Source organism: Acomys russatus, chromosome 19 (genome assembly GCF_903995435.1).
Source record: "Acomys russatus chromosome 19, mAcoRus1.1, whole genome shotgun sequence".
Lineage (NCBI taxonomy): Eukaryota > Metazoa > Chordata > Mammalia > Rodentia > Muridae > Acomys > Acomys russatus.
In genome coordinates, this window is record NC_067155.1 from 36,391,423 (window position 1) to 36,453,263 (window position 61,841).

At 50.0% G+C, this 61,841-nt stretch overlaps 2 protein-coding genes across 3 annotated transcripts in view; both read right to left on the reverse strand.

Annotated features, from left to right (window-relative positions):
* Positions 1 to 3,231, reverse strand: part of Chst12 (carbohydrate sulfotransferase 12) — a 19,397-nt gene extending 16,166 nt beyond the window's left edge. Inside the window, exon 1 of one of the 2 annotated variants that reach the window (XM_051161130.1) lies at positions 3,121 to 3,231. The gene's annotated coding sequence lies outside the window, so the exon portion shown is untranslated. Of the gene's footprint in view, positions 1 to 3,089 lie in introns of both variants that reach the window. The other variant, XM_051161131.1, reaches the window with a different exon arrangement.
* Positions 3,232 to 13,212: 9,981 nt separating this feature from the next.
* On the reverse strand, positions 13,213 to 60,587 carry LOC127202522 (kinesin-like protein KIF19). Its single transcript, XM_051161160.1, has 20 exons — positions 60,338 to 60,587; positions 59,531 to 59,611; positions 53,601 to 53,711; positions 50,380 to 50,467; positions 49,180 to 49,316; positions 47,862 to 47,987; positions 45,934 to 46,128; positions 43,467 to 43,619; positions 42,800 to 42,922; positions 40,894 to 41,044; positions 37,453 to 37,627; positions 36,158 to 36,332; positions 30,318 to 30,588; positions 27,302 to 27,423; positions 24,250 to 24,377; positions 21,722 to 21,830; positions 21,011 to 21,343; positions 18,652 to 18,802; positions 15,922 to 16,029; positions 13,213 to 13,585 (listed from the first exon to the last, which is right to left on the reverse strand). The coding sequence occupies exons 1-20, from the start codon at positions 60,422 to 60,424 to the stop codon at positions 13,485 to 13,487; spliced, it is 2,925 nt and encodes a 974-aa protein (XP_051017117.1). The 5' UTR covers positions 60,425 to 60,587; the 3' UTR covers positions 13,213 to 13,484.
* Between the last annotated feature and the right edge of the window lie 1,254 nt (positions 60,588 to 61,841).

Sequence of the window (61,841 nt, forward strand, 5' to 3'; positions counted from 1 at the left end):
CCACCTCCCCAGGCCTGGGGTTACAGGCACACACCACATTCTGGTTACTTGAAAGAGAAACTTTAAAAAACCCGGACAGTGAAGAACACAGCTGTGTAAAATGACAACCCAGGGCTGGGACCGTGGCCCAGCTGCTAGAATGCTTACCTAGCATGCACAAAGCCCTCCCTGGCTTCCACCTCTAGCACCACATAAAGCAGGTGTTGCGGATCCTGCCAGTAACCCCAGAACTGGGGAGACGGCGGCAGTAAGATCAGGAAGGAGCTCAGGGTTAACCTTGGCTACAGAGGTAAATGAGGCCAGCCTGGGTTACAGGAGACCCTGTTTCAAAAACTATATAGGGAGGCAGGCCTGATGGTGCACGCCTGTAATCCCAGCACTTGGGAAGCAGAGGCAGGTGGATCTCTGTGAGTTCAAGACCAGCCTAGTCTACAAAGCAAGCTCCTAGACAGCCAGGGCTATAAAAAGAAACTCTGTTTCAAAAACGCCAACGAACAAAAATCATGTGTATGGAAAAAAATTGTGTGTATGTGTGTAGTGTATTTTTCTACATGAGTTATTATGAGTAACCAGGCTGTTTGCACCCACAGCAGCTTCTGGCCTGGCCTTCCTGGAACAGAATCGCCCTGGTGATCATGTTAACTGTTAAGTCCATAGTTGAAATTCCAAGTTTGAGCACACACACCTCGAGCTGGAGGTTCGCAATGCCACCTATTCTTAGCATCTAAAAAAAAAAAAAAAAAAAACACACACACACACTTGCCCATGCCTCCCCCAGCATGGTAGAGACCAGCATCATCCTGGCTGCCCGCTCCAGAATTTGGATTGCTTCTACCTCTTCCTCTTCCTCCTCCTTCGTTTTGTTTTGGTTTTTTGGTTTTTCAAAACAAGGTTTCTCTGTGTAGCCTTGGCTGTCCTAGACTAACTTTGTAGACCAGGCTGGCCTCGAACTCACAGCGATCCGCCTGCCTCTGCCTCCCGAGGCCGCCACACCCAGCCTTCTGCCTGCTTCTCATCATGTCCTACAGAGAGACTTGCTAGCCAGAGGAACCCTTGGGGACTTTAGGCTCCTTACCCCCTGCCCTAGGCACAGTGACACCCACTGCATCTCCCTAGACCCCCAGTTCACCTGCCGGTCCCTCTAGGATCGCGTTTACCTCTACCAGACCTGGTCCCGGCTCATGCCAACCTCAACTGCGACTTCTGAGCTCTGGGACAGCATCCAAGTTCTTATCAAGCAGAAATGCGTCCTCTCAGGGCTGGGAGGATGGCTGAGTTAATAAAGTGCTCATCGTGCAAGCACAAGGACCTGATTCCCAGAGCCCTCTTGGTGCTGTGCGCCTGTAACCCCAGCACTGGGCGGGGGCGGGGACGGAGATCGGAGAGAATCCCTGGGCCTCACTGGTCAGCCAGACTGGCCAAACTGGTGAACTCCGGGCCAATCTGTCTCAGAGGAGGTCGATGGCAGTCCTGAGGATGACACCCGAAGTCGGCCCCTGGCCTTCAATGCACCTGCACACACACACACACAGACATGCACACACTACCACCACCCAGCTCATCTTTCTCCCCCAAGCCCCCATGAGCAGAGCAGCCCAATGCCTCCTGAATTAGCTGCTCCCACTCTTCATGCCTCAGGTTCCTCTGGTTTGGGCTAGTTTCTTTGAGACAGGGTTTCACATAGCCCAGGCTAGCCTTCAACTGCAGACCCTCCTGCCTCCGCCCGCTTCTTGAGTGCCAGGACTACAGGTGAGTGATGCCTCCCTTGGCATTCTCTCTTCGCAAATCACAAACGTCTTTCATACAGGGTCACTCAGAGCGGATGACCGGAACCTGAATCGGGCTGACCTGAGCTACCCAGGGCCTGTGGGTTTCCAGCAAGGCCCCCAATTTGGTGGTTAGCCCTTAAAACAGGAAACTGACCACACAAGACGACATACACGAGACGACGGTAAACAGTTACCGCCCGCCTGCAAACTCAGCCCCAAATCGTAGCAACCCGTTGGCACGGAAATTAAACACGAGGATCCGGGCAGGCCGTTTTGGGTTTGGGATTTTTTTTTTTTTTTAAGGCAGAGTCTCACACTGTGTAGCCCAGGCTGGCCTGGACCTCACTGTGCAGCCCAGGCTGCCCTCAAACTCACACAGTCCTCTTGGCTCAGATGGCAAATACTGGCACCACACTCTGCCTCAGGCAGCTCTCAAGTTGCAGTATCATACCCTGTACACAGTAGTCCCCAATAACCGTTCTCTTCTCCTCCCCCTGCGCCCCCAGACACAGGGCCCTAACTTATGTTACCAAGCCTGGAGCCACACTGTGGGGCTCCAGCAATCAAAGGCAAACGGCACCACTCTACCCCAAGGTTCACAATCTCATTCAAGCCCGAGGCTCCCAGCGCAGTGTGGGATTATAAAATAAATGATTTAAGAAGGGTGCAAACATTACAGCTCTCTGTGCCACAGCCAGGCGGATGTGCAGAGCCCAGGGTCTGCCAGCAATGTCTTCGTGGCCAGAAGCCCAAAGAGAAGATAGGTCCTACTGTTAGCCACTAATGTTCGGCTTCCTGTGGCCCACTAGGCGTGAGGCGGCTGCTGGAGCAACAGCAGCAAAGCAAAGCCCCAAACGCTGGGGTCTGCACTGCTGTCTGTGGCCAGCCAAGTTCAGGGACAGGAGGATGCTCAGTAGACTGGGGCCAGTGGTGGCTTCAGAGACAGCCTCCTGCAAGGTCTTGCCGGGACACTGCAGCACATTAATCCCTCAACAGTTGCGTTCTCAATTGCTCTCTCGCCCGGACACCCAAATAGCCACAGACAAAACTGAAAAAGTGTCCCCCTCCGAGCCAGGCGCTTCTACTGCAAGGGCAGCCGGCCAAGTGGCCACACCCTCTTCCACCCATTCTGCAGGGCTGCACAAGGAGATAGCTCAGAGAAGGTGCCCGCTGGGCTAAGGTCACACAGCTAGCTGTACAGAACCGGAATTCGAACCCGGGACCACGTGGGAGCTGCCTAAGCCAGGCAGAATGGGGAATGAATTTGCATCGCCCACCCGGGGCCCCTCGTCCCACCCCGGACCCGGGAATCCCACGCACCCCTCATTCTGCTCAAGCCTGTGCTCCTCACCTAGCAGCCGCTACAGCCACCACCGCTGCTGTTGCTGCTGCTGCAGTTGCTACTGCTCTGCAGCCGATGTCGCCTCCTCCCGCTAGCAGCCCCGCCCGAAGAGCGGCCCCGCCTCCCCAGCTTGATCACTGCCCCCCCATCTTCTCGCGAGAATTAGCAAACGAGACTACGCCTGTCCTTGATGCGCCTGCGCACTCCTCCCCGCCCCTGCCCTCGCCAGCCAGTGCCATGTGGCACCTTATTTACGGCCAGAGATTGGTCCCACCCACCGTCCACTGAGAGTCCCGCCCCTTCCACAGCAACCAATCCGCGGTGGGGGCGTGGCTGATCTCACGGGGCGTTGCCCGTCTCGAGTTTGAACTTGCGGCGTGGGCCAAGCAAGCTGACAATCCTGTCAAGAGTTTATGGGGTTTAAGAAAGGCTAAGCAGGTAAAGCTCTTAGTGAGAGCCAGGCATGGTGGTGCAGGCCTGTCACCGCAGCTACTCGGAGGTCTGAGGCAGTAGGATGGGAGGTTCCAGGCTAGCCTTATTTAATGAGATCCTGTCTCAAAAACCAAACAAGGTATGGGGAGAGGGCTCAGTGGGTAAATGGAGTGCTTATCTCACACATGTTAAGAACCTGTGCTCAGGTCCCTACAGCCCACGTTCACGAGCCAGGCTCCGTGGTGCCTGCCTGTAGTGCCGGCAGTGGCAAGATGGGAGGCAAAGACAGGCGATTCCTGGAGCGTGCTGGCTAGCTGGCTGCCTAGCCCGCTCTGTACGGTGACGGTTCAGACCAATGAGAGACTGTCTTAAAAGTTGGACGGTGCCTGAGGTTGTCCTCTGGCCTCCACACCGCCACACTTGAGATGCACATGTGCACATGCAAAACAAAGCAAGCACGGTGATGCACACCTGGAATCCTAGCGCTGAGCAGCCTTCTCAAAGCAGGAGACTCTTTCCGTGCCAACAGACTCTCCCAGAGCCCTGGATAGAGGCCTCTTTCTGTAGCAGTCTGACACAGGACGGGGGTGGGGTGGGGGGGGGTGGGGGCAGGAGGGCAGAACCTAGCAGGATTTCTTGTATTTCCGTGGTGGATGATCCCATCTTACCTCTAGGATTCAAAACTTGTGACTAGTCCCCCTGTGTTGCCGTGTGTGCAATTGACCTGCTGTGACTGTAACACAGACCCAGCCTCGACTACAGACAGCTCTGTTCCCAGGGTTCTGGGGGCCAGAAGCCAGGGATCGAGGTACCAAGCAGGCTGGTTCTTGCAAAGAGCTCCACAAGAGCATCTTCCAGCCTTTCTCTCTTGTCTTCCTTCTGTGTGCTTCCGCCTGGTCCCAGATTTCCATTTTTATAAGGGCACAGCCAGACAGGATTAGGACTACCTAATGACCTCATTTTATTACCCCTCTACTGGCTCAATCTCCAAATAAGGTCACCTCTGAGACACAGGGAGCTAGAGGGCCAACATCTCTTTCCTTTTTGGGGTGGAAGGAAGATAGGACACAGTTCAATCTGTAACAGTGGGTTCCCGGGCTGGGGATGTGGAATGCTTGTCCAGCCCTGGGCTCCTTCCCTATCAATGCATAAACAAGGCGTGAGGGCAAGCACCCAAAACTCTAGCATTCAGGAAACGGAGGGGGAGGAGCAGAAAGTCAAGATCACCTGGGCACGGTGGTGCACGCCTTTCTTTAATCCCTGCACTCAGGAGGCAAAGGCAGGCTGATCTCTGTGAGTTTGAGGCCAGCCTGGTCCAAAAATCAAGTCCAGGACAGCCAGGGCTACACAGAGAAATCTTGTCTTGAAAAAAGAAAAATGAAGTTCGTTCAAGGTCATCTTTGCATACACAATGGGTTTGAAGGTAGTCTGGGCTACATGAGAGAATGGCTCCAGAAAACAAAAGCATAAATATTATTTATGTGTTTATTTTTTTCTTCAAGACATTCAAGACAGGGTCTCTCTATGTAGCTCTGGCTATCCTGGAACCCGGCTGGCCTAGAATTCACGGAGATCCACCTCTGGCTGCCTCTGCCTCAAGTGCTGGGATTAAAGGCATGTACCACTGCACCCGGCCAATACAAACCCCATTGCATTTTATTTAGGCAGGTGTTGTGGCACTCACCTGTGATCCCAACACTTGGGCAATGGAGTCAAGATGGCAAGTCCGTGGTCAGCCTGGGCTCCATCAATGTTATTTTCTATCACATACCTGCTGAAATGATCTAAGCCAATTGAAGCAAAGGGGCCCCCATCGCAGGTGCAAGTGCAGCGCTGTGCTTCCTCTTTGAGAAGCCATCTGACAGCGCAGTATTAAACATGCCCCTTCCTGGGCTGGGCAGAGGGCCCAGTGGGGATCAAAACGCTTGCTAAGAAACCATAAGGATCTGAGCTTGAACCCCCAGCAGCCATGTAAAACCCCCCTGTATGCTGATGTCCTCGGCACTGAAGAGAGGGGAGGAACAGAAGGCAACTGGCCTAGCTCCAGGTTCAGATGGAGATCCCTATCTCAAGGGAATAAGACAGAGTGTAACAGAGCAGGGTACTCCAGACCTTTACCTGTGCATGCACAGGCACACGTCCTTGCACACACACACTGGCACACGTACCTGCACAAACACACACACCTGCACTGTTCTAGCTTGCTGGCTGTTGCTGTGATAAACAATGAGCAAAAGCCATTTGGCTGTGGAGGAGGGGTATTTGTGGTTATAGATTACAGTCCATCGCCTAGGAAGACCAAGGCAGGAGCTTGAAGGCAGGAACTGAAGGAAAACAATGGAGGAACCGACAGCCTTGCTTCCCCTGGGCGCACGCAGCTGGCTTTCTGTCAAGTCCCAAGCCCACTGTCCCAGTGCTGCCACCACCCTCATCAGGCTGGGCCCTTCTATATCAAGACAACGCTCCCACAGACATTACCACAGGCCAATCTGATGGAGGTTAATTTCTCAGCTGAGGTTCCCTTTTCCCAAGTGTCAAGTGATAAAAACTATGGCAGACACACACACACAGACACATGTACACACACACAGACATGCGCACACATGCACACATAGACACAGACACATGCAGACATAGACACATGCACACACACACACAGACAGACAGACAGACACACACACACACACACAGAGTTTCCTGACGACCTCACAAACCTTCTCCTAGGTATCTGCATAAGGAAAGTAATAAGCACCCTCGTGCTTTTGTTCATGAGTTACCCAAAGCCACTTCCCATAGTCTGATAATGATTGTACTTTCATAACACGTAGGTGACTCAACTAAAAACAATTAGAATTTTCTGTTCCTTTTAAACTGGTTATTGCATTTGTGTGTGTGTGCGCGCGCGCGCACGTATGTGCTGCATATGTGCATGTGTGTGTGCATGTGTGCTTGCTTGTGTATGTTGTGCATATGGAGGCCAGAGGACAATTTGATAGAGTTGATTTTTCCACAATGTGGGTCCTGGGCATCGAACTGAGGTCCGCAGGCTTGTCAGCAAGTGACTTTAACCCTAAGCTATCTCAGTGGCTCTTGAAATGGTTAATTTATTTCTCTTTCTTTCTTTTTTAAAAAGATTTATTTATTATGTGCCTAGTGATGTGTCCACATGTACAACTGCATGCCAGAAGAGGGCACCAGATCTCACTGTAGATGGTTGTGAGCCACCATGTGGTTGCTGGGAGTTGAACCAGGACCTCTAGAAGAGCAGGCAGTGTTCTTAACCTCTGAGCCATCTCTCCAGCCCCCTGAAATGGTTAATTTACATTCTGCTCATTTCCCCCTCAATTTACAAACCCACTTCCGATAGATAGTAACAACATGAAGAAACATTCTTACTCTGTGAAATAGCTATGTGGTATCCAGGCATTTGCAGATAAAGAGATGGCAGTTGGAAGAATTTAACTAACACACTGAAGGCACAGGCACACACCCACCTATATGTGACATGTCCTGGGGGTCCATGATACAGATTGCTTTTTTGTGGTTTTCTTTTTTTGGGCGGGGGGAGGGAGGCATTTTGTTTCAGTGATGTGGATTAATGGTTCTGGGCTAGGACACTGCTAGTAAATGTTCTACCATTGAGCCACGCCCCAGCCTCTTACTAGGGGATTCTAGGCAGGGGCTCTACCACTGAACCACACCCCAGCCCCTCACTGGGGGGTTCTAGGCAGGTGCTCTACCACTGAACCACACCCCAGCCCCTCACGGGGGGATACTATACTAGGCAGGTGCTCTACCACTGAGCCACACCCCAGCCCCTCACTAGGGGATTCTAGGCAGGGGCTCTACCACTGGGCCACACCCCAGCCCCTCACTGGGGGGTTCTAGGCAGGTGCTCTACCACTGAGCCACACCCCAGCCCCTCACTGGGGGGTTCTAGGCAGGTGCTCTACCACTGAGACACACCCATAGCCCCTCACTGGGGGATTCTAGGCAGGGGCTCTACCACTGAACCACACCCCAGCCCCTCACGGGGGGATACTATACTAGGCAGGTGCTCTACCACTGAGTCACATCCCAGCCCCTCACTAGGGGATTCTAGGCAGGGGCTCTACCACTGAGCCACACCCCAGCCGCTCACTGGGGGGTGCTAGGCAGGGGCTCTATCACTAGTTCATGCCCCCAGCCCCATGTCATTGTTCTAGACTCCAAGCTCCTTCATGTAGGTGGGCCTCCAAGTCTATTCTTCTGGCTTCATTCAAGGGCTTTCATCACGCTGGGACTCAGAGTTTGTCTTAGACAAAGGACATGTGCCCTCCTGGTTTCATAACCAGAGTTGCAACGGAAAAACATAAGTAGCTGTGGCTCTTGCAAGAATGAACCAGAAAATATCAGTTGGCAGTGAAGAGGCCACTGGGGGGTTCTGGCACACCCTGGGTACCAGACTGCTATGAGGATCTAGAGGATAAGGAAAGGAACCATCACACCTCTTAGTGGTGGTGCACACCTTTAGTCCCAGCACTCAGGAGGCAGAGGCAGGCTGATTGCTGTAAACCGAAGGCCAGCTTGGTCTACAGAGCAAGTTCTAGCCAGGGCTATACAAAAAAAAAAACCAAACTATCCCCAAACAAACAAGCAAGAGAGGGACGAAGGAAGAAAGAAAGAAAGAAAAAGAAACCATCAATAGATAGGACAATAGGGCTGGGCGTGGTGGCGCGCCTTTAATCCCAGCACTCAGGATGTATAAGCAGGCAGATCCCTGTGAGTAAGAGGCCAGCCTGGTCTACAAAGTGAATCCAGGACATCCGAGGCTAAGACAGAGAGACCCTGTCTTGGGGAAAAAAAAAAAAGGACCATGTAAAATTCAAGTTTTTTCGAAGCTTAAAAAAAAAAAAAAAAAAGAGCAAAGCACATGGAGCCCCAGAGTGGGCAATTTACAGCTATATCTCAGACAGGGACTAGTAACTGGAAGTTACAAAGAACTGCAGAAACTAAATACTAAGGAGATACAAGTGCCTATTAAGACATGGGCTAATGACGAGAAAGTGTTCAAAAGGAAAACATAAATAATTAATAACAATATTACAAATGGTTCAGCGTGCCTAGTCATCAGGAAACTGCTAATTAACACTACTGTGAGGTACCATCTCACCCTAGTCAGAATGGCTATCCATAAGAAATCTGTCTTGCCTCACAAATATGTCTGTCAGATATACTGGGCCAGAAGGCTAAAGATGATGACCCAACATTATAGAGAGTTTTGGGTGACTGACCAGGCAGCAAACTGTCTCTGTCATTTTCTCATTTTGAAAGTTTCTAACCTGCACTTCCTCTCTACTCAGGTAATTAATTTTATTACTTCTCATGTCTCTAATGAGGTTGAAGACCAAATAGTTTAATTTTACAATTAAGCTTAGTTGTTTTGGGGTTAAGATATTTTTAGGTCTAGATAGATGTTTTAAGTTGATAGAGATGAGATATGATAGATATTGATTTACATTCAGAATTTTAGATGTGCGGGGCGGTGATGGTGCACACCTGTAACACCAACACTCGGGAGGCAGAGGCAGGTGGATCTCTGTGAGTTCGAGGCCAGCCTGGTCTACAAAGCAAGTCCAGGACAGTCAAGGCTACACAGAGAAACCCTGTCTTGAAAAACCAACAGCCAACCAACCAACCAAACAAAAACCCCAGAATTTTAGATGCACCAAATTAAGAGAGATGTTCTCTTCAAGGCTGCCAAATACAAATAGCCAAAACACTATGAATGTAACGTTTATATAATTCCTGATTGTTTCATGGTTCTTTTTGCTGTAGGTAGTTTATTGTATACATGTGTAATAATATAAATGTATATGTAAAAATACATATTGTCTCTGTAAAAAAATAAAATTAAATTAATGTTTGAAAAAAAATATGAACTGGGGTCAGGTTTGGTGGCACAAACCTTTAATCCCAGCACTTGGGAGGCAGGGGCAGGTGTATCTCTGAGATTGTGGCCAGCCTGGTCTACAGAGCGAATTTCAGGACAGTCAGGGCTACACAGAGAAACCCAGTCTTGAGAAACACAGAGGAGGAGGAAGAAGAGGGGGAGAGAAAGAGAGAGGAAAAAAAGAAATATGATAGCATAGGCCTGGAAAGCTGGCTCAGCAGCCAAGAACACTGGCTGCTCTTGCAGAAGACCCAGGCTTAGCTTCCAGGACCCACACAGCTGCTCACACCCAGCATCCACTCTAGTTCTAGGGGATCTGAAACCTTCGTGTGATGTCTATGGGGACCAGACACTGACTTGGTACATAGACATACATATAGGCAAAACACTAATTTATTTTTTTATTTTATTTTATTTCTTGGCTTTTTGAGACAGGGTTTCTCTGTGTAGCCGTGAATGTCCTGGACTTGTTTTGTAGAGCAGGCTGTCCTCGAACTCACACCAATCTACATGCCTCTGCCTCAGTGCTGGGATTACAGGCGTGGGCCACTGAGCCCGGCATAACACTCAATTTTGTTTTGGGAATTTTATTATTTTTAAAATTTTATATGTATCGGTATACCCTTGGAGGCCAGAAGAGGATACTGGATCCCCTAGGATTAGAGCTAGAGATGGTTGTTAGCCACCATTGTGGGTGCTAGGAATTGATCCCAGGTTGTCTGGAAGAACAGGCCATGATCCAACTCTTCAGCCCCATTGCCCATAAACTAAAATCAAATCGAAGGAGGAGGAGGAGAAGAAGGATGAGGAGGAAGAGGAGGAGGAGAAGAAGAAAAGAAAGAAGTGGAAGGTGATAAGGTCATGAGGGTGGAACACTTAGTGCCCTCATAACCCAAACATTCACATTTCCCTTATTCCTACCACAAAAAGTCCTCAGTGGTCTGCAACCCTGACACAGGTCTCAGTAGACCCCATCTGCATCTCTGCCCTGCCCTGAACTCTGCAGCCTCCAGAACTGAGAGAGAGAAGTCCTGGTTGCTGTTCTGCTCTGTTCTGGATGCTGGTGCACTAAGACACTCCTCTGTGCAAGGGCCCAGGAGTAAAGGCCAGTCTCAGGTGAGCCTCCAGCTTCCCGGTGGAGTGACTTGCTCTCAGGAATGAGGCAGAGGGGTCCTTAGCCATCTGCCACCTATTGCTCAGGCCACCAGTGAGCCTTTTAACCCAAGGATCCACCTCCTTGCATATCCCCAACTCAAGAGCTCACTCTTTGCTGAGCAGCCCAAACAGATGCCATGGCCCTCCTGTCTGGGAGCCCCTGCAGACCCCGCCCTGCCCCCCTGCCCCCTGCCTTCTGTCCTTCTGTCCTTCTGTGGACCTCCTCCTCTTCTATTATTAACTACTACTATTATTATTCCTCGCTATCATCATTTTTATTTGTAGATGCAGAGCCTTGTGCAAGCTTTCTACCAACTGAGGCAACATCCTCACACCATTTTTCTTTCATTATTATTGTTGTTGTTGTTGATTTTTGAGACAGGGTTTCTCTGTGTAATAGCCCTGAATAGGGGTATCCTGTAGACCAGGCTGGCCTTGAACTCACAGAGATCTGCCGGTCTCTGCCTCCTGAGTGCTGGAATTAAAGCCGCCGCCACCACCACAGGCTTCATTTCACTCATTATTTGTTTGTTTGTTTGCTTTTTAAGACAAGGTTTCTCTGTGTAGCCTTGGCTATCCTGGACTTGCTCTGTAGATCAGGCCTCTGCCTCTGCCTCCCGAGTGCTGGGATTAAAGGCCTGTGCCACCATCACTGACTGGCTCTCATTCTTTTTTAACTTTATGTTTGTATAGCGTAGATACACATGTGTCACAGTGTGTGTGAATGTCAAAGGACAACCTCCAGTGTCAGTCTTGCACTTTGTTTGGGGCGGGCTTTCCCATTCGCTTCCGCACATGCCAGCCAACTGGCCTACAGAGGTCCAGAAATTCTGTCTCCGCCTCGTATCCCCGTGTTGGAGCACTGAGATCATGGACACACATTATCTTGTGTTATAGCTTTCGTATGTGCTCTGGGGATCCGAACTCAGGTCCTCACAGTCGCACAGCAAGCACTTGACCCTCAACGCTATCTCTCCACCCAATCTCTTGGTGAGTTCAGCCATGACTGATGACCTCAAGAAGTTTGCTGAAGCTGGACTGTGGTGGTTCACGTCTTTAATCACAGTACTTGGGGAGGCAGAGGCAGGTGGATCTCTGAGTTCAAGGTCAGCCTGGTCTACAGAGTGAATTCTAGGACAGCCAAGGCTACACAGAGAAACTCTGAGAAACACAGAGGGGGGGAAAATTTGCTTGACACTGTTTTTGGTTTTTCAAGACAGACTGTGATGTCCTAAAGACACCTTCTGCCCCGTCTAAAGGGTTCTTAGTGGCACTTGGGGCCCAGCAGGCCTGAGATCACAGCTGGCTTCAAAGTCAAGTTCCATATGCCCTGAACCACTTCACCACAATTGAGGTGGGCATCAACAAGGCTCAAAGAGCTCACAGCAAAGACCCCCAAGTACAGAAGCCCCCGCCCCCACGCAGCTTAAGAAGTCCAAATGGGCGATGTCTTCAAGGAAGTCCTGATCCATCTTCCCTGGCAGCAGGTATCACTGCTGGTGGCGGAGGGACAACCCCAGCATCTGGCTGCGGCACCTGCCCAACATTTCTGGGCTGGGTACACACAAGTCTAAGACCTACTTCCCAGTCAGTGAGGGGGCTGCCACCCACCTCCACCTCCCAACCCCAAGGAGGCAAAACCACAGTCCACCAGCCCGTCTCCCCATTCTGCTTTCCCTTGCTGTGATAAACTTAAAGCCAAGCAGCTTGGGGACGAGAGGGTTTATTTTAGCTTACAGCTAGCAGTCCATCACTGAGGGGAGCCAGGGCAGGGACTCAAGCAGGAGCCGAGGCAGAGGCAGCTACCACCGAGGAAAGCTCCTTACAGCCTTGCTCTCCTGGTTTGTTCAGCTTGATCACCCTGCCTCCAGCCCCGTAAGCCTTAAACCCTCATCTCAAAAATCAAAGACAAAGCAGGGTGGTGTTGGTGTATGCCTTTAATCCGAGCAGAGGCAGAGACAGGCAGATCTCTGAGTTCAAGACCAGCCTGGTCTATAGAACAAGTTCTAGGACAGCCAGGGCTACACAGAAAAACCCTGTCTCGAAAAAGAAAAAGAAAAACAAAACCAGCCAACCAAACAAAAAACAGACAAGGCAATGGCAATGTCTTACCAAACTTAGTTTTGTGTCCTCTTTCCCCGCTAGTTTTGTTTTGTTTTGAAGACAGAAGGACTTGGGAATGTGGCAGGTGTTAGGGCACTGGCCTAGCATGCCAGAGGTCCTGAGTTGCATCCCCAGGTGTAGTGGCCCATGCCTATAATCTCAGAAGTTGAGAGAGGAAGGCAGGAGGATCAAGAGTTCAAGGTCATCATCAGCTACATTGCAAGTTCAAAGCCAGCCTGAGCTACACGAAACCCTGTCTCAAATAAACAAACAAATAGACCCAAATTCCTAAGCCCCTTAGGTCTTTCTTTCCCATGCAAGTTTCCAGTAAAAGCAAAGGACACATTTCTCCCTGGTCTAGGCTGTTCCCTCTTGCCTCTCACCATCAGCTCCCTTGTCAGCATCACTGGGAGCTTTGGAAGCTCGTAGGGCCTTAGAGGGAGAACCAGGTAGCAGGGGGAAAGCCACCCTGTCACTTGCAGACTGTTCAGTGGCTGGAGGCAATGAGGACACATTCTCCTACCCTGGGGACCTCCACAGCCTGAGTGTGGGCCACGGGCTATTAGTCATCAGAATCCAGGGACATGGAGCTGTCACAGGGGCATCCTCAGCAACTGTAATGACCCAGGAAAGGCCCAAAGTCAACATGGCCAGGTCCTCAAGCATGTGAGGTGACTCACTCTCCATCTCTGCTCCAGTGTTGGGGTCCACCGGACTCTTGGCCTTCCAGGTAGCTGTCTCCTGCTGCCATCTACTTTGGACGCCTTGGCCTCTTGGCACTGCCACCCTGCAGCTTGGAAGGATTGTTGGGAGGCAGTGGGCTGTGACGCCGGCCTCTGCTATCTGTAGACCCTGGGGTGGAGAGGAGACTTTAGTTTGTGGCCAGACCAACCCAAGCGAAGTCAACATTCACCAGACGTTGTGACTTTAGCCCATCTGTGGCCACTTGCAACTTGATACTCACATCACAGGACCTGGACTCTCCCTGGACACACACACACACACACACACACACACACAAATACACAAACACGCACACATGCACACATGTACACACACACATATACACACATATATACACACATATACAAATAGACAAACATATACACAAATACACACACACATTTGGGACATGCAGCTGACCTCCTCAATACCAGATTCCTCTTCCAGCTATCATGTGTGACCTCAAAAGCTTTCCTCATCAACCTTCAGGCTGATGTGGTTATTCCACGCTCCCAGGCCACTCAGTTAAGCAGCTCTGGCCAAATACGACAAAGATGAGGACTTGTGTGGACCCTTCCCTATCCCCCACACTCAAAGATACAGTATTAAACAGGCTCTCATTCAGCATGCTTGGCTGTCCCCTCAGCACCTGGAAGACCCTTTCCTCCAGAACCTTTAATCCCCACCCCAGAAACAGCAGCATGAGGAAAAGTTAAGATGCCGCACCAGGGCCGGGCGTGGTGGCGCACACCTTTAATCCCAGCACTTGGGAGGCAGAGGCAGGCGGATCGCTGTGAGTTCGAGGCCACCCTGATCTACAAAGCGAGTCTAGGACAGCCAAGGCTACACAGAGAGACCTTGTCTCAAAAAACAAACAAACAAACAAAAAAGATGCAGCACCAGGAACTGATGTCAGACAACAGGAAGGACTGCCCACTTCCCCCTACCCCCTCAAAATCCTGGTAGTCAAACAGCCCAGGAGTGTTTGACTTCACCCAATGGTATTAAAGGTGCTAAAGGAAGTTTGCTGGCCCCAGGAAGGAATCGGGGTAGCTCTGGCTTCTCCATTTGAGATGGCGATGACATGAACATGGACACTAATGTGGCCAACCTCATAACTGGGGTTTGGTTGGAAGTCAGAGTCATGCTTGTCAGGAGGCAAGGAAGAGGAGGGACACGGCTGCAACCCTCAAGACTGCCACCTAACCTGGCCACCCTCCTGCAGAGTGATGCTTCCCATCCTGTGAGGGGTCTTAACTGGGATCTTTCTCAGTCAAACAAACCACAACAGACTTAGCTGTGAAGGAATAAACCAGGGTGAGCTGGTGGTGAGCAGGGTCGGGGGTGAAACGGCACAGGGTTGTCATCTTAACTCTTAGGAAGTGAAGGATGACATTTGTGACTTCCAATCCAGCCCGGTCTACATAGTGACTATACACACGCCTGGAGAAGGTGCTATCCTGGATCATAAATTGGAGCTAAACGTATCCAATAAAATAATAATACTTGGTTGTGTGATGTGTGTGCAGGCGTGTGCAGATGTGTCTACATGACAGTAAACATTTGTGCAGAGGTCAGAGTACACTCTCAGGTGTTGTTTCTTGGACCCTAGGATGGATGGATGGATGGATGGTGAACCCCAGCGATCTCCCTGCCTCTGTCTTCTCCGATCTCAGATTATAAGCACACGCCAGCACACTGGGCTTTTTTGTATGGATTTCAGGGGGTCTGTCTCAGGACCTCATATTTGCAAGGCAAACATGTATAGAGTTAGCTATATCCCCAGCCCCAGTAAGAATATTTGTTAAAAGAACTTGAAGGAGCCATATGCAGTGGGTAGGGAATGGACTCAAGCAGATGCCCACCTAATTCCTGTTCCCGTTGCCCTGGTGGCACCTCCCCAGGACAGAGCATTCACCTATTGGCTCCACTGAGCAGGGTGCCTGTTCCACCAGTATCCCACTCCTAGCTATGTCACCTCAAGCCCTGAAGCCTGCTGACCTTCCTCCTCCTTGCCTCCTCTGCCCTCTCCTGCCCACCTTGACCCTTGACCCTTGACCCAGCCAGGCACTATGGACCAGATGTCTCATTCAAAGTTAAGGGAAATGTTTGAGAGGGGGAGTGAAGAGCTCCGTCAGGGATGCCAGGGGACTTTTGCTGGGACAAGGACAGCTTGGAAAGCCACCTGGTCCCTAATGTCTCTTCCCAACCAGTACATGGAGCTGGCCAAGGGAGACAGAGAGCTCAGCTTCGAGTCCTGGCAGTCCACACACTGCCAGGGTCACCCCCAACCCCCTGTCTTCTGAGAACATTGCTAAGTATATCGTTTACAAGTGACAGTGGCCTGGACAGTGGGATGCTGCTGCCCTTCCACTGATTCTCCCTCAGAGGGAACATGTGTATCCAAGATGCCAGTGGGGTGGGGGACAGGGGGACACAGGGGATTTGGAGGCGCAGCCACTGACCTCGGATGTCACGTGGCAGGAGGGGAGGCCGGCTTGGTGCTGCGCTGCTCTGCCACATGGCACTGGGGAAGGTGAAGCTGACCTCTGGCACTTGAAGTGTGTTCTCATCTGAAGGACACCAGCAACGGGGACTGTTATTTGTACCCACCAAGCCTAGAGACCAAAGTTAGCAGTAGGAGAGGAGGCGCCTCCCTCACTACCTCCCTATGGCTCCACGGGAGGCTGGGGGCTGGGGGCCAAGGAGCGAGGAAGAAGACAAAGATGAGTAGGAAAAGAAAGAGGTAGATTTAGAGAAATTAAATTGCTAAGCAGTCTGGCTTGGCTTCAAGCTCTCAATTACCCCCACCCGTACCCCCAACGCAGCCTCAGCATCGTCTCACCAGCGATTGCTTCCTGTGAGGCTCAGACTCAGAGTTTAATTTTTTTTTTTTTGAGAATTTATTATACAGGGGCTGGAGAGATGGCTCAGTGGTTAAGAGCACTGACTGCTCTTCCAAAGGACCAGGGTTCAATTCCCAGCACCCACATGGCAGCTCACAACTGTCTGTAACTCCAAGATCTGGCACCCTCACACAGACATACATAAATTTAAATTAAATTAAATATATTTTTAAAAAAGAATTTATTATACAGACTGTGAGTTGGCAGGCCAGAAGAAGGCACCAGATCTCACTATAGATGGTTATGAGATTCCATGTGGTTGCTGGGAATTGAACTCAGGACCTTTAGAAGAACAGTTAGTGCTCTTAACCTCTGAGCCATCTCTCCAGCCCCTCCTTTTTTTTTTTAATTTTTAAAAAATTAAAAAAAATTTTTTTTTGTCTTAGTGATAATATTTTATTCAGATGTGCAATCCCTCCTTTTTTTTTTTTTTTTTTTTTTTTTTTTCCCAAAGTAGTTTCTCTGTTTTAGGCCTGGCTGTCCTGGACTCACTTTGTGGACCAGGATGGCCTTGAACTCATCAGGCTGCCTCTGCCTCCCCAGTGCTGGAGTTAAAGGTGTGTGTCACTACTGCCTGGCTCGGAGTTTAGTTCTTGAAGGGCCACTGACTGAGCCATAAGGTGCTCTGTCACGTGTGTGCATGTGAGTTTGCGTGGATGAGGAAGCCAGAGGTCGATACTGGGTATTCTCCTCCATCACTCTCCACCCTTTGCCTGGGATCTCACTATGTAGCCTTAGCGGGCCTGAGACTCACTTTAGACCAGGCTGGGCTCTGAACTCACAGAGATCGGCAAGCCTCTGCCTGGGATTAAAGGCATCCCCTCCAATGGTACGCACACCTTTAACCACAGCACTCAGGAGGCAGAGGCAGGCAGACCTCTGTGAGTTAGAGGCCAGCCTGGTCTACAAAGTGAGTTCATGACAGACAAGGCTACACAGAGAGACCCTGTCTCAACCCCCTACTCCCCTCCCCCCACCAAAAAAAGTGTGCACCACCACTCCCAGCTTTCTACTTTGTTTTTTGAGACATGGTCTCTCACTGACCCTGGCGCTCATGGCTTTGGCGAGGAGCTTCGAGTCTCTGGCCCCATGACCAGGGCTGCAGATACACACTACAGCACTGGGCTTCTCCATGGTTGCTCAAGCTTGTATGGCACTTTATGAACTAATTGTGATCACAGAAACCAACGTCTATAATCAGAACAGTGATGCCTGTAATTCCGGACTTCAGGAAGCTGAGGGCAAGAGGATGGCAATCTTTTTGTTTGTTTGTTTGATTTTGTTTTTTCGAGACAGGGTTTCTCTGTGTAGCCTTGACTGTCCTGGACCAACTTTGTAGACCAAGCTGGCCTCGAACTCATAGAGATCCGCCTGCCTCTGCCTCCAGGGTGCTGGGATTAAAGGCGTGAGCCACGACTCCAATCTTAAGAATAGTCTGGGCTATATAGCAAAACATTTGTCAAGACAATTTTTTAAAAAAGTTCGGGCCAGGCATGACGGCACATGCCTTGCATACGTCTTTAGTCCAAGCACTTTGGGGGCAGATGGAGGTGGATCTCTATGAGTTTGAGTTCAAATGCAGCCTTGTCTACAAAGAAAGTTCCAGGCCAGCTAGGGTTACTAGGCTAGCTTGTCTCACACACCCCCACACACAAAAGCAGCCAGGTGTGGTGGCACACACCTTTAGTCCCAGCACTCAGTAGGCAGAGGCAGGCAGATCTCTGTGAGTTCAAGGACAGCCTGGTCTACAAAGGGAGTCCAGGACCAGCCAAGGCTACAGAGAAACCTTGTCTTGAAAAGCAAAAAACAAAAACAAAATAAAAAACAACAACAAAAAAGCTTCTCTGCTTTACTTAAGTGAGGGTGTCATGGAGCCCAAACTAGCCTCAAAGTTACCATGCAGCTGAGGACTACCTCCAGTCTTTGATCTGCCTGCCTCCACTTCCCAGGTGTTGAGGCCTGCACCACCACACCCTCTGGTGGGGAATGGAACCTAGGGCTCCACACATGCTAAGCAAACATGCTACCATTTCAAATCCATCCCAACTGGTTTATATCTAGACAGATATGAACTCTACATCTAGATATGAGGAGATGGTCCAAGGGATCTTAATTTTCCAGGTCACTGGCCCATCCACCCAACAATCAATTAAGCAAATTAGGAAAAACCAAAGCCAAAACTCACATGAAAAAGCATGGCCAACCCATGACAGCCCAGACTGTCCCAGGTCTTTGGCTTGTATGGCCTGAGATACAGAAAACCTTATTTTTCTTTCTTTTGCCCCATACCTGCATGAGAACTGAGGCTGGGTTTCATCTTGGAGGCCACAGGGACAGCAGGGAAAAAGCTCTTCCCGGACTGCTTTGGTGGCTGGAGGTGTGCAGGGGACAGCTGGCCCTCAGGTGGCTGCTCTGTAGAGGGCTGATGTCTCTCCATCGTCTGTAGTTTGGAAAAGGAACGTGGAAGGGCAGAATGAGGGCGGCAAGGTTGTTTTTAATAAACACCTACTATGTGCCAGAGTAACAAATCACTGAATCACCAAACAGCCCCAATAAAGGAGTAAGTGGGTGGCCGGGTCTGACTCCTGCCCCCTTCCCTTGTAGAGAAGGTGTTTGAATGTGGGTGACCCCCAGAGGCCCATGTGTTTGAATGCTTGGCCCATAGGGAGTGGCCTTGTTGGAGTAGGGACAGCCTTGTTGGAGGAAGTGTGTCTCTGTGGGGGGCGGACTTTGAGGTCTCATATGCTTCAACTAGGCCTGGAGTGGCATTCACTTCTGCTGCCTGTGGCTCAGGAGGTAGAACTCTCGGCTCCGTCTCCAGCACCATGTCTGCTTGCGTGCTGCCATGCTTCCCGCCATGATGAGAATGGGCTGAACCTCTGAACTATAAGCTAGCCCCAATTCAATGTTTTCCTTTATAAGAGTTGTCCTGGTCGTGGCATCTCTTCACAGCAATAGAAACCCTAACTATGGGGCTGGAGAGATGACTCAGCAGTTAAAAACATTGACTGTTCTTCTAGAGGCCCCGGATTCAAATCCCAGCACCCACAGGCAGCTCACACCTGTCTACAAATCCAATTCTGACACCTTCACATAGACATGCATGCAGGAAAAACACCATTGCACAAAAAAATAAAAGTAAATGAGAAAGAAAGACAGATGGACAGACAGAAAGGAAGGGAGGGAGGAAGAAAGGGAGGGAGGGAGGAAGAAAGAAAGAAAGAAAGAAAGAAAGAAAGAAAGAAAGAAAGACCCTAACTAAGACAGAGGGCTTTCAGGGTTGTGTGCTACACAGGTTAGTATGTGGAGTACAGCCCTCCCATGCGTGGGTGAGCTTCATCCAATCAGGTGAAGGCCTGAGTGGGACAGTAAAGCAGATACACCCCAAGTAAGAGAACCTCCACTGTTTTCCAACTGGGACATTGTGTTCTTCCTGCCTTCATGACTAACAGCAGGAGCTCACCTCGCCTCCCCGCCCCCCCCACTTCTGCTACCTCCTTTCCTTTATATTGAACGAATCAGCTGATCATTTGCTTTTTTCTTTCTTGATTGTTAATTTCAGCGTGTTGGATACGGGGTCCCAATATATAGCCCAGGCTGGCCTCGAGCTGACGGTCCTCCACCCACAGCCTTCTAAAGGCTGCAATTAGAAGCCAGCATCACAATGCCCAGCCTTCATATTTCTCCCAAGCCAGTAAATAGCAGAGGTTGGGGTTTTGCTCACCAGAGGCCGGATGTAGGTTGGCCAGGCCCTCAGTCACCAGCAACACCAAACAGTGGAAGCACAGAAATAGGTGGTAGTGGTGAACCCAAGGAATTGACTCTCCTCACATGCCACTTAGGGGACTTGCTCTGAAGGCAACCAATGACCTTTTCCTTAAGTTAAAATATAATACTGACTGAGACATGGCTCAGTGGTAGAGCCCCTGCCTAGAATCTCCCAGTGAGGGGCTGGGGCATGGCTCAGTGGTAGAGCACCTGCCTAGAATCCCCCAGTGAGGGGCTGGGGTGTGGCTCAGTGGTAGAGCCCCTGCCTAGAATCCCCCAGTGAGGGGCTGGGGTGTGGCTCAGTGGTAGAATCCCTGCCTAGAATCCCCTAGTGAGGGGCTGGGGTGTGGCTCAGTGGTAGAGCACCTGCCTAGAATCCCCCAGTGAGGGGCTGGGGTGTGGTTCAGTGGTAGAGCACCTGCCTAGAATCCCCCAGTGAGGGGCTGGGGTGTGGCTCAGTGGTAGAGCTCCTGCCTAGAATCCCCCAGTGAGGGGCTGGGGTGTGGCTCAGTGGTACAGCACCTGCTTAATTCATGCAAGCTCCTGGGTTCTATCCCTAACCACAAAAGGGAGAAAAGAAGGAAGAAGGAAAGAAAGAAGGTAGGAATTTAATACTGAATTGGCACATGAAAATTCTCAGGTCACAGACCTGCATTTCTAGGATTATAAATGCACAAAACACAAGTGGACACTGTGGTTTGGGGCTGGGCAATGGGCTCAGGCACTGTGAAGGCTTGGTTTAGGGTAGGCACACTTTTCTTCTACCTCAACTACAGGGATCCCAAACATATGGGGGCTGTGTGAGTGGCCACCTGCCCTCCCCGGCCCCATCTCCTGCTGTCCCAGACATACCCCAACAAGCAGACAGACATCTATGTACCTGTTGCAGGTTCCAGGTGAATGAGGGTGACCGTTTCCTCCCTGCCTTCCTCTCCAGAGAGCGGTCCCTGCCGGGGCTGGCATGGGGCCACCTCCAGTCTGCGGGGCTGGGGTCCCTGGAGTCCAGGCAGCTACCATCTTTGTCATACACCTTGCAGCGCCGGCTGGCTGCTATGAGAGCAATGGTCTTGGTGCCCAGGGCCATCTCTTTGAGGGCCTGGACACTCAGAGGTGGGCTGCTCATTTCTCCTGCTGGCTGTGGGGTTCTCAGCTCTGAGCCAGCTGTGGGCTGCAGCCTGGAGACCAGACCCTTTGCGCCTAGAGCATTCGGCTTCTGTAAAAGAAGGGCACAGAGCCAGGTAGTGGTGGCGCACGCCTTTAATCCCAGCACTCAGGAGGCAGAAGCAGGTGGATCGCTGTGTGTTCGAGGCCAGCCTGGTCTACAAAGCGAGTCCAGGACAGTCAAGGCTACACAGAGAAACTTTGTCTCGAAAAACCAAAACAAAAAAGGAGAAGAAGAAGAAGAAGAAGAAGAAGAAGAAGAAGAAGAAGAAGAAGAAGAAGAAGAAGAAGAAGAAGAAGAAGAAGAAGAAGAAGAAGAGGAGGAGCACAGAGGGCACCCTCAGTAGTTAGTATGGTGTCCCAGAAGCAATCCTCCCATGCAGGCTAGATGGGAAAGGGTGTCCCTGTAGCTAGCACCCTTTATACCAACCTCAAGCATGGGGGGTGTCAGCAGGATACGGAGGGCTGGCGGAGGGAGAAGAGAGTCTTGTTTTCCAATCTTCCGCAAAGGGGTGCCTTTTGAGGACCTGTTCCCATCACTGGGGATGAAACAAGAGACGTTCTCGAGCCCCTGGGTCCTTGGTCACAGCCTGGGCAGCCTGGGATCCAGCTTCAGTTCCTGCTCCAGCCCAGAGCACTTTGGTCCATATATTGGGCAGGATGCCTAGCCTCAGCTCTGTTGCTGTGGCTGGGACCGTGCTGGCACGGCTATGCTGGTCACTGGCTACGTGTGGCCAGGGACAGCACAGGTTTGTGGTGTGCCAGGCCCTGCCCTCTATAGGAGAGGGAGATACGCAGCTCTGCTGTTCAGTCTTGGTTACCAAGCTAATGGGATGGAGAAAGACCACGTAAAGGAATCTCTAGGCCAGTCTGGGAAGGGTTATCTAGGCTGGGTTAATTGAGGCAGGCAGACCCACTGTAAGTCTGAATAATACCAACCCGTGTGGAATCCTGGATGAACTAAACAGGAGAAATGAGCATCAATATTCATCTCTTCCTGCTTCTTTTTTTAAAAGATGATGATGATGATGATTTTGGTTTTTCAAGGCAGGGTTTCTCTGTGTAGCCTTGGCTGTCCTAGGCTCACTTTGTAGACCAGGCTGGCCCTGAACTCACAGCGATCCACCTGCCTCTGCCTCCCGAGTGCTGGGATTAAAGGCATGCACCACCATGCCCAGCCCTATTATTTTTAAAAATATTTTACTTAATTTTAATTTATGTGCATTGGTGTAGGGGTGTCAGATCTTGGAGTTACAGACAGTTGTGAGTTGCCATGTGGGTGCTGGGAATTGAACCCAGGTCCTCTAGAAGAGCAGGCAGTGCTTTTAACCACTGAACCATCTCCCTAGCCCCTTATTTTTATTATGTACACAGTGTACTGCCTGCATGCCAGAAGAGGTCATCAGATCACATTATAGATGGTTGTAAGCCACCATGTGGTTTCTGGGAATCGAACTCAGTACCTTTGGAAGGACAGACAGTGCTCTTAACCTCTGAGCCATTCTCCAGCTCCCCCTCCTTCCTTCTTAACCAAGGAAGTCATATCTTCTCCACCACAACGAAGCATACCCTCAAAAGGTGGCTTAACAGGAACTTAGAGTGCCTAGAGTGCCCCAGTGAGGGACCAGGATCCTGCATCATTGGTAGGGCACTTCCCTGGAGTCCTCCAGGGAAACACTAGGGCCTGGCTAAGTTCAGTCCCTAATTAATGCAAAGGGGGTGGGGGGAGGGAAGACTGGGGCTGGGGCTCCTTTAGTACAGCACTTGCCTAGCATGCCCTGGGCTCCATCGGCATGAGTTGGACTCGCGGAGGTGCATGCCTGTAATCTTAGCACTGGGGAGGTGGAGGCAGGAGGATTATAAATTCAAGATCATCCACAGCCATACAGTGAGCCTAAGGCCAGCCTGGGCTGCAAAGAGACCTTGTCTCAAAACAAACAAACAAATTTTTAAAAGATGTTGAAGAGGACTCGGGAGATGGCTCAGAGGTGAAGAGCACTGTCTGCTCTTCCAGAGAACCTGGTTTCAATTCCCAGCACCTGCATGGTGGCTCACAACTACCTATAATTCCAGTTCCAGGGGCTCTGACTCCCTCACACAGATATTCATGTAGGCCAAACACCAAATACACATAAAAATAAATAATCATTTATTTTTTAAAAAGATGTTGAAGGTTGAACAATGGTGGAGCACATCTTTAAACCCAGCACTTAGGAGGCAGAGGCAGGTAGATCTATCTCTATGAGCTCGAGGCCAAACTGATATGCAGAGCTTGTTCCATGACAGCCAGGGCTACACAAAACCAAAACCGAGAATGAGAAAGATATTGGAGACACCTCCCTGCTTCTTCTCCTTCCCTCTCCTGCCACGGCATAAGGACATAGCAAGAAGGCGGCCATCTTCCGCACCTGGCAGGTCCCTTCACACCTCCAGCAGGCTGGCCTCGGACTTCCAGCCTCCACAACTGTGAGACAATTCCTGTTATTTAATCTGAGTGTATTTAACCCAGAGTGTAGTGTTTTGTCATGGCAGCCTGAGCAACAAGACAGTCATTCAGCTGATGCGGTGGTGGTGCACGCCTTTAATCCCAGCACTCAGGAGGCAGAAGCAGGTGGATCTCTGTGAGTTCAAGACCAGCCTATTCTACAAAGCAAGTCCAGGACAGCCAAGGCTACAAAGAGAAACCCTGTCTCAAAAAAACAAAAACAAAAACAAACACAAACAAACAAACAAAACAAACTCAGGTCACTAGACTTGCAAGGCAAGCCCTTTCTTAAGTGACCTATCTCCCCGGTACCTCATTTAAGACAAGCTCAGGAGGAGGATATGAGACAGGGCCCTGAAAGAGGGAGCCGGGGCTCGCAGGTGAGCCCCTGTGTGTCGGCAGGTTCCTGAGAACTATGGCCTCGTTCCACCGGGGACCTATTATCTTCCCTCTCACCTGGGTTCTGTGCTCACCTGTCTCTCTCTAGGAGCAACTGGGGCAGCTCAAATGTGGCACCCCACGGGAGGTCCCTCCTGTCACTCAGAGACTCTCCACTGCTCTCCTCAGGTGGTGGTGGTGACACATTCATAATGGGGCCATCCTGGAAGGAGAGGAGAAGACTCAGGACATCAGGAGCACAGGAGACAGGGTCGCCAAGCTGAAGGTGTCTAAGGGACTATGGGTAAGCTGGTGTACTCCCTCTGCTAGGTCTCAGGGGAAGCCATGAGCCAGGGACCACCAGCCTGGTCTGCTTAACCTATTTCTCTCATGGGAATAGAGGAAAACAAACAAACAAACAATTTAAAAGATACTGAAGGTTAAGCAGTGGTGGCACCTGCCTTTAATCCAAGCACTTAGGCAGAGGCTGGCGGATCTCTGTGAGTTCAAGGCCAGCAGACCCTGCCCCTCACCTGGGCAGCACAGTAGAGCTGACCCCGGTGGTAGCGGTGGTGTGGTTGAATGGGCCCCAAGGGCGTGAGCATCAGAGAGCTGGCCCTGACACTTGTCTGTCATGTGGTAACATGAATGAGGGGAAGATGCCACCCTCTTCCCTTGACACCTACAGCAGACAGAAAAGCTGGCCTAGCGGCCATCAGAATGGGAGAGCTCACCCTGCACCTCACTTTCTGCAGCATTTGGTAGAGCAGGCCTTGCACCTCACCTGGGGCCACAGTAGAGGTGGCCCTGGGTCGCAGGTGAGCCAGCCCTGAGATTGCATGTAGGAGAGCTGGTCCTGCCTCTTGCCTGCTGTGTGGTGGCGCAGATGAAGGAGAGACACCCTCCTCCCCTCCCTGGCCCCTCGCCATCTGTGGCAGGCAGGAGAGCTGGCCCTGCGGTCATGAGAGTGGGAGAACTGGCTATGTCCCTCACTGGCTGCAATAAGAAGATTGGGCCCTGCACCTCACCTGGGCAGCAGGGTAGAGCTGGCCCTGGTTCTGGGGGTTGCTAGTGAGTCAGCCCCAAGGGCATGAGAGCGGGCGAGCTGATGGGTTGACCAACTCAGATACCTTTTAGGTCCAGACCCAGAGCTTTGAATTGGCCACTCAAGCATCTACCCCATGAATGAACTTCTAGAGTCCATGAAGGGGCCGCTCCTACAGGTCCAAAGCTGCAGGATCTCCATGACACAGGGCAACAACAGGATATCTGAGAGGAGTCCCAGTGAGGTTCCAATATTGATAAAATAGCAGAATCCAGAGGCCTCGAACCAGACCAAAAAGGCATTCCATTTGCAACCAAAGTGTGGAAATAGGGCGTACTGTGGGACACATTGTGACACACTACAGCTTCCACAATGAGATTCTTTTTTCTCTGTTGGGGGTGAGGTTGCAAGGGTGGAGGGTGGGTATGAGGGGACGGGGAGATGAGTGGGATTGGGGTGCATGATGTAAAATTCACAAAGAACAAATAAGAAGTTAAAAAAAGAAAGAAAGAAAGAAAAAGAAAAAAGAGGCCAGGCAGTGGTGGCGCACGCCTTTAATCCCAGCACTCGGGAGGCAGAGGCAGATGGATTGCTTTGAGTTTGAGGCCAGCCTGGTCTACAGAGTGAGTCCAGGACAGCCAGGGCTACACAGAGAAACCCTGTCTCGAAAAACAAAAACAAAACCAAAAAACAAAAAAACAAAGAACAAAACAAAACTTAAAACCATTCCTCCCAACAGGAGCCCTGCAACAATGTAAAAAAATTCAAGCATTTCTCTGAGTTCCCCGGAGGATGCATCCAAGGGTCACCTGCCAATGCTTAGGATTCCCTCCCGCCAGCTTTGATCCACCTCAGATTCTTCAGAAATAGCCAAGGACTAGAGGCATGATAGAACAGAAGGCGGTGGTGGCCTGACCCAAGGGACTAGCACCCAGACCCGCCAGTACTCCAACTGCATCCTGCTCTACTTGCTCACTGGGCAGGCTGTGGCCTTTAGACCTACTGGACCCCTGCTAGTTATTTTATATGTATGTACTGTGAATTTGCATGTATATATGCATGTTCATGTGTGCACGCACATGTGGGAGAGGAGTGCATGTAGAGGGCAGAAGCGGCCTTTGGGTCTTTTCCTCATTCCTCCTCTTCTTCTTCCTCTTCTTTCTCCCCCTCCTCCTCTGTTGGGGACAATAGGCCATATGACCAATGTTCAGCCATCTTGTCCAAGTCTGCACCTTTAAGTCTCTGTCTTTCCCAGAGCTTACCTTTCACCAGAAACTAGCTGACCCTGTTGTGAGTCAGCAGCTAAGGACAGATAGGGATGGAGCGACCCTGTTGTGAGTCAGCAGTTACACTAAAGACAGATAGGGATACAGCGACCCTGTTGTGAGTCAGCAGTTAGACTAAAGCTAGATGAAGACAAAGCAAGATACCCTGTGTGGCAGGACGTCATGACCCTGCCTGGAATTCCCTGTTTTGAGAACGCAGCTGCGTTGCTATACCGATATGCTTCCTTGCCTTCTGAATTATAAAAGCTGCTGCCTGACTAATAAAGTTGAGAGCTTGATCAATCAGACTTGCTCTCCTTCCTTGTGTCTTGCATTTCTCAACAGGTGACCTCCCTCCCGAGTTTTAGTAGAACCCTGCAGGTCAGAGCACTCCTCCTCCTTCATCTTTTGAGACAGGGTCTCTCACTGAACCTGGGATCCATTAATTCAGCAAGAATGGCTGCTTGCTGAACCCCAGGGATCCACCGATTTCTGCCTCCCCAGCACTGGGGTGACAGACTTGTCCTGCCTCACTCAGCTTTTTTTTATTTTTAGAATGTCCAGGGGCTTGGGTGTTTATGCTTGCACAGTAAGCACCAACTGAGCTATCTCCCCAGCCCATTCCCCTGTCCTGGACCTGGTCTGGCTATGCAGCCTGTGGCTCAGCACATGCTCCACCTGGAACCGACTCTGAGTACCTGATACATGGACGGATCCTCAGTTTCCATCTCCCTTTCCTTGTTGTCCAACCCAGGCCAGCACGGGCTGGCCTAGAGCAGGGCACGATGGGATGGGGTTGACCATGGCCTTAGCCAGAGGTGGACAAGGGAGACTCACCCGGAGGGAGCTGGACATCACGGAGAGCTGCAGCAGCAGGCGGTCCAGCGTGCCCTCGCCCAGCTCCCGGGAGTACAGTCGATATTGCTGCTCCAGAGGCTCTGGGGCTGAAATGCCATTGTCTGAGGAAGCAGAGAGCACAGCCATCAGAATGTGCTAGAACACACATGGCCTCAGGCCAGGTGAAAACCACTACCATGTGTCAATAAGGCAACACTGTCCTGTAATGCTCAAAGGGAAGGAGCTTTTCTTCTCTGGTATACTGTCTTGCATATTTTCATACAGCTGTTTTGAGACAGGGTCTTCATGTTGCTCAGGCTAGTCTTGAACTCACTATGTAGCTGGGGATGAGCCTCTGATCTTCCTATACCTGCCAAGTGCTGGGACTGCAGGTGTGAGCCACCATACTTGGTTTAGACAATGATGGGAATGGAACCCAGAGTCTCATGAACGCTAGGCAAGCACTCTACCAACTGGGCTGCATGCCCAGCCTGCCCATCCATACATACATTCATCCATGCATGCATGAATGCATGCAGCCACCCACCTATTTATCTATCTATCTACTTATTTATGATTTTTTTTGCGACAGGATTTCTCTGTATAACCCTGGTTGTCCTGGAACTCCCTAGCACTATTTTAATTAATTATTGTTTTTTGAGACAAGGTTTCTCCGTATGCAGCCATTTTAACTTCTTCTTATGATGATGATGATGATGATGTGTGTGTGTGTGCGTGCGTGTGTGTGCGCGCGCGTGTGCGTGCGTGTGTGTGTGTGTGTGTGTGTGTGTGTGTGTGTGTGTGTGTGTGATGTTCAGGGTCTTTGGGAGGATGGGTAGACAGGGTCTCACTGTGCAGCTCCAGATGACTTAGAACTGACTATGTGGACCAGGGTAACTTTAAACGCACAGAGATCTATGGGCCTCTCCCTCGTGAGTGCTAGAATTAAACCATACATCATTATACTTGATAAGTCCAATGTGTTGAACATGCTAAGCTAGCATTCCACCATTGATCTAGCTATACCCTAGCTGAAGTTTAAAATTCTTTTTCTGTTGTTCTGAAATGTTCTTTTTAATCCTAACCTAATAGTACTGGGCTGAGCATGTAGCATGCTTGCCTGGGTTCCATCTCCAGCATCACCAAATCAGGAAGGGAAGAAAAGGGGGAGAGAAAAGACTGATAATGATTCTAAAGTAAAAATAAAATTTTAGTTAAAAGTAAAAGGCCAACTCCTGGTACATATACCCAAAAGAACTGACAAAAAAAAAAGTGTAATGCAGAAAACTGAACATGGCCAGGCAGTGGTGGCATATGCTATGCCTTTAGTCCTAGGACTCAGGAGGCAGAGGCAGACTGATCTAGGTTTGAGGCCAGAATGGTCTATAGAGTTGAGTTCCAGGACAACCAGAGACATACAGAGAAACAAAAAAGAGAAAGAAAAAATGAATGAATGAGAAAGGGGAGGGGGGGGGGGAGAACAGGACAGAAATGTTCTCCAAAGTATTGTTCATAACAGTCAAAGTGGAAACAACACCAGCACATGAGCTTATGGGCATAGGCTGCCCATGTGGTGGAACATCACCCAGCTATGAAAATGAACGACATTACAGTGTCTGCTACAACATGAATGAGCCTGGAGGAAAAAAAATGTTACGCTAAGTGAAAGAAGCCAGACACCAAAGGTCATGTAGTGTATCATTGCATTCACAGGAAATAGCCCAAACAGGTGAAACCAGAGACTCAAGGAGATGACTGGGGTCCCCACTCTTGAGAGAGCAGAGGCAGGAGGACTGTGTATTTAGGCCAGCCTGAGTTACACAATAAGACTCCATCTCAGAGAGAAAGAAAAAAATGGAAAAGATGGCTACGGGGGTACCGTGCTTGCTGCTCAAACATGATGACCTGAGTTGGGTCCCTCATCCCCACACAAAAGAGTAGAACATGGCAGTGAGTGGCTTTAAACCCAACAATGGGCAGACAGAGGCAGGAGGGTCCCTGGGGCTTGCTGGCCAGCCAGCCTGGCCTACTCAGTGAGCTCCAGGTTCATATGAGACCCTGTCTCAAAAAACAAAGTGGAAGCCGGGCCTGGTGGCACATGACTGTAATCCCAGCACTCTGGGAGGCAGAGGCAGAAGGATCTCTGTGAATTCAAGGCCAGCCTGGTCTACAAAGTGAGTCCAGGACAGCCAGGGCTACACAGAGAAACCCTGTCTCGAAAAACCAAAAACCAAACCAAACCAAACCAAACAAACAAACAAAGGTGGTACGTGATCCAAGAGGACACCTGGATATTGACTGCTGAACTCCACACATGCACTCATATGCACATATGCTCACATACAAACCCACACGAATGCAAAATAAATAAAGTATTTTTAGGAAGCGAAGACAGAGCTGGGTATGGCGGTCCATACCCTTAACCCCAGTGCTCAGGAGAAAGAGGCCAGTAGCTCTCTGTGACATTAAAGCCAGCCTGGTCTACATAGATGATCCCAGGCCAGCCAGGGCTGCATGGTGAGTCTCTGTCTCAAACCAAATAAACAACAAAAAAAGCTGGGCCTAAGAGAGTTGTGAGTTTGAAGACAGCCCAGATTAAGCCATGCAACCCTGGGAAGAAGAGAAGAATAAAGAAGAGAGAGAGAGAAAGGGGAGAGGGGAAGGGGAAGGGGGAGGGGAGGGAGAAGTGGGGAGGAATTGAGTATGAATAGGTGCCAGCCACAATAAGCAAGATGGTGGCAGACTGGTGTTTGTGCTATACTCTTGGGGACTGTCCTATGTTTTCTGACAGAGTTTTTGTTTGTTTGTTTGTTTGTGTATGATGTTGGGAACTGAACTCTGGGCCATCAATGGGATTACACACATGTGGCACCATGCTCAGCTTTTTAATGAGTTCTGGGCCTTGAACTCAGGTCCCCACATTTGTATAGTAAACACTTTACTGGCTGAGCCATTTCCCTTGGCCTCGTCCTGTGGTGTCGCTTTCAAGGATGCGGACACATGGAGCTGGCCTCACCCTGCATCAGCTGCCGCTGGCCCTGGATGAGCTGCTCGCACAGCAGCCGGTGCTGCTGATAGTGCTGGATCACGAAGTCCTTCTGGCACAGCAGGTTCTTACGGCACAGGTTGTCAGCCTGCAGCTCCGTGTTCTCCACCTCCAGCTCATGGGCCCTGCACAGCAGCCGCAGCACCTCCCGCTGGTCCTCACTGGTCACCTGCCTGGGCAGCAGTCTCTCCATCTGTGAGGCCTTCTTCTTGGCATGGGCCAGACGCTGCTCTAGCCCGGCCTGAGGGAGACAAGGAGAGCTCACTGTGAGAGCTAATACTGACCAGGTCCCTTTGACAGGACCTAGAGGGCACATGTGAGCAATAATGCAAATTAGGTAGCTCTGGCCAAGCCCATGAAGGATTATGTTGTTATCTGTGGTGGGAAAGCCCATCCTAAATGTGGACCACACCATTCCCTGGACTGGGGCCCTGGACTGAATGAAAGGAAGAAAAAGAGCTGAGAAGTGGCATTCATCTCTCTCTGCCTCCTGACTGTGGATGCCATGTGAGCAGCTGCCTCACACTCCTGCCGCCATGCCTTCCTGCCATGACGGCCTGTGAACCCGCAGACTGTGAGCCAAATAAACGCTTCCTTTTTTTTTTTTTTTTTTTGGTTTTTATGAGACAGGGTTTCTCTGTGTAGCCTTGGCTGTCCAGGACTCACTTTGTAGACCAAGCTGGCCTCGAACTCACAGCAATTCGCCTGCCTCTGTCTCCCAAGTGCTGGGATTAAAGGCGTGCGCCACCACACCCGGCTTGAGAGCTTGTTTTGCAAGTACAAACCCATCTCTGCAGAGCCCACTTCTCAGAAGGAGCCCTAACAGGCAACACTCAGCTGTGCTAATCTCCATGAGCTAGTGCCCGGCATCCAGGGACAGTGCCCGGCCACCAGAACTCACCGAGTATCAGAACAGATAGAGTGAATGTACACTCCTCTGAATCCTAGTCTGAGTAGTCCAGCATGCAGCAAGCAGCTGTCCAGCTGTTCTGTGTGCCAACCAACAAAAAGGCAAACCGCCCTTCCTGTAGATGGACAGAGTTTTCCTCAGAGCAGAATCCCTGATAATGGCAAGGATAGAGTATGCATAAACACAGGACCTTCCCAGCGCTGGCTCTGTCTGTGCAGTATTCCGTCTGAGCCTGTGGTCAGCTCGGCTGGAGAGATGGCCCAGCAGTTCTGTGCCCAGTCCCCGTACTGGCTGACTCACAACTACCTGGAAATCAGCCAGGCGTGGTGGTGCACACCTTTCATCCCAGCACTCAGGGAGGTAGAGGCAGGCAATTACTGTGAGTTTGAGGCCAGCCTTGTCTACAAAGTGAGTCCAGAACAGCCAAGGCTACACAGAGAAACCCTGTTGAGAAACAAAAATCAGCAAATAAATAAATAAGCAAACAACCAACTACCTGCAGCTTTAGCTCTAGGGTATCTGATGCCCTCTTCTGGTCTCCTCAGAAACTGGCACTCACACTGGATGTGGCGGCTCATGCCTTTAATCCTAGCACTTGGGAGGCAGAGGCAGGCAGATCACTGTGAGTTCAAGGCCAGCCTAGTCTACATCGCAGGTTCTAGAGAAGCCTACACAGAGAAACCCTGTCTTGAAAAAAATACAAAAACAAAACAAGACGAGTAGTGGTGGCTCACGCCTTTAATCTCAGCACTCAGGAGGCAGAGGCAGGCGGATCTCTGTGAATTTGAGGCCAGCCTGGTCTACAAAGTGAGTTCAGGACAGCCAAGGCTAACACAGAAAAACCCTGTCTTGAAAAAAAAAAAAAACTAAAAAACCCAAAACCAAAAGAAAAGAAACTGGCACCCCCATGCATTTACTCCACACACATATAGACACATAAATAAAAATAAAAAATTAACATTTTCTAAAAAAAATAAAACAGATGCTTGGTAGGCAGGGTGTTGGCTATCCTGGTAGGACACCACCCCCTGAGAAACCCCTAATAAACTTATTTCATTCCTCAAGCTGAATTTGGATGAGTCTTTCTTTTCTTCTTCCTCCTCTTCTTCTCTCCCTCTTTGTTAGCACAGGCTGGCCTCAAACTCACTATGTAGCTGAGGATGACCTTGAACTTGGAATTCTCGGGCCTCCAGAGTGCTGGAGTTACAGGTGTGCACCGTCAAGGGTCCAGCTTCTGTAGTGCGAGAGGTGGAACCTGGGGCGTTGTGCAGACTAGACCAGAGCTCTACCAACCTGGCCACATCCCCAGCCCTGGGATAAATCAAGGGCTGTTAGTGCCACTTCAGTTTGGGGAGAACAGTTAACTTCATATCTCCCCAGAAATGTAAGCCGACGACAAGCTTGTCTAAACACCTGCTCTGCTTTTTCCTGGAGAAACCACAGCAGAGGCTCTTGGCCGCATTTTCCACTCACTTCTCCTATTTCCTAACCAGCCTAATACTTCTGCATGGGGCCATGTGTGGTGTGGGATGGCAGACCCCTCCTCCTGGGGACTGTGAGTGGCAAACTGCCTTTTCAACACCAGGAAACAGCCACCCGCCTCACACAGTGACATGGCTTCAGGATGCACGCACGCGCGTACACACACACATAAGCGCATACACATGTGTATGCCGCATTTGCACTTGATGAAAATGCCCACCATGCCTATAAAACACCTTTCTGTCAAACTTGTATCCCTTCATCCTGGAATCTGCTCAGGTGACTCAGCAAATACATTATCACACCATTCAACTACCTCCACGTGGCCCCCAGAGAGTCATATGGGGCTCAGGGTGCTTTGCATGCTCAGAGTCTTCTCCCCAAGGAATGGGCAGATAACAACTGAGAAAGATGTGTTCTTCATTAACTTATTCTTTCCATGATAACTAAAGACGTGGAGGATTAGCCAGGAACTCACTGTCATAACAGATTAACCAAAAGACAGGCACAAGCCAAGAAGTTACTTATAATCAATAATGTGGGAAAAAATAATGAGGATGATAAAATAATAACTTGTCACTGAGCTGGCAGAGAGGCTGTGAAATAATATGGCTTGTTTTTTTCCTTCCGATGATCTGGAATTGATTCTACTCGCTTCCTCCCCAACTCCTGTCTAGGCATCCTCCCTCAGCTCCTCCCAACTCCTGTCCAGGCTGCCTCCCTCAGCTCCTCCCAACTCCTGTCTAGGCATCCTCCCTCAGCTCCTCCCAACTCCTGTCTAGGCATCCTCCCTCAGCTCCTCCCAACTCCTGTCTAGGCATCCTCCCTCAGCTCCTCCAAACTCCTGTCTAGGCATCCTCCCTCAGCTCCTCCCAACTCCTATCTAGGCATCCTCCCTCAGCTCCTCCCAACTCCCTCCCATCAAGCCTCCCTCAGGTCCTCCCTGTCTCCCAGACCCCTGACTTCTAACAACCCCCGAGGTCCTCCCTGAGATCCTCCCTAACTCCTCCCCTCCCTCCATTCTCCCCTTAGTGTTCCCCAGCTCCATCAGGACTGCCCTGAGGCTCTTTTCCATCCCCCTGCATACAGCCTCCTGAGTTCCCCTCAACTCCTTAGCAGAACAAACAACCTGTCCTGTAATGACAGTTTTGGGTCTTTGTAAACTTAGTTATGTTATGTTGGGATAATCTGATGTATTTGATGCTAATTACTGCTTGTTGTCTGACCTGTCTTTTGTTTAATAAAAAAGCCATCCCACCTGGGCAGAGCAGGAGATAGGTGGGGCTTAGAGAGGAAGGAATTCTGGGAAGAAGAAAGACTGCCACAAGGAAAAAAAGAAGAAAGACCACCACCAAAAGAAGAAGAGAGACCTAAGGTGAAGAGAGAAAGGCCGCCATGGGTTAGCTAGAAGAGAAACACATGGCCGGTGGCGTGGATGGAGAATCCGGCCCAGATAAAGAACATGAGCAAGTATTTGGGATTATGGATGGCAGGTAATTTAGAGGATTGATATCTGCCCTGCCCCAGGTTAACCAAGGCTATTTTAAAATATAACAAGTGTCTGTGTCTTGATTGATCGCTAGCTGGGCCTACAGGTAATACAGATAATACATATAATTTTAAAAACAATAATATTATGTAAATATGTTTTTTTGTTTTAATCCCAAGTCAGGGATTTTAGTTTGGAGTTTAAGGGTTGGGGATTTAGCTCAGTGGTAGAGCGCTTGCCTAGCAAGTGCAAGGCCCTGGGTTTGGCCCTCAGCTCTGAAAATAAAATAAAATAAAATAAAAGTAAATACATCTTTAGTTTGGGCTTTAGTATGTCCACAGCTGATAACTGCCACATGAAGGCCACGGTCTTTGCTACCTGGTAATGGAGAGGGGTGTGGTCTAGGACTCAGGGAGATAAAGACAGGAGAAAGTGTGGTGTGTGAGTGACGGTGTGGTGGTTTGGAGAGATCAGAGACAGCTGAATGGTGTGTCAGATGGAGGGAAACATTTCGACACTGCAGCTTAGAGGAGACTGCTTGCTGCATTTGCTGTTGATAGAGATTGGTATTGCCCCAAAAGAACCCATTGACCCTAAACACTCAGGAGAAGAAAAGGGGTCAGAAACCCATCTCTCCACTAACCTTCTTTCTCATACCCAGGGCTAAGGGATTGGTGGAAGGGAGGTAGAGGCTTCAGTACCTCAAATGAACTAGAGTTTTAAAAAAGAGCATCAACACCCTCCTCCGCCCACTAGCACCTGTTCCAGAACTGTTACAGCCCTGATGACGTCACACCGGTGCCTCTTCCCTTCAGATCATGAACTTAGGGCACAAGACACAGCAGTTCTCCTTGAAGCCAGGGCCTGGACTCAAGCCAGACACTTGAAGCCTGGGTTTCTGCTTGATTGATCATTTTGACTGACAGCTCACCGATGCAGGCTCCTGACTGACAGGGCTGCCGCTGCAGGCTCCGGCCCATGCAGCTCTCTAAACGTCCCCTTAAGGGTCATGCCATCTAGTTGATGCACATCGCTGACTCAGACAAGAGGTATCTATCTTTCTTATCTTTAAAAGTTGTTGCACAGGGTGATAGTGGCGCACGTTTTTAATCATAGCACTGGGGAGGCAGAGGCAGGCAGATTTCTGAGTTCAAGGCCAGAGTGAGTCACAGGACAGTCAGGGCTACACAGAGAAACCCTGTCTTGAAAAACAAAACAAGTTGTACGAAACCCAGGCATTAGTTTGCAGTGAGGTGGCATGAGGCTAGACTGCTGTGGGCAGGCGTAATACCACGAAGGGCTTTTAAGAGAACTAAATGCCTATTGCTTTTAACAATCTGACATCATCGCTGGACAATTTCCCCACTTTCTGAAGACACACCCGCCAGCATTTAGCTAATGAGCTGCCCGGTTCCTGGCATCACTTGGCCTTCCTCCACAGCTTCCTTAAGCAAGAGTTTTGTAATTTTCCTAAACTGGGTTCAATCACTAGCCAGCTATTATACAAAGAGCCAGCTATTCCTCCCTCCTCATGCATCCAGGCAGACAAGTATGACCCTGAACTTCTAGTTTTTTGTTTGTTTGTTTTGGTTTTGTTTTTCCAGATGGGATTTCCCTGTGTAGCCCTGGCTGGCCTGGAACTCAGTCTGTAGACCAGGCTGGCCTCAAACTCACAGAGATTTGCCTGCCTCTGAGTTCTGAGTGCTGAGATTACAAGCGTCTGGCACCACGCCTGTTGCTGAGGGTGCAATCCTAGACCTTGTGCTTGTTAAGCAAACCTCAACCAGCTGGCCCTGGACAGTGTCTCTGAGCCTGAGACTCAGGCAGGGCAGCTGTGACCTCATAGCTAGCTGTGCTTCATGGGATGCGCAGGCACTCTCAAGGAGTTGCCCGGCTCCGGTGACTGAGTGCTGCGTCCCTCTCCCTCACCTTGAGGGCTGCTGTTTTCCGCTGTTCAGCCAAGAGCAAGTTCACCTCCTCTCTGGCCAGAGCCACCTCCGGGGGTTCTGAGGCCTCGACTTCCTCTCCATCGGCATCCCCTGGCTCCTCGTCCTTCTCCCCGTTCTCCGTGTTTGCATGGTGGCGGGTCTTCTCCCGCTCCCAGCTGCAGCGGGGACATGGGTATCAGGGGTCAATTGTGCATGAGCTGACAGTTCTATATCCCACACCCAGAGCTCCCCAGGCCTGCTAGCCTCCCCACAGGCATAGAGTAACGATGGAGAGGAACCGGGTCTCCCGCACAGCTACTTCCTGTGGAAACATGCCTCTCTGATCCTTGCTGTCCTCAGGAGACAGATGTGTGACCAGGGACACTAGAGGAGATTGGCTGGGCTCTGCCAGCAAGGGTACCTCATGGAGCCTAAAGCAGGATCCATTTGGAAACTGGGTAGGAAAGGAAGACTGAGGAAGCCTTGGCAAGTGGGTGCCTGCCCAGAAAGGGGCAAGACACTGTGACTGCACTGTTAAAGTGTAGAATAAGTCAAGTGTAATAAGGGTGCTGTTTATGTAATTGAAGGGAGAAGAGAAAGAGGCGGTGACGATGACAATGACGATGACAAAGGGTGGTGATGTACACTTGCCATCCCAGAACTCAGCAGGCTGGAGCAGGAAGATCACAAGTTTGAGGCTGGCCAGCCTGAGTTATATAGCAAGACCTCATTCCGGACAAAGAGGGTGAAGGGAAGGAGAAAGGAAGAGAGAGGGAAGGAGAAAGGAAAAGGGAGGGAGGGGAGGAAGGGAATTGTGAGAGAAGCAAGTGTAGAGTGAAAGAAAGCACTGGGTTTGAGTGATGCTGCTGTTTGAAGTCACACCTAAGAGAGTGGCCTGTGTCCAGGTTTCTCCAGGACAACTGGAGGGACATCTGCCGTCCCAGTGTAATAATTACTGATACTTCTTTCACCTCCAGGTGCATTCCAGCTATGCTCTGTACAGGCTCACTCTGCCTTCAAGCAGGGATGCATAGGTGAGTGGACAGTGGGAGAGAGTTTGTGTTAACATTTACTGACCCTCTGGGCTAGCTCTGGACCCCAGCCACAAGAGGCTCAAGGGATCCAGGAGTGTCTTTCCACTTGGGCCAGCTTACCAATAGGGCTATAACGGAGGAGAAACAGAGACAGGAGATCTGCCTTCTTGGGAACCTGCAGGTGGTAGCTACCATAGCCTCCCCTGTTCCTTGGCTTCCCTTCCCTCCGGGCATGCGCTGTGCCTAGCAGCAGGACACTCACTCTGCGATGGTCAGTAGGTGGCGAGACATGTCTATGTGCAGCTCAATGTTCGTGTTCTCCAGCTCCACCAGGCTGCGCCGCATCTCCATCTGCTCCTTAAAAGCCCCGATAAGCTGTGCCCGGATCTTGTTCATCTGGAGGCGACTGTCCTCCTCTGCATCGTGGGGGATTGTGACTGCAGGTGGGAAGAGAGGTGGCTGTACAGGAGCATCATGGGTCATGCAAGCATGAGCGCCATGCTCACTCATCAAAATGGGCCACGGCCCATGGACATGTGTGGGTGGACGGAGGATGGGAAGGGGCAGGTGGTGGGTGAGAGATTGGGTCAATAGTTGATTGGTGCATAGATAGATAAATGGATAGAGTTTTGTGAGAACAGATGGATGAGTGGGTAGGTGAGTAGCTGGATGAATATGCAAATGGATGCATGAATGCATGAATGCATGCATGGATGCATGGATGCATGGATGGATGGATGGATGGATTGATAGATAAGTGGGCAGAGGAATGAATGAGTGGAGAGATGGGTGGGGAGGTAGGTGGATGGGGAGATAGGTGGGTAGATAAATGGATGTGTTAGTGGATGGATAAATATATGGATGGATATATATGAGGGTGAGTGTATGTCTATATGGATAGATGGGTAGGTGGATGGACAGGTGGGTGGGTGGATGGATGGATGGATGGAGAAAAGATGTGAAAATGAGTAGTTGATGGGTGGCATATAGATGAATAAATGGGATATGGTAGATGGGTATATGGAACAGTCTCACTTCTCTTTGAAAAACCTTAACTTTCTCTAATTGATATATTACCTACTTAATACACATTTCACAGTTGCCAGTACTTTCCTTCTCGTTAGTCAAAGAAGTGGAAGCTATTTCATCTTTCACCTATGTTTTCTAAAGCATTAGAGACTTCTCATTCATCCGACGCTAAGAATTCTGTAGGAAGTAGGGCACAGTGGGACATGCCTTTAATCCCAGCACTCAGCAGGTGGATCTCTGTGAGTCTGAGGCCAGCCTGGTCTACAGAGTAAGTTCCAGGACAGCCAGGGCTGTTACACGGAGAAACTCTGTAATGAATATAACCTCCCCTCCAAAAAAGAATCCTGTAGGGCTGGCAAGGGGCTTGCAGCCAAGCCTCACAACCTGAGTTTGATCACCAGACCCCACACGGTGGAAGGAAAGACCCAATTCCTGCAAGTTGTTTTCAGACCTACACACACACAAATAAATAATAAATAAAATGAAAATAGAAGTAATTCTTCTGTGAGTTGCCAACTAAGTGTCTTGTCCTTTTGTTTTGGTTTTGTTTTGTTGGTTTTTGGTTTGTTTGTTTTGGTTTTTCGAGACAAGGTAGCCTTGGCTGTCCTGGACTCACTTTGTAGATCAGGCTGGCCTCGAACTCATAGCAATTCACCTGCCTCTGTCTCCTAAGTGCTGGGATTAAAGGCGTGTGCCACCACACCCGGCTATCTTGTCCACTTTTAGTCATTAGGCTGCTTGCTTATTTTTATTGGTTTTTGAAGTCCTTTGTAAATTACAGCAGAACTTATCTTCAGAAACCAAAGAACATTTGTGTGTGTTATGTGCACACATGTCTAATGGACTTGACTTTGATACATGTGTTATCCTTTGTGGATAGAGGATTATGTGTGTATATTCTGTGTGCATGTTGATATGGGTCTGTGTGTGCATGCATGCAGTCACATGTGCCCATGAGTGTGGAGGCCAGAGGTCAATGTCAGGTATCCTTCCCAGTCTCTCTCCACTTTATGTTCTGAGACAGGGTCTCTCTCTGATCCTGTAGCTCATTAACTAGCTAGACTAGATGGCCATCAAGGTCCAGGAATCCTCAAACCCTTCTCTTACCCAGAGCTGGGGTTAGAGATGCTCAGAACTGCTCCTGGCTTTTGTTTGTTTGCTTGCTTTCAAGACAGGGGTTCTCAGTGTAGCCCTGGCTGTCCTGGACTCACTTTGTAGACCAGGCTGACCTCGAACTCAAAGCGATCCACCTGCCTCAGCCTTGGGAGTGCTGAGATTAAAAGTGTGAGCCACCACGCCTGGAGGCTTTTGTTTTGTTTTGTGAGACAGGGTTTCTCTGTGTAGCCCTGGGTATCCTGAAACTCCCTCTGTACACCAGGCTGCTTTGAATTCAGAGATCTGCCTTTCTCTGCCTCTGCCTCCCAAGTTCTGGGATTAAAGGTGTGCACCACTGCATCAGGCCTGCTGTATCTGGCTTTTTTGCTAAGAATCTTAACAGGTCCTCATGACTGCCCAGAAAACAGTGACTGAATCACCTCCCAGCTCCACACAGGTATCCTTAGAGTCGTTTTTGCAAGTGTTTTGTTCTAGGCCAGCCTGGTCTACATAGTGAGTTCCAGGACAGCCAGGGCTGTTACACAGAGAAACTCTGTCTCAAAAAACAAACAAAAAACTAGTATGGGGGCTGAAGAAAGGTCTCAGCACTTAAGATCACTGGTCAGTCTTTAGAAGACCCAGGTTTTACTCCCAGCATGCACTTGGGGGCTCACAACTATCTGTAACTCCAGTCCCAGGGGTCTGTCGCCTTCTTCTGACTTCCTTGGGCACTGTGCACATGTGGGACACAGACATAAATGCAGACAGAACACCCATACACATAAAATAAGTTTAAAAATTTAAAGTTAATTAAAAAATAAGAGCCAGATGTGGGGTGGGGCACACACCTTTAATTCCAACATTTGGGAGGTAGAAACAGGAGGACTTCTGTGAGTTCCAAGCCAGCCTGATGGGCTGGAGAGATGACTCAGAGGTTAAGAGCACTGACTGCTTTTCTGGAGGTCCTGAGTTCAATTCCCAGCAAACACATGGTGGCTCACAACCATCTAGAATGTGATCTAATGCCATCTTCTGGCCTACAGGTGTACATGCAGGCAGAACACTGAATACATAATAAAAGCTAAATTAAAAAAATTTTTTAAAGCCAGCCTGGCTTTCACAGTGAATTTCAGACAATTAAAGATTACACAGTGAGACCCTGTCTCAAAACAAAACAAAACAAACAAACAAACAAAAAAACACCACACCACTCAGGAGATAGAGACAGGCAGATCTCTGTGAGTTCGAGGCCAGCCTGGTCTACAAAATAAGTTCCAGGACAGCCAGGGCTACACAGAGAAACCCTGTCTTAGAAAAACAAAACAACAATAGTGTAGTCTCCATACCTGGTAGGCAAGAAACTGGAGCCAGCTTGAGACTTCCAGGAAAACAAGAACAGTAGCCCCAGGCAGGGCCCTTGGTCACTGAGTGTAGATAATCAGAGTGGCCAAGACCAGGTGCTTGTGCCAGGGCAACCAATGGGCCCCTAGAACCTTGATGTTGGTCATGGGGCTCTGAGGAGGAGAGGGTGCTGGGCCATCGGGGCCTGCTGGAGGCCTAGGCCGACACTTAGCACTACCTTGTACGTCCAGGATGCTGGGGTCATTTCTCTTCTCCTTATCCTGCTTTTCAATCTTTGACTTGAGATGCTCAATCTCCCTGCGCAGGTCAGAGATGACATCAGTGTACTGCGCGATGCGGTAGGAAACATTCAGCAGGTTGCGCTTGACCTGACGGTAAGGACAAGTGCCCAAAGTCAGACATGGTGAGAAGTGACCTAAAAGACGGACTTGAGAGGTGACACTGTGCTTCAAGAGTATGGTCGCGGGGGAGGGGGTTGCGGCGGTTAGCTCTGTCAGCTGGACACAACTTAGAATTCACCCTGGGAAGAAAGTCTCAAGGAGGAATTGTCTACACTGGGTTGGGCTATGGGCATGTCTGTGGGAGATTGTCTTAATTAAGTTAATTTATGGTACCCACAGTGGGCAGCACCATTCCCTAGGTGAGGCAGGGGTGGGGGTAGGGTGGGGTGTCCTGAACTATGCAAGAATGGAGAAAACAGAGCTGAGCTTAAGCAAGCAAGCGAGGTCACATGTGTCAGTTTCTCTCCTCGCCTTGATTTTCCCACAATGCTGGGCTGGTAACTTGGATATGTGAGTCAAAATGAGGCCCCCTTTTCCCCTAAATTACTTGTGTGCATGTTTTTTTTTTTTTTTAATTGCATATGAGTGCTTTATCTGCAGAAGAGGGCATCAGATCACATTCTAGATGTTTGTGAGCCACCATGTGGTTGCTGGGAATTGAACTCAGGACCTCTGGAAGAGCAGGCGGCGCTCTTAACCACTGAGCCATCTCTCCAGCCCTTGTGTGCGTGTTTTATCACAGCAACAAAAATGAAGCAAGAACATGGGGACGGGGGAACCCATCGCCATTGCTATCTAGGAATGAACGTGTTGCGCCACCTTCTGGGATGTGTGTGGTCCATCCAGTGGGGGTCAGAGGGGGGCAGATTAGATACATGTCAGTGCTATTTGTCCTCAAAAAAGGGAAGGGTGTTCTGACACCTGCTACATCACAGAGAACTTTGAGAAGTCTGAGCTCAGTGCATTCAAGCAGACACAAAAGAAAACCCCTGTGTAAATCGGTTTCTCTGCGGCCTCTGGAGGAATCAGATTCTCAGCAGCAGAAGGCAGAGGGGTAGAGGCAGGCCTGGGAAGAGCCGGCAATTAATGGAGACCAAGTTCTGGTTTGGCGAGGTGTGTAAGTCCTGGAGGGGAACACTGGTGCTGCTCACGGCACACTATGGCTATACCAAGGCTACCGTGGTTAAAATGGAAGTGCTGGTGACCACAGAGGTCACTCAGTGGGTAAAGGTACTTGCTACCAAGACTGTGGCCCCAGAACCTACACGGTGGAAGGAGAAGAGCTGACTCCCCACAAGTTGTCCTCTGACTGCCATATGCTTGCCATGTCATGCAGATATGCACACACGTGTATACACATACTAAATAAAAATGGAATAAAGAAAGTACTAAATGGGGCTGGAGAGATGGCTCAGTGGTCTGCTCTTCCAGAGGTCCTGAGTTCAATTCCCATCAACCACACGGTGGCTCACAGCCATCGATAATGAGATCTGGTTCCTTCTTCTGGTGTTCAGGTGTACATACAGGCAGAGCACTGTATATGTAATAAATAAATCTTTAAAAAAAAGAAAGTACTAAATGAAAATCTTTGTTCCATGTGTATCTTACCATATACATATTTTATATTATTTTATTTTATTTTCAAGACAGGGTTTCTCTGTGTAGCCCTGGCTGTCCTGGACTCACTTTGTAGACCAAGCTGGGCTCGAACTCACAGTGATCCATCTGCCTCTGCCTCCTGAGTGCTGGGATTAAAGCTGTGCACGACCACACCTGGCTTGACTTTTATTTTTTTAATATGGGTCTAAGGATGGAAGTCAGGCCACCTGTCCTGCCCCTTACCCTCGTCTTGATGTTCTTTGCCCTGTAGGCATAGAGCAGTGTGGTTCTTGACTCCTCAAAACTGGTGCTGGCCGGGCTGATGTGTGCAATCATCACTGTGCGGCTGTTGCCTCCCAGGGCATCCTGCTTGGTGAGAAGCACAGAACTGGGTTGATGGGAGCCACGTGTTCCGTACCTGACCAGTGGCCCCAGCCCTCTCCCAGCATCACCAAGAGGTCTGGGAAGGGCAGCTGATACTGGGAACCAGAGTGCAGTTGCTACCTGAAAAGGAGACCCTCAGGATTACGTGGAGCCTCATCCAGCCCCCCACTATCTGACTCCTGCTTTGATGACAGCAGGTTAGACCAAGAGAACAGATGTAGGGACATTGATTCACTGCTTGCTTATTTATCTTGGCAGCATCCAGCTTAGTATAGAGAAAGTGTTTCTTGGGTTACAGCCACCTATGACAGGATTGGCAACTTTGGGGAGTAGCGAGCTCCCCGTTACTAGGGACATGTGAGCAGACAGGCCATACCCAGAAGGGTGACAGGGAGTCAAGCAGTAGCCGCATACAGCTTCTTCAGAATGATGGCTTCAGGGCTCCCAGCCTCTGAGCTAACAGTTAATTCCTGGAAGATATTGTCAGCTATGGTAGCCCTGCCCAAGTCCCAGCTGGGGCGCCTACCTTCAGCAGGCGCGTGAGTTTGCTGTCCCGGAAGTTCACGTACTGCGCTCGGCTGCCTCCTTTCTCACTGAGTGCATTGATGCAGTTGCCCAGCGCCAGCAGTGAGCGGTTAATGTGCGCACCTTCCTTCATCCTCTTGCCTCGGTTCTGAGTCTGAGCAGGGAGAGGCCAGGCTGAGCGAGGACTGAGTCCCTTCCTATTGCAATCTTCTTTCCTTCCCCATTCCTAGGGAGGGGACTGAAGTCCAGAGGGCTGGGGAATGGCCCTGCCTGCCCTGATACTGAGGTCATAAGTCCTGAGGACTGGAGACCCCTTGACAGAAAATCACTAGTAGAATATTAAACAACCATTCTCAGGGGATATAGAGTTGATCAACATGGGAAAAACTGAGAAAAACAGATTGGTGCCCAGACAACACTGCTTATAACAAGTGGTGCTTATAAGCAAGTGAGTGGGTTTTGCCCAGGAAGCACCCCACCTCCGACCCTGAGACTTACGGTATACCCTACAGGTCTCCCGATGGCACTCTGAGAGTCCACAGCCCCAGCCCAATGCAGCCCCACTTACTTCCTCTACCTCACAGACCCTTTACCAGTCACCTGCCTCCACACACGATCAGGGTTGTTTCATCTGCTGCCCCATGGGATGGATGCAAGCCCTGGGAAGTCACACCTGTCACTGTGGGCCATGTGTCTGGCCAGGCACAAGTAGGTGAAGATGTGTGCAGAAGCCAGCAAACACATTTAACTAAGCCCAGTATCCACGGGGCGGCTCACAACCATCTGAAGCACTAGTTCCAGAGCATTGGCGCCCTCTTCTGGCCTCCACAGCACCAGGCTGCAACTGGTGCATAGACATATGTGCAGGTAAAACACTTATATACATAAGATAAAATAGAACAGCCTGGCTGAGCAGGCTCTGCTGGCTTCAGCAGCAAAAGTGAACAAACAAGAGAAGTATCTGAACACCAGCCAAACCGGAGGACAGACCACAAGACAGGGAGAACACAGTTTGGATCTGACTTTGCTGGCCTCGAACTTCTGATTCTCCCATCTCCACCTCCAGAGTGCTGGGACCATATGCACTACCACACTTGTTCTGCCCAGTGCCGAAGATGGAACCCAGGGCTTCACGTGTGCTAGGTAAGCGCTCTACCAACTGAGCTACATCCCCCAGCTCCTCTTTCTATTTTCGGATGGAGTCTTGCTACGTCATCCAGGCCAGCCTGAAACTCCTAGCCCTCCCGCCTCACCCTCCGAAGCGCTGGGATGACAGGTGTGTACTGCACCAGGCTCCAAGTCTGTCTTGTAGAGCAGGCACAGTGGCAAGCTAGAACTTGGCTAGGGAGGGCTGTGGCTATGGTGACTATGGGCATCCGAACATACATCGTTGCCTGGTGTGTGTGCTAGAGGAGGAGAGAAATGCCACTTGCTGGTAAGGCTGGGTCTGAAAAGCCCTAAATCAAATCCTTCTGTAGCCCGCCCTGCGCTGGGTCCCTGGCCGGAAGAAACACCTGGGCCACAGCATAGCATCCAGGAAGCACAGGGGTGAAAGCAGGGACCCACAAGCTGGAGAGAGGCCCTAGCAATGCAGCCTTTTCTGCCATGGTTCTTGTCACCTACCTACCTGACCACAGCTTCTGCTACAAATGCTTTTCCTTGCGCACCAACCCAACTTCTCAGGATTTGTCTGGGCTCACCCTTAATTAAGATTTCTACCACAAGGCTGGAGAGATGGCTCAGTGGTTAAGAGCACTGACTGCTCTTCCAGGGATCCTGAGTTCAATTCCCAGCAACCACATGGTGGCTCACAACCATCTATAATGTGATCTGATGCCCTCTTCTGGCCTACACATGTACATGCAGGCAGAACACTGTATACATAATAATAAAGAAATCTTTTTTTTTTTTTAATTTTTAAAAATTCTACCCCAGCCTCAGTAGACTGTTTGTTTTGCTTTATCTTGGTGTTTTGGTTGGTTGGCTGGTTTTGGTTTTTGGACACGGGGTTTCTCTGTATCCCTTGCTGTCTTGGAACTTGCTCTATAGATGAGTTTAGCCAAGAACTCAGAGATCCACCTGCCTCTGCCTTCTAAGCACTGAGATTAAAGGTGTGTGCTGCCATTGCCCAGCTGCCTTGCTAGATTTTGAAAGCACAGGCCTCTCTGGATATTGCTATCTGATTATGTGTGTCACCCCAACACATGGAGGCATCCCAGGAACAGGATGAGCCCATGAAGCAAGCGGGACGCCTTCAGTAGATACAGAGTGAGCTGCCTACCACAAGGAAAACATTGGCTGAAAACCCTGACTCTCTGCCTTCTTTATTGAATGTCTGCAGGACTCCATTACCTTAGCACTCAGCCACCTCCGGGGTTGGGGTGCAGGGTAGGGTCAGGGAGGGGAGGTGGTAGGTCCTACTCAGACTGAGGACTTCTGAAAGTGGGTGCACTTTAGAGGGGCCATACCTGGGCTGCGCGCTCTGAGCCTGCCAGGTCCACCATGAAGAGCCTCCCAAGGCGCACTTCCTCTGCCAGGTCGCCACCTCGGCTTCTCTGGTGCACGGTGACCTGCAGAACTGCATGGGAGCGGGATGAAGTCTTGTTCGTGGCTGTGGGCTCCTGTGTGCGCTGCCTGTTGCCTTTGGTGAGTAGCTGCATGATCTGAGGACAGAGAGAAAGGAAGGCAAGTCACAGACCCAAGTGGCCACACTCTCATTCTAGAAAGACACAAGAAAAAGGGGAAGGGTGGCTCTGGGACTGGGACTCTTACAGCAGCAATTTCTGGTTCATGGCATGAAGTGTTTAGTTAGCTAAATATATTACAGGAGGATTCTTTATGTGTACCCCATCTGCCCTTCCTCTATCCACAACAGACATCACTAATGGATTGTGCCCACCCCCCTGCCTTTTTTTTTTTTAAGACAAAATCTTACTGTGGTGACACAAGCTAGAGTTATTGAAAAAAATACCTCCATAAGATTGTTGTAAGGCATTTTCTTTCTTTCGTTCTTTGTTTTTAAAGATTTAGTTAGTTAGTTAGTTAGTTTACAGTGTTCTGGCCTGCACAGCGGAAGAGGGCACCAAATCTCACAGATGGTTGTGAGCCATCACATGGTTGCTGGGAATTGAACTCATGACCTTTGGAAGAGCAGCCGGTGCTCTTAACCTCCGAGCCATCTCTCCAGCCCAGTTAGTGATTGATAGGGGAGGGCTTAGCCCTTCATGTGTGGTGCAAGCCTTGGGTTGGTGGTCCTAGGTACTGTAAGAAAACAGGTTGAGGGGCTGGAGAGATGGCTCAATGGTTAAGAGCACTGACTGCTCTTCCAGAGGTCCTGAGTTCAATTCCCAGCAACCACATAACCATCTGTAATGTGATCTGATGCCCTCTTCTGGCAGAGAGAGAGAGAGAGAGAGAGAGAGAGAGAGAGAGAGAGAGAGAGAGAGAGAGAGAGAGCTGGGCACTCTGACGGCCTGCTCTACAGAGTGAGTTCCAGGACATCCAGGACTACACAGAGAAACCCTGTCTCAAAAACACAAAAAGGAAGCTAGGCATGGTAGCACATACCTTTAATCCCAGCACTCGGCAGAGGCAAGTGGATCTCTGTGAGTTTGAGGCCAGCCTGGTCTACACAGTGAGTCCAGGACAGTCAAGGCTACATAAAGAAACCCTGTCTCAAAAAAATAAAAAATCAAAAACACGAAAAGGAGCCAGGTGTGGTGCATACCCCTGCAATCCCAGGACTCAGGGAGGCAGAGGCAGGTGACTCTCTATGAGTTTGAGAACAACCTAGTCTACAAAGCAAGTCCAGGATAGCCAGGGCAACACAGAAAAACCCTGTCTCATAAAACCAAAACAAAACACACAGAAGGAGGGTAGGGTGAGGGTGAGGAGAGGTGTGGTGGCAAACTCCATTAATCGCTGGGAGGCAGTGACAAATGGGCCTTTGTGAGTTCAAGGCCAGCCTGGTCTAATAGCAAGTTCTAAGACAGCCAGGGCTACATAGAGAGACCCTCACTCAAAAAAAGAAAGAGAAAGACATGGGGAGGGGAGGGGAGGGGAGGGAGAGGAAAGGAGATGATGCAGGCAAGCTTGCTGCCTAATTAATCATCAGGTCAGCTAGTGAATATAGAGACAAGGCGGCTCAGGTGGGCTGGACTCACCTGTACTGTGCTGAGGAGGGCCTGAGTCTGCACCTGGAGGCTGAGGGCAGCATTTAGGATCGATAGGTAATGTCTGCCCAGAGCACTGGCAAGGGGGCCTAGCAGATTGCAGAGACCTGAGATCTCAGACCAAGTCCAGACGCTGGGAAACAGCTCAGCTTGGACCTGCCTGCTGGTCTCTGCTCAGGGAACTTGACCAAGGAGGACTTGGTGGGTTGGCCTGTGACCCTCACCTCTTGAGCATTGGAGGTGGATACTTCCGTGATGCCTGCGATCTGGATGCTGCCTCTAGAATCTTCTCTCAGCTCTAGAAACCCAGAGGATGGATTCAGGAGGTCACGGATGACTTCATTATAAATCTGGAGCAAAGATTGAGACAAAGTAGCAAAGAATCATAAAGAGAAGGGGCTGGAGAGATGGCTCAGAGGTTAAGAGCACTGGCTGCTCTTGCACAGAACAGGAGTTCAATTCCCTGCACCCACATAGTGGGTTATGACCACCTGTAACTCCAGTTCCAGAGGATCCAACACCCTCTTCTGACCTCTATGGCTACCAGGCATGCATGTGGTACACAGACACACACGCAGGACAAAACATGCATACACATAAAATAAACTTTTTCTTGTATTGTTGTTGTTGTTATTATTATTATTATTATTATTATCATCATTATTTTAGTTTTTGAGACATGGTTTCTCTTTGTAGCCTTGGCTGTACAGGAATTCACTCTATAGACTAGGCTGGCCTTGAACTCAGAGATCTGCCTGCCTCTGCCTCTTGAGTGCTGGGATTAAAGGCATGTGCCACCACTGCCTGGCTGCTTAAATAATATTTTAATTATTTTATTAATATGGTTGTTTTGCTGCACTTATGTGTGTGTGTCACTTGCATGTAGTGCTCTCAAAGGTCAGAAGAGAACACCGGGTTCTCTCAGACTGGAGTTACAGATGGTTGTTAGCCGCCATGCAGGTGTTGGAAATTGAACCCAGGTGCTCTGGAAAAGCAACTGTTGCTGCTAACTGCTGAGATATATCTTCATTCCCCCTAAGATTTTTTTATTTTTTATTTTTTTGTTTTTGTTTTTCAAGACAAGGTCTCTCTGTGTAGCATTAGCTGTCCTGGACTTGCTCTATAGACCAGGCTGGCCTCGAACTCACAGGGATCCGCCTGCCTCTGCCTCCCAAGTGCTGGGATTAAAGGTGTACGCCACCACACCAGGCTTGATATTTTTGAAAGAACCAATTATGGCCTGAAGAGATGGTCCAGTGGTTGGAGGCATTGACAGTTCTTCCAGAGGACCTGGGTTCAAATCTCAGCACCCACATGGCAGCTCACAGCTGTCTGTAACTCCAAGATCTTATGGTTTCACATAGCATACACGTAGGCAAAAAACCAATGCACACAAAATAAAGACTAATAAAATTTAAAAACAAAACAATTGGAAGCCTGAGCTTCGGGAGAGCTCACACCCTGAGAATGAGTTTCTGCACATGCAGTTGGCGTTGTACCCATTCTGCAGCTGGTCCAACTGAGGCAGAAGAGCTGGCTCACCTCCAGGTAAGACATAGATACGCTATACTCCATGTTGTCCTGTGTCTCCTCGATGGCCTGGAAGAGGTCAGTGAGGGTCTGCAGGTAGATGCCAGGCTCCGCATCCATGCCCAGCATGGTGTGGGTCTTTCCAGCACCTGTGAGAGGGAGGGCAGGGCTCACAGAGAGGCCTGACACACTGCATAGTTTCTGGGGGAACTCTCCTTAAGGGGAACCTCACTGGTCCACCCCGTCTGCCCCCAAGGAGGAGAGCATAGGCTTGTCCTCCTTAAACCTGCCACATCACTGACAGGTGAATGAAAGCAGCAGCTGTGTCCCCACCTACACAGGCAGGGCTGCAGTCCTCCCCCCCATCTCCGGGAGACAAGAACCAGCCTCACTATGTAGACCTGGGGCCAGGCAAGCGCTTACTTCCTGGCTATATCCCATCCCTCATCCCCACTGCCCCTGCCCCCCCGCCTTTTTTTCCCCCCCCCCCCCCGCTTTCCTTTTCTTATTTATTTTGGGACAAGGTCTCATTCCATAGCCCAGGCTGGAACTTGTAAGCTTCCTGCCTTCGTTTCTCAAAGAACTAGGATGACAAGCCTGTGCCACACGTTTGTAAACATTGATTGAGCCTTACTCATAATCTCAGAGAGAGAGAAAAAAATCTGTGGTCCTCCTGAGCAGAAAGACACAGGCAGGGGGTGGATGCTAGCATCATCTCAGAGTCTCCCTCGTGACTATGTGGTCTGGGGCAGCTATCTTATTTCCTGGACTATTATCTGTGAGGAGGGTTCATTCTCGCCTTTCAGAGCTGTGGGTGACAAAAACGCAGGGAATAGGTCCCTATAAGGAGGCTCAGGATGTAACTCAGTACTAAAGTACTAGCCTAGAATACATGAGGCCCTAAGTTCGGTTCCCCAGTACTACCACTGTGTGTGTGTGTGTGTGTGTGTGTGTGTGTTGGGGTTGTCAATGAGTTGGTAGAGTGTTCACCTAGCACATACCATGGCATAAACCGGGCATGATGACACACACTTATAATCCCAGCACTTGGGAGATGGAGGCAGGAGGATTGGGAATTCAAGATCATCTTTTACTACATAGTGAGCTTAGGGCCAGCCTGGGCTACCTGAGACCTCATCTCTAAAAAGGGGTCAGGAGACCTCTGCTGGCACCTTGCCCATACCCTCCTGGAGACAATGCCCCACTCAGTACCTGAGGGGCCATAGGCAAAAACTGTCGCGTTGTATCCAGAGATGACACCCTCCACTAAATGCTGGATGGTGGCATGGTAAACAGTTTCCTGCAGATAGACAGGAGGACAGATGGTCAGTGGACAGTCCAGCCTGACTCAGAGAACCTATTACTTACAAAAGACAGGGATTAGGCAGGTGTGGTGGCGTATGCCTTTAATCCCAGCACTTGGGAGGCAGAGGCAGGCAGATCTCTGTGAGTTCGAGGCCAGCCTGGTCTACAAAGCGGGTTCCAGGACAGCCAGGGCTACGCAGAGAAACCCTGTCTCGAAAAACAAGAACAACAACAACAAAAAATACAGGGACCAGCAATCAGGACACGGAGGCAATGGTATCTCTGTAAGTTCGAGGCCAGCCCAGTCTACATAGTGAATTCTAGAACAACCAGGACTATAGAGTGAAAGTACATCTCTTAATAAACAAACAGACAAACAAACAAGAATTTGCAGCTCCTCCCCCAGAAGGCTTGCCACATGCTAAGAACTAGACATTCCTGAGGCTTTTGCAAGAACTAAGAGATTGAGGACTGGCCTGAGGACCTCACAATATCATCAGGACCCCATGCTGGGCAGGAAGTGGAACCACGTGAACCAAAGGCAGCAAAGGGGTAGGCATGTAGTGAGCTCCCTGCCGCCCACGGGAGAGTCCAAGGAGAGACATCCATGCGGTTTGACCACCAGCAGCCCTTTCTGCTGCACCTCCTGGTTGTCCACTCTGGCACAGTCCTGGAAGCTCATGGCTTCTCCAAGTTGGGCTGGAAGCCATCAGATCCAATCCCCCTCTCTGTGGTTTTGGACAGGCACAGGCTAGATCTGAATTTGGGCTCTTCTCTGTGTGGCGTGACTGTAGACAGTCCAAATGCCTCACATGTAGAACAAGGGAAGTGTGTGTGTGTGTGTGTGTGTGTGTGTGTGTGTGTGTGTGTGTGTGTGTGTGTGTGTAAAACAGTCCCATGTGGTCCAGGCTAGCCACAACTTGCTATGTCACTGAGGATGACCTTGAACTCCTTATCTTCCTGCCTCCACCTCCTGATGGCTGGGCTTACAGGTGTGTGTCTCCACATGCAGCTAGGAGGAGAAAATATTTCTGAGTATTTTGTAAGGTTGCTGGGAGGCTTGCAAGGGACATGGGGACCTTGAGTGTAGCACTTAGCATGAAGTAGCTTGCTGATGACTGTCAGTGACCAGGTCCTTCTGTGGAATGCCATCATGACCTCTGCTCAGAAAGTAGCTGGGAAGCCATTCTGCTTTACAATGATGGCTGAGTCCTTTTAACTGAGGGTAACACTGGTATTGTCAAAGGGGCCAGATGGACAGTGTCACAGAGCCATGGACAGTGGCAGTGCGGCCACTTGGTGCTAGAGTGGCATGTCCATCAGCAAGCCAGTAGCTACGAGAAATTCACATCCCTGAGACAGGCTTCTCAGAAGCAGGACTTCTGGGCAGGGCAGTGCACACCTGTAAGGGCACACCTGTAATGGCATACCTGTAATTAGCATGTGGGATGCTAAGGCAGAGGGATTGGGAGCATAAAACCATTCTTGGCTACAAAATGAGTTTGTGTCAGCCTGGTCTACATAGTGAATTCAAAGCTATCCTGTGTTACATAATGAGATCCTGTTGAAGGAGGAGGAAGAGGAAGAAGAGGAGGAAGAGGAGGAGGAGGAAGAGGAAGAAAAGGAGGAAGAGGAGAAAGAGGAGGAGGAGGAGGAAGAACAAGAAGAAGAAGAGGAGGAGGAGCTAAGGACGTGGTTCAGTGGTTAAGAGCACTGGCTGCTCTCACAGAGGACCTGAGTTCAGAACCCAGAACCCATATGGTGGCTCCCAACTGAGTGTGACTCCAGTTCCAGGGGACCTGACAGTATCTTCTAACATCTGTGGGTACCAGGCATGCACATATTACATACGCACATATGCAGGCAAATGCTCATACACTTAATTTCTCTTTAATCTTGAAAAAAAAAAGACAAGTGGATCTCAGAGTTCTAGGCCAGCCTGATCTACAGAGTGAGTGCCTGTACAGTCAGTAGGGCTACACAGAGAAACCCTGTATAAAAAAAGAAAAAAAAACACTTGGAAAAATTATGGGGTGGTGGTGCATGCCTTTAATTCCAGCACTTGGGGGACAGAGGCAGTTGGATCATTGTAAGTTCAAGACCAGCTTGGTTTACAAAGTCCAGGAGAGCCAGGACTACACAGAGAAACTTTGTCTTAACCTCCCACCTCCTTCCCCCCCCCCAAAAAAAAAGAAAGGAAAGAAAGCCAGCATGGTGGCTCATGCCTATAATCCCAGCACTCAGGAGGCAGAGGCAGGTGGATCTCTGTGAGTTAGAGGCCAGCCTGGTCTACAAAGTGAGTCCAGGACAGCCAGGGCTACACAAAGAAACCCTGTCTCAAAATAAATAAATAAAGCAAGAAAGAAAAAAGAAAATAGATAGATAGATAGATAGATAGATAGATAGATAGAAGTTTCTTGAAATCTTTAAAACACAAAGAAGTGAGAAATCTGGTGTTGAATACAGGGCAGCCGGCCTTCCCTCTCACCGTAGGACAGTAGGACAGGAATGCATGGCATCCTACCTTGTGCTGTTTTACTTGGATCCAAAATCTACCCCCAGGGTGCTGCCACTCTGGTGCTGTAACAGACCATTTCTGATGTCCTAACGTCAAATCCTACCTTCATTGCTATGCCCTGGCTCCCCTCTGTGTGCTTAGGTGAGATGGGTGTGATGTGAGACAGAAGAGATCAATGCCTGGTCCAAACCCCAAGCCTTGCTGTGTGACCTCCTGGAGGCTCTGCTCTGTGAGATGAGCATGCTGTAGGCTCCTCTTGGCAGGCCCTGCCTATCATTGTGACAGTTCTCAGTCTAGATGTCCCTTTGCAGAAGGCTTGCTGGCCACATGTTATAATGAGCAGGACACGCATGCTCAGTTTCTCCTTGCTCTACAGTGGTGCGTCTTTATCATGTGCAATGAACAAACTCAACAGAAGCCCCCAGAGCAGGCAGCAGGACCTGGTGACCCTGTGTCCACAGGAGGATCACATACAATTGATCCCTAGGATGGGTTTTCTCCCTTACAACCTTTTGCACCTCAGGGAGAGCCTGAGGAGGACAGAGATGAGACAGCCTGGCACCAGGGCCCAGGATGTTCCTGGAGTTAGAGGCAGGGGGGTGGTACACACCTGGGAGGCATACTGGTCAAACACGGTGTCAAATATAAAGGTGCACTCCCGGGACCGGTGTGCACGCAGAGTGTCCTCTGGGTCTTCGCCTGGGTCCATGAGCACAACCACCTGGACACAGATAGAGGGGTCAGGGGAGAGCCAGCGAAACCCTGGCAAGCATCGCAGAGCTGTGGCCACAGCCAGAAGCAAGAGCCAGGGCCAGAAATGGCTGGAAGTTTCTATGCTCTTTTTCCCTCCCTCCCTCCCTCCCTCTCTTCCCTTTTCTCCCTTCCCTCCCTCTCTCCCTCCCTTCTTCCCTATTCCCCGCCCTCTCTTTGTGTGTGCACATGCAGAGGTTAAGGTCAGAATGTCTTTTTGGTTTTCTTGGAGACAGGGTTTCACTCTGTAGCCCTGGCTGACCTAGAACTTTCTCTGTACACCAGGCTGGCCTCAAACTCAGAGAGAGAGCCACCTGCCTCTGCCTCCGGAGTGCTGGGATTAAAGACATGCACCATCACTGCTGGCCTCAGAATGTCTTTCTCGGTTGCTTCTCCACTTCATGTTTTGAGACAAGGTCTCTCATTGAGCCAGGAGCCCACCATTTCCGCTAGACTAGCTGGCCAGTGAGCTCCTGGTACCCCCGTCTCTGTTCTCTAGGCTTACAGGGCTGCATCTGTCTTTTGTGTGGGTTCTGGGGATCCGAACTCAGGGTCCGTATGCTTGCACAGTGAGCTCCTTACCCTGTCTCGTTCACTCCCTGGGGGACAGTGTCTCCTGCTGTCACTTGCCCAAGGCATGACCACACAACCCTGCTCAGCTAGTAGCCCCCGTAGTCACATAAATGGCCCCAGACAACCCCACCCAACTCACCAAACCACCACCCACCCTCTCTGGCTCCACAGTGACAGACTGTCTTAGGGCCTAATGCCAACAGAGAATGCAGGAGGCGGTGCAAACTGTAGAGCGCTGAGCTGGCCTCTCCACTGCTGTATTCACCTCACAGGCCCAGGAAGGTAAAGGGACTATCCAAAAGCCTCTATCTACAAGCTACATTTCTGTGAGAGCCTGGCAGTCCCCAGGGCCCCTCGGTCCCCATATACACCATTATCAAACAAGCCTGTTAAGATCCTTGGGGGCAAAGGGATTAAAGGAGACTGCCCCAGGGACAAAGGGGTGAAGTGGGGGTGGGGTGGGGCAGGGAAATGGGTAGAGGCCAATGCAGCCTGGCTGGTGGAGACATGGGGCTGAACACCAGAGAGGAGCTGAGGAGATGGAGGCACAGCTGGGTGGGGCTGAGGGTCTCATCAGGAGGCCACTACCTGCCCCTCCCGTGTTCTTAGCTTTGGAAGACACAGTCCTGGGAGGCCAGGCTCGGCCAGGGTTTCTCCTGGCTTCTGGCCAGCACTTGCTCCATGACATCAGCTGATTCTCCTTGCTTTCTCTCCTCCTGGGAATACACCGTGTCATGGGACAGCCCACCTACTGTGGGCCCCCAGGCCAAAGCTGCAGAGGACGTAGATGAGTCTCCAGCCAGTGACCTCTGAACAACAGGGCCTGGGGAGGGGCTGTGGGGCTTTGATTCATAGATGTGGGCTCTAGAACCCCAAAGCCTGGTTTCTAATCCCACCCTGGCTCTACTGCTCACTCAGGTGGCGGCTTAGAACAGTGTCTCTCAGGCCTCACCCAGTCTTCAAATCTGTAAAGTGACAGTGACCACAGAGTCTGCTCACTAAAGGGACATAAGGGCTGATAAGAAAACATACACAGGCTGGGCAGGGGTGGCACACGCCTTTAATCCCAGCACTTGGGAGGCAGAGGCAGCCTGGTCTGCAAAGCAAGTCCAGGACAGTTAGGACTACACAGGAAAAACCCTGTCTCGAAAAAAACGAAAGAAAGAAAGAAAGAAAGAAAGAAAGAAAGAAAGAAAGAAAGAAAGAAAGAAAGAAAGAAAGAAAGAGAAAACAAACACATAGACTTCTGGGTGCTCAAAAAGTACCCGCTACAGTTTGGTCTTGAATCAAAAATAAGTATAATTTAATTTTTTTATTTTATGTATTTCCTTAGTGTGTACATTTGTGCTAGGGAGGAGGGTGCATGCCATGGTGGGGACAACTTTTGGGAGTTGGTTCTCTTCTGAGACCTTGTGGGAGCTGGGGATTCGAACTCAGATTGTCAGGCTTGTACATAAGCACCTTTTCCCACAGAGCTATCTTGTTGCTGTAATGAATACTTTCCTTATTTTCAGATGATGTGATTCTATATAAAAGAGACCATAACCACCCCAGGAGAAGAATGTTAGGGTGGATAGACATTTTCAGCAAAGTGGCAGGATACAAAGTTAACAACTAATCAGTAGCTGGGGCCATTGAGATGGCTCAGCAGGTAAAGGTGTTTGCCATGCAAGTGTGATGGCCTGAGCTCTGACCCCAGGACCCATGGACGGTAGTTTGAGTGAAATGTCCTGCATAGGCTCAGATATTTGAATACATGGTCACTAACTGGTGTTGATGTTTGGGAAAAAATAGGAGATGTGGCCTTGCTGGAGAAAGTCTGCCACTGGGGCTGGTTTTGACGTTTCAAAGCTCCATTGCCAATGAGCTTTCTGTTTCCTGTCTGCAGTTCAAGCTATGAGCCCTCAGCTTCCAGCTCCAGTTGCCATGACTCCATCATGGACCCTGTCCTGGCTAGTTTCATGTCAACCTGACACAGCTAAAGTCATCTGGGACTTTTGGGAGTTGGTTCCCTCCCGGTGCTGGGTGTTCTAACCGAGTCCCTCTGAGCCGTCTCCATAGCCTTGTGTCTTTTGCTTGAGAAAGGGTCTAGCTATGCAGCCCAGGCTGGCCTTGAATTCAATATCCTCCTGCCATGACCAGCCAGTGACAGAATTACAGGCATAAGCCACTACACCCAAATGAGACTGTGTTGTTTTTAAGAGGCATACGATGGGATGTTTGGGTAGGGAGGGGCCTTCTGCCCCCAACTAACTGCAAATGCTCCAGAGAAATGGAGTCAGAGCCCAGCGGAGAGGAGAGGCGGAGTGAGGCAGATGCATGAGGTTAGGGGAGCACTGGTTCCTGGCATTCCTGCAACCTCTCTATTGACTTGAATTTATTTCAAAATAAAAATAATAGTAACTGGGTTTGGTGGTACACACCTTTAACTAATCCCAACATGCAGGAACCAGAGACAAGTGGACCTCTATGAATTTGATGCAAGCCTGATGGACATAGTCAGATGCAAGCAGGAGCGGAAGAGAACTGAATTTATCACAGCATAGACAAAACTCAAAGACATTGAGCCACAGCCTAGTGTGGTAGCACATGCCTTTAGTCCCAGCACTTGGGAGGCAGAGACAGGTGGATCTCTCTGAGTTCAAGGCCAGCCTGGTCCACAAAGCTAGTCATGGATAGACAAGGCTACACAGAGAAACCTTGTCTTGAAACACCACCCCCCAAAAGATTTATTTAAGCAGGACAAGGTGGCACACGCCTATAAACACTCTGAGAGGCAAGACAGGCAGGCATATGCCTCAGCGGTTAAGAGCACTGTCTGCTCTTCCAGAGGTCCTGAGTTCAACTCCCAGCAAGGACATGGTAGCTCACAACCATCTATAATGAGATCTGGTGTCCTCTTCTGGCCTGCAGGTGTACATGCAAGCAGAATATTGTATAGATGCATAGTGAATAAAGAAATCTTTTAAAAAATATATAAAAACATTTTTAATTGAGCCACAAATAGGAGGCTACTCACATGTGACTACCTTGACATGGAATGCCCAGAAACCAGAGTCAAAGGTAGGGTGGTAGCTGGCAGGTGTGGGGTCTCTTCTATGGGGAGAAACACTGTGGAGCTGGAGATATATGCTGGCTGCAGAGCTAGGAAAAGGACCAAATGCTCAATTGCTTGCTTTGGGATTTGGGGCTGGGGTGGGGGCACGGCAAGAATTAGAGAGAAGAAATGGGAAGGAAGTGATATAATTATATTTTAATTTTTGAAAATTTTAAAAAGGTAAAAATTTGAACCAGGTGGTTAGTGTACCTCTGTCATCCCAGTACTCAGAAGCCGAGGCAGGAGAAACTGAAGGTTAACCACAGCTACATGGGGGATACCGTCTCAGGAAAAAAACAAAAGCAAAAAAAAAACCTTGGAATTTTCTGTGGTGTTAATTTCACCTTGGGATGTGCTAGCGTGCGTGCGTGCGTGCTTAGCAGGGCCAGAGGCTGACATCTGCTGTCTTCTTAACTGTTCTCCACCTTTTGGGGGGTCGGTGGTGGTGGTTTTTGAGACAAAGTTTCTCTGTGTATCCCTGGCTGTCCTGGACTCACTTTGTAGACCAGACTGGCCTCAAACTCAGATCCACCTGCCTCTGCCTCCTGAGTGTTGAGATTAAAGGTGTGTGCAGGCACACCTGGTCCCTCTACTGTATTCATTTTTTTTAAAAAGGTCTCTCAGCTGGGCAGTGGTGGCGCATGCTTTTAATCCCAGCACTTGTGGGGTGGGGGTGCAGAGGCCAGCCTGGTCTACAAAGTGAGTCCAGGACAGCCAAGGCTACACAGAGAAACTCTGTCTCGAAAAACTAAAAAGAAAGAAGAAGAAGAAGAAGAAGAAGAAGAAGAAGAAGAAGAAGAAGAAGAAGAAGAAGAAGAAGAAGAAGAAGAAGAAGAAGAAGAAAACCTATTTTTTAAAAGCTGGGCGTGGTAGTGCATGCCTTTAATCCCTACACTCGGGAGGCAGAGGCAGGGGGATCTCTTTGAGTTCTACGCCAGCCTAGTCTACAAAGTGAGTCCAGGACAGCCAAGGCTACACAGAGAAACCCTGTCTCAGAAAACCAAAACCAAAATAAATAAATAAATAAATAAAATAAAAAAAGAAAGAAAGAAAGAAAAAGAAAAAAGGTCTCTCACTGCCTCGCTGCATCTTAAGCTCACAAATTTGGCTAGATTGGTTTACTATGGGATCCCAAGGATCCTGTCTCCACTGCTCCAGTGCTGGGATTACAAGCACTCGCCACCAGCTGTTCCCAGGAGCTGGGTTACAATTCAGGACTTCATGCATGCAGAGCAAACACTGCACTGTCCCCCAAGCCCCTTGCCTTGATGTTTCTGCACGAGCTGTCTTTGGAAGATTTATTTTTATGAGTATGTTTGCCTGCATGTATGTGGGTGACCCGTATGATGCCTGGTCCCACAGAAGCTGGAAGAGCGTGTCCAGTGTCCTGGTACTGGAGTTTGCAGGTGGCTGTGAGCCACCACAAGGGCGCCCTGACTCCTGAGCCGTCTCCCCAGCCCTGTGCATGGTCTTCAGTACTGCCCAGAGTCCCACGTCCACACATAGGAGGAAGCACCACCCTGTCTCCCCACCTTCTCGGCTGAACCCTGGGACCCAGTGTGCATTGTTTAGCTGTCTATGGCCTCACTGCTCGTTTACCCCAGCAGCACCTTTACTGGTGGGGCCCTCCCATGGGTGCTCTGAGCCCCATTGGGCAGCCCTTGGCAAGGATCTTGGTTTACCTATCTTTTGGGTTGTCGGCTTGAGTGTAAACACCGTGCCTGAGCATCATGTCATGGAGCACCTCACTAACCTCCCTAGTGACCAACAGGGGCATTCTGACACACACACACACACACACACACACACACACACACACACACACACTCACATTCACAGTTATACTTTTCACACACATGCACTCTCTCAAATACACAAACTCACACTCACATACACTCACATATTCACACACACATGTACGCATTCACATACACATTCACATAGTTACATTCACGCATTCTCACATACACAAACTCACACACACACATCTAGATTAAAAACCCAAATGAAAACATTGTATGGCATGCACCTGTCACCTCAGCTCTGCCCCAGGACAGAGCCCGACCACCAGGTGCCTCTGTTGAGTGAGTGAATGCCTGCCTTGTGTCCTCTAGCCTCACCTGGTCCCCCACTTTGTGGGCAATGACGGTGGCTCCTTCTTCCAGTTCTGTACTGTTGAGTGGGCGGATCCGAAGCGCCACCTGTGGACAGGGCATAGGCAGCACCAAGACCCTTAGCACCAAGACTCCCACTTTGGCCTGGGCTCAGTGAGGCAGTGAGCGCCTCACCTCCATTCACCCCTAGACTCCACCTGCATGGAGCTGTTCCTGCCTCCTGGAGAGGCTCTGAGAAATCAGCGGTGACATCACTCCCATGGAACACAGAGGAGCGGGTTGCCCAAGGTCACAGAGCTCCCTGATTTAGATATGATCAGAAAGGAAATACACCTGCAGCTTCCAGCCCTCTGTGAGCGAGCCTTCAGGAGAGGGAGCCGGAACTTGGCATGCCCCTCAATTTTGCCAGCCCATGTCTAAGGGTATCTATCCTCTTTGATACCATAGATGACATGAGGCTAGTCTTAACCAGTCATAGGTGGCCAGTTGGGGTCCTGAGTGTAGTTCACCCCAAAACCAAATGGGCTGAGGGTCCAAGTAGCCTGGATGAGGCCCGCCCCGTGGCTGGGGCTGTAGTCCAGACCCTGGGCTGAAGGCAGAGGTTCAGAAAGTGGGGTACAGGAGGTCTAGAGACTCAAGGTGAGAAAGTATGAAGTATCACTGGGTCCCAGGAAAGGGAAGTGAGACCCAGCAGATGCTGGTCCCTAAAGGGCTGAGGAGACCTGATCTATGGGCCCAGGGTTCAGGGTTTCTTGCCAGGGGCAGAGGCTGGAGGGGCTAGAGGTGGCACAGGACATGAGGAAAGGTACTCACCATGAGCTGCTGGTCCTTGGGCTCCATGTCCCTCAGGGCTGGGCTGCCCCGGGCTGGAGAGGGGTCTGTGGTCTGGTGGGAGGGCATGCTGCAAGTCAGAACTAGAGGGCCCCCAGCTAGCCTAGCAGAATCAGAAGCAAGGAGATCCTCCCAGCTCAGCCCTGCCCTACTCCCCAGGCTCACTCTGATGACATCAGCTGGGTCCCCAGAGGTGGGGCTGGGCCAGCACTGAGTTAATCTACTAAACTGGTGTCACTTCTACCTGTCTCTCTGACCAGGACAACCCTCACGGTTTGAGTAGGCCCCAAGCAGCCAGGCAGAGCTCACAGTTAATGTCATGATGGGGACCGTGACAAGAACCCTCTTCAGCCTGCCTTTAAGCTCCCCTTATGTCACAGGAGCCTCTGGTCTAGAGCTGAGGACAAGAGACAGAACCCTGCAGTGTGGAGCCCCTTCCTGCCTTGAGCCCAAGAGCAACGGTCACCCACACAAGGGTCACCTCAGAACAGCAGGTCAGTGTGTTTGTGACTTCCCACTTAAGGGGACTAAACAATAGCCAAACTCATTTTCAGCTGACAGTGCCCTTACCAAGGTCTTTGGTAGCCAGCCACGTTACTGGTGGAACTTCAGCCTTCAGGGTCCGGCTGCACACCAGAGTGGGACTAAGGATGGACCTGCTGATTCATTGCTTCATCTCTTCTACAGGCTCTCCGGGGGACAGTCTTTTTCCCCCTCCCCCAGGGGACAGTCTTGCTCTGGAAGACTGCACCAGCAATGTCACACCGGTAGCCTGGGGTGACCCATGTAAGAGCTACTAAGAGCCAGGCTTGGGGACTGGAGAGATGGCTTAGCAGGTAATAGCATCAGCCTTTACCTAAATTCCATCCCTGGGATCCACACAGTGGAAGGAAGGAGAATAAACTCCTGCAATTAATTCCTGCAAGTTGTCCTTTGACCTCCATATGGCACATATACAAGATATGTAAAAACAAATAAACAAAAAACATATTAAATAACAGGCTTAGGAGCTGGCTCGGTGGGTAAAGGCACTTTGCTCACCAATCTGGAGACCTAAATTCAATTCCTGGGATGTACAGGATGCAAGAACTGCTTCCTGCAGGTTTCCCTCTGACCTCCACTAGTATGCACAACATACATGCATGTGTACACACACACACACACATACACACCAATGAAATAAAAACTATTTCTTTTTTAAAAAGCCATATTCAGCAGGGTAGTAGTGGCGCTACCCTCCTCTAATCCCAGCATTAGGGAGGTCTGAGATTAGCCTGTCTACAGAGCTACTTCCAGGACCACCAAAGCTAACCCCAAAAGCCATCTTGAAAACCCAGCATGCCCTCCCCCCTGAAAAAGCTGTTTGGTTTTCCAAGCACTGTCCTGCCTTTTGATGGAAAGCACACAAAGGGGCTGGAGAGATGGCTCAGTTAAATACTAGCTGCTCTTCCACAGGTCCCAGGTTCAATTCCCAGAACCCGCAGAA

Excerpts from the sequence above, each read along its gene's own strand:
- LOC127202522 (XM_051161160.1), bottom strand. The coding sequence starts at position 60,424 with ATGCCCTCCCACCAGACCACAGACCCCTCTCCAGCCCGGGGCAGCCCA. Across the intron at positions 27,424-30,317 it reads CCAGCGGCAGCTGATGCAGG|ACAATGGCATTTCAGCCCCA; the intron begins GTGAGGCCAGCT and ends CTGCTTCCTCAG. Across the intron at positions 18,803-21,010 it reads TCACCTGGAACCTGCAACAG|ACGATGGAGAGACATCAGCC; the intron begins GTACATAGATGT and ends TCCAAACTACAG.